The sequence below is a fragment of the Canis aureus genome, chromosome 1 (genome assembly GCF_053574225.1).
Source record: "Canis aureus isolate CA01 chromosome 1, VMU_Caureus_v.1.0, whole genome shotgun sequence".
In the NCBI taxonomy this organism is placed as follows: domain Eukaryota; kingdom Metazoa; phylum Chordata; class Mammalia; order Carnivora; family Canidae; genus Canis; species Canis aureus.
This window is the reverse complement of record NC_135611.1, coordinates 55670258-55741729: the sequence shown is the minus strand read 5'-3', so window position 1 is coordinate 55741729 and position 71472 is coordinate 55670258. Positions and strand designations below refer to the sequence as shown.

At 49.2% G+C, this 71472-nt stretch overlaps 4 long non-coding RNA genes across 4 annotated transcripts in view; 3 read left to right on the top strand and 1 right to left on the bottom strand.

Moving 5' to 3' along the window:
* Nucleotides 1-8179, top strand: part of LOC144285461 (uncharacterized) — a 12425-nt gene extending 4246 nt beyond the window's left edge. The window contains exons 2-3 of the long non-coding RNA XR_013353721.1: nt 6488-6817; nt 7549-8179. This is a non-coding gene — a long non-coding RNA (uncharacterized LOC144285461). The remainder of the gene's footprint in view (nt 1-6487; nt 6818-7548) is intronic.
* A 39177-nt stretch (nt 8180-47356) lies between these two features.
* On the bottom strand, nt 47357-51607 carry LOC144315323 (uncharacterized). Its single transcript, XR_013381047.1, has 2 exons — nt 50651-51607; nt 47357-49595 (listed from the first exon to the last, which is right to left on the bottom strand). It is a non-coding gene; the product is annotated as an uncharacterized LOC144315323 (long non-coding RNA).
* LOC144315308 (uncharacterized) lies at nt 47433-48210 on the top strand. The gene is made up of 2 exons (XR_013381045.1): nt 47433-47748; nt 47870-48210. It is a non-coding gene; the product is annotated as an uncharacterized LOC144315308 (long non-coding RNA).
* Nucleotides 49695-60338, top strand: LOC144315316 (uncharacterized). Its single transcript, XR_013381046.1, has 4 exons — nt 49695-49764; nt 51643-52143; nt 55265-55433; nt 57937-60338. It is a non-coding gene; the product is annotated as an uncharacterized LOC144315316 (long non-coding RNA).
* The last annotated feature ends 11134 nt before the right edge of the window (nt 60339-71472 follow it).

The following is a 71472-nucleotide window of genomic DNA, read 5'->3' as shown; positions in this document are numbered from 1 at the left end:
CTGACGGAGCATTGCACTCAGAGACCCCAAAGGAGGGGGTTTGCTGGGCACCCAGCCTCAGGGTGGACGTCCCCAGGGCAGGACCTCTGCAGAGGACAGCCTGGTGGGAGGTCGTCTGCATGTGTGCTGCTCTATGGAAAATGGGTATTTTCTCAGCTGTATCTGATTGGCTATTTCTGTCTTTATCACTATTTTGAATAGAAGAATATATTCAGCAATCTTGGTGGGGGGGAGTATTTTCTATAGTCATTCATGAGATTACTTACCTTCTCCCTAACTTTGTCTCTGCTTTTCCACTCCTGTCACTCTGGGGAGGTGGTCACCCCTACTGTGTCCAGTCTGTGGGTCCCTCTGCTTATTTTAATAGCAACCTGAGAAAATGACTCTTAATTCTCTCATCTGCATCTATTGACTGCTTGCATTTTTTTTTTGCATTCAATGTTTTTGCAGATTAATCTCTCTTGTATCTCTCTCTTTCAAGAGAAAAAATGCAGAGTGTCATTTTTGACATTGACTTTGTTTGAAATGGCAATGTGTGCCTCGTGCTGCCGCAAGCATCTGAGACCTCAACAGGATCACAGGAAAATCCTGGAAATTAATGTGAATATTTCATCTCCCACAGAGACAAATCCCTTTATTTTCAACTAAAGCAATCTTTCCTTTCCTTTTTTTTTTTTTACATGGTGAGCGTTTTTTACCAGCATTTCTAATGAGTGACATGCAAATGAAGGTTGTGTCAGTATTAGAACACATGAATATTTATTGGCTTCTCCTCTTGCTCAGTGCTGAGGTCGAGCAGAAGCCAGGCTTCCTCCCTCCCACTAATTCTCAGCCTGTAGGGTGGCCAATGATGGCCCTTTTGTGGTCAGATCTGACAACAGGGTGGTCAGTGGCCGGGGTCTTCCAACCCCAAAAAGCAAACACTGGGTTTTCAGACTCTTTGTCCTTCCCAAGCAGGCCCCCGATGCCCAGCTGTCCGTCTGCACACAGTCCCCTGGCCCTAAACCCAGCCTGTGTCCTCACCTCCCCAGCTCCTGGGAGGCAGCTCAACCCTGAGCCATGCGTGCTCACAAGGCCCTGAGAGCTTCCCGCTGGCTTCTAAGAGTCCTCCGGGAGAGAATGAGCCAGAGAAAGACGCTGAACGGGGGGCTTGGGGCAATGGACTGGCCCTCCAGCGAGTGCTCTCAGTATCAAGCTAAGGCACCCTGAGCTCAGTGGGAAGCAGAAGGTGATCCACTGTTGTTTGTTAAATGCCTGCTCAATGCTTACCAGGGACTTGAATTCACCAGGTGTCAGATAATAAACAGAGAACACGCAAGTTTGAGGAGATGGTGGTCCTCAAAGGAAGAGGCACAGGGCGCATCTATTGTTAAAAATACCTCAAACTTCAAGCTTGTCATTTCTAGGGGCAGAGCAAGTTCTGAGCCCTGTATGTTGGGAGTGGCCTCATTCCTAGGGTCTTCCGGGAATAACCAAGTTAGGATAGGTCCATTAGGCGGGTCCTCATCCAGAGTGACTGAGTCCTTATGAGAAGGGGAAATGCCATGTGAGCGCCCACGGGGTGACCCAGGCAGGCCCCGGGGTGGGGCAGCCGGAGGAGGAGGCCAGCGATGGAGGAACAACGCAGATGGCTGGGAGGGGACTTTCCCCTGCGCCCCTCCCAGAGAGTGCGGCCCGGCCCACACCCAGACCTTTGACCTCCAGAACTGGGAGGGGATCGGTTTGTGTTGTTTTAAGCCACCCAGGCTGTGGTCCTTTGTTTGGGCAGCACCAGGACACCGATCCAACACCCTACAGCCAGTGAGATCCTGGACTGAAATGAACCTGAACTTGTGGCTGGTGTGAGGGTGACTCAGCTTTAGATGTTTTTCATCAGCAGCTTTGGAAATACAGAAAACTCAAAAGGGCCTAACATGGCCCCTGTGCATGTAACATTAAAGAGAATTAGAATCTGTTTTGTTTGGAGCTTCCTGCTGATGCTCCAGTTTAAAAACCACAGGCCTACAGAGTTAACTCTTTGTTCTCAGTGGACTCTCATTAACCGATGCCGGGCCAGCCAGCGACCAGGCCCTGGCAGGTTGGAGGAGTTCTGACCCGGACCTCTCCAGGCCCATGCCGTGGACCACTCCTGGGCCTGGGGGGCTGTCCCTGTCCTGCCACTTGGGAAGCTGAAGGGGTTTGGGGTGGATCCCGCTGCCTTCATGAGCTGTTGGCAGAACAATGTGCGTGACCCCTTTGCTCTTTCTCAACCACCTTTTCTGCTTCGGAATCAGACCATCTTGGCTGGAAAGAAGTTTCCTGATGAAAAGCGTGGCCCATCCAGAGTTCATTCTGGCCAGAACCTTCTTTCAAACGTGCGGAGTCCCCTGGGAGAGGCAGGGAGACCGTTGTGTCCTCAGGAGCTCAGCTCTGACCCTCCTGAGGCCCATCTCTGGCAGATCCACCCATTAACGCAAACTTGGGTGATTCGATGCCAGCTTTCTGTTCCCCAATTTGCAGGTCTGGGTCTTGGATAAAAGGTCTACGTGCACCTCGAGGCAGGTATGCCTGCGTTTCCAGGCGGATGTTGATGTCAGCCCAGAGCCAGGCCCACCCATCCTGAGCTGTGCGCCCCACAGGGCTGCCGGGATGAATGCACACTCTGTGTGCCCGCGTCCGGGGCTGGGGAGACGGTGGGAACCCGATCCCCTTTGTTGAAGGTCCAGGGGAATGTCAGTTGCTGATGCCCGGGGCGCATGTCCAGAACGGTCCTCTTCTAAGACTGGGTTTCTCTTGGCCTTTACCCACCCCTGGTCTGTAACCAGATACCAAGGATACAAAAAGGTTGGCCTTTCTGCTCGTTTTTCACTTGAAAAGCACTGGGAAGCTAGGATTTGAAAAGGAAAAAAAAAATATTTGTTTTTAAATAACACTCCCACCCTGGGGAAATTTCTCCAGATCGGACAACATTAACTCAATCTCTTCTAAAGTACTGGACACCTCACTGGGTAGCTGCTGCACACCAGCAGAGGCCCCCCCCTTTCTCTCATTTTGTCGTTTATATTCACAGAAGTTCTATCAGATAGGGTTTTGTTACCATCATTTTCACAGATGAAAAGATAGACTCAGAAAGGGGAGGAATGATGTGGCAGGTGGTAGGACCAGCTACCGAGAGGATGGAGGGCCTCACCGGGAGGGAGGGGAGACAGAGACAGAGACAGAGAGAGACACAGACACAGAGACAGCGCAGGGGAGAGGTGATGGCGCCGTGGCGGGTGCAGGGCCGAGAGGGTGGGTCTGTGCGAGGGCCTTCTCCGCCCACATCCCCCATTGCTCCGTGTGCCAGCAGATCCTCCCTGCCGAGCGCTCGGCCCTTGCAGGCAGGCTCTTTGATGCTCACCAGGTGCACTTCGCAGAGAGCCCTCCCAGAACACCTGTGAGGACCTGTCTTAGGCCACGGAGGTCAGGCCAGTGTGTCTCTATCACCCTGATCCCTGGGGTCGAGCCTGGAACCTGTCTGAGAAAGCATATTTACCTGCTTCGAAGCTTCTCCGCAGAGATCTCACCCCTCAGGCATCGAGGAGCTGCACCCCAGCCGTCACGAGATGCTTCCCCAGCGCGGACGCCCAGCACCTCCACCTCCACGGGCCCCTCTGTGGGGCCTGGACTCGGGCTGGGCTTGCAAGTGGGGTAGGTGCAGGAACAGCAAGGTGGCCGTGACCTTCCCGTCTGCCCTTCCCATGCTCCCTGGAAAGAAGGTCTAAGGGTATGTGTGCTTGACTTCACTTGTCTGTTTTTTTTTTTCCCAAAGATTTTATTTATTTATTCATGAGAGAAACACAGAGAGAGAGACAGACACAGGCAGAGGGAGAAGCAGGCTCCATGCAGGGAGCCCGACGTGGGACTCGATCCCAGGTCTCCAGGATCACGCCCTGGGCTGAAGGCGGCGCTAAATCGCTGAGCCACCCAGGCTGCCCCACTTGTCTGTTTTAGAGGGACTATAGCACAACCCTCGAGCTCCCATTTCCCCTGGCACCCTGTGGTGGGTCCCAGCAAGGCCAACACATTTGTCCCTGCCGACCCCCGGGCCTTGGACTCCTGGCCTCCAGCACCTGGAACACTGTCCTACCATCTAAGCCCAGTCTGCAGCAAGTGTCACGGCTGCCTTGGGAAACCGACTTGTACATCTTCTCTGAGGGACCAGGGGGTTACCTCCCGACCAATGTGTGTTGGCCCTTAACCCCCGTGACCACGCGGCTGCCACGGACCTGCCGTGGACACGCGTTCCAAGTGAGAGTCAGACCACACGTCTCTAGCCTGGACAAGATCCAAACACAAAAGTCCAAGTACGATGTGCAGTGAAATGTATTGATTTTGCACCACTGTGAAGTTCAAAATCGTTAAGGCGAACCGTTGTGAGATGGGGGGGGGGGTCTGTAGCAGGGAAGGAATAAAAGTACATTTAGGAAAATTGTCACCTAAATTAATGTTTATCATCCACTCTAAATGATCACGTATCTGCTGTGAAAATTCAGTTTTAAGACAGGCCCCTTCATCTGTCTTCCTGTCGGAGGGCTGCCCCCAGCCTAAGCCCTTCGGAGTAGAGGCTCTAGAGCCACGGCCATGGGGAGCCCATGGCCACCAGGAGCCATGGTCACGAGAATGGATGCCTACCCCGAGGCCCACAGTGCCACACAAGAGAAACCGCCCTGGCAGCCTGGGCGCTCAGGGGTGAATGAACACTGCGGAGGGCTGATGTGTCTCTAAGCTCATATGCTCCTCTTGGCTGCTGGGAAGCAGGTTGGCCTTGGTGGACCCTTGGCTCCCAAGGTTCATGGTTTAAGCCATGGACGTTCAAATCCTGGAAGCCACCTCCATGGGGGGGACCAGGCTTGGGCATCTGGAAAAGCTTCCAGGCCATTGCGAGGGTTGGAGCCACGGCTGCAGGCTCCCGGGGCAGGCCTGGCTAAGGGACCCCAGGTGGACCCGGGCCAGCGCCGTGCAGAGCCCCCCACGGGGACGTGTCCACAGCCTGCTGGGACAGGATGCGGTCAGGTGACAAGCTCTCTAAGACAGAGAAGAAGCCAATTCAGAGCTGGGCGGAGGAAAGGCTTGATGATCTCTGTGCTCTCTCTGCAGGAAGTTCTTCAAAACCCTAGTCATCATTAGGCACTTAATTAGCAAAAAGGGTGAGTTTTTCTCTCGTTATGCTTATTGCATTTGCCAGCTTTTGAATAGTTATAATGTGTTGTGATTTCTTTTCTATTCTAAACATTTTTTTCTCATCCGTACTTTCCTCTGGGTCCGTATTTTTATTCTTTTTCTTGAAGGCCACGCTGTGCTAGCTTTAGGGCCTTCAGATCCTGCAACACAGGGCAACGTGCTTGGGGCAGCTTGTCGGCCCCGGCCCTGCAGCCACCAGAGGGGCAAGCAGAGCGTGACATGGGGGGCGTCGTGGCCACAACATGACCCGTGAGGAGTTCCAAGAGCAGAAAGAAAAATAAAGGTTTTTTAGCAGTTGCTGTGAGTGTGGAATTTTGGGGAGTGGCAGAGATGTCAACCAAGAATTTTAAGGAGTGCTGGTGGGAATCTGGCTTGTATTTCCGCCCGGGTGTGTTGTGTGTGTTGGCGGGAGCAGGAGGAGGCAGGAGGCCGAGAAAGACAAAAATCCACCGCTCATGCACTTGAAAACTTTCGCAGCAGCCAGCCTTTGTAACTTGAATGTGACTTTAAACAAAGACTCCTAACTCTGGGAAACCAACAAGGGGTAGTGGAAAGGGAGGTGGGCAGGGGGTTGGGGTGACTGGGTGATGGGCACTGAGGGGGGCACTTGACTGGGATGAGCACTCGGTGTTATGCTATATGTTGGCAAATCGAACTCCAATAAAAAATATACAAAAAAAAAAAAAAAGATTGAACCACATGGGACCCGGGCTTTTCTCAGGTCCCACTAGGATCAATGGCCAGGACTGTAGTCCTTCCCTTTCTGGACTCCCGGATGCCCTGTGCTGTTTGGCCTTTGCCACCATGTCCTCCTGGAGCACCCCTGGTCCCTCCTGGCGTTCCTCAGGCCACCCTCATGCCACGTTCCCGGAGATAACAGCGGTGTCCACACCGTGTCCAGCTAGACTATGCAGTTTCTAGAACATTCTTGTACTTTCCAACCCCTGCCCTTTGTCTTCCCTTTGTCTTTTCTATTGGTTTTTCCCATGAATCCTCCCCTTTTTTTCCAGGTGACCCTTGGGGCACCAAGGCCTCTCAAGACATGAGCCCCGTGTCGCCCCAGTGGTGGTGTTTCCTCACCCTCTCTGCAGCCCTCCGTCTGCACCCTGAGAGCGGGTGCTCTGGACTGCACCCAGCGCCCGTGTGCAGGGAGGGGAGCTGCAGAGTCTGCTCGGTCTCTCGACCCCAGCACCCAGCAGAGCCCGGCTCACAGGGTGCTCTTCTGGAGGCGGGACAGTCGATGTGACTGCCGGCACATCTCAGCCCTTCTTTGTCTCTTCCTCAGGTCCACACGTCCCACTGCACAGAGGAGGCTGCTGTCGCTGTCACAGATGAGGCTCAGAGAGGGTGTCTCGTGTCCACGGTGGCTCAGTGTGGAGCAGGAACCCCTGCAGGGCCATCTCTCTGTCGCCTTGAGAAAGGATGCCTGCCTCAGGGCACAGGGATTATTAAGTCACCTGGGCCTGTTTCAGTTCTTACTGAGGGTCTCAGAAAGAATCCAGCCATCAAGAGGTGACTGGGGCAGGCCTTTTGGATGGGGCGTCCTGGCATGTGCGTGTTTTGGAGCAAGTCCTCGGGCTCATTCATTCAATCGTTCTGTGCATCAGGACAAAAGGTAATCGTATCCACCACGGCCGGGTGCAGCCTCGCTCTGACCTCAGGGCTGTGGCAGGGGCTCCCACCCCTCCAGGAAAGCAGCATCCCCGTGTGTGCATCCCTAGGGAGCGTGCACTGCGTACACACACCCTGCGAAGGCCCAGAGCTTCGGGTGCCCATAGATGAATGGAGTAGACGTGGGTTCGTGCTGCCCGGGGTCACAGAGCAGGTGCTCAGGGAGCCTGGCATTGCTGCGCCTCGGTCAGTGCAGGTGGGAGAGGCCTTCGAAGCTCAGCACCTGGGGTGAGGGCACCCCGGGACTCAGGTGGGGGACGGGCCAGGGAGCCTGTTCACTGGCTAACGTGAGCATTGCCTAGTGCTTATTTGGCATCACTTGTAACTCGTTTGGAGGAGCCCCTGATTTCGGTCCAATGTCTCTGCCTGATGCTCTGTAAGAAGGGATGGGGCTGGAGAGAGAGCGAGCCGCCGGCCTGCAGCGAGGTGCCTTGGATGCGCTGGGAGCTTGTCTGGCTGGGGCCAAGGCTCCGACCTCATGAGGTCTTTTCCACAGCCACGACTGGCCCAACAACACTGAAGGCCAGGGTGGCCCAGGGTGGGTGGGGACGGGGCCCAGACTCCATGTCCCACGTTGTGTGAACCCACCCTCCGGGGTCTTGAGTGAGAACAACAGTCTTCATGAAGCACCAGCTTCCTGACCAGTGAAATGCGGCCAATCTTCCGGTCGTGCAGGGCTGCTGTGGGGATCCACAGGGCTCACCTGGCACAGAGCTGGTGCTCAAGACACCCACCTGCGCTGACAGCTCACGGCTCACTGTCCTGCTGCCTCCTCTTCTCGGCCTGTCCTGCGATGGTCCCCGGCAAACAACAGCACCTGAGCCGCTGTTTCCAGAAGGTGCCTTCCATCCTCCCACCAACAGCTCGGGCGGCTCCAAAGTCACAGGGAAGGGCCCCCCACCATCCAACCACTGACATCGGTGAGTGGTCTGACCCATCAGAACAGCGGCAGGGAGGCTGTCTGTCTTTCCTTCAGGGGCAAGATGTTCAGGAAGCTGCCCCTGAGCACCGCCAGGCCCCTGCTTTCCGGGTCTCACTGCCCAACCCCAGCTCGCTGCCCCAGAGCTCTCCTGTAGATGCCACCTTCCTGCCCTGACAGGATCCATGGGCAAAGCGGGAGGGCTCGTACTCCTAGGTGGCTGCAGGTGTCCCTTGGTCTCAACACTGTCAAGCAAATCTTTAGACGAAGCCATCCTGGAGAGACCCCCCGCCCAGGGCTGGTGGACACCCCGTCGGGCTCACTTCTGCTTGACGCGGGCCCTTTGCTGCCCCTCGGGGTCTGGCCGTGAGGGGACATCAAAGGCATCATGTCCCTCAGTGGTTGTCAGCAGTGGATCGGGGCCACCAGAGTGGGGAAGGGCTGGGAGGGGCCTGGGGCTCTCAGTGTTACCCCGACTCCTCGCAGGGCCCACGGGGCGTTAACCACAGTGGGCAGCGCGCTTCCCCTAAGGCCCTTGTCACACATACTTGCTCTCAGAAAACCAAACTGCTCTTCGTTTACTTGGCTTTCTGAGCCTCCCATCCTGCGTGGGATGCTTTGGGTCGCACAGAACGACACCCAGCTCAGCCTGGTCCCAGGGAAGCAAAGGGAGGCCGGCATGAGAGCATCGTTGCAGGGGAGGGCCTCTCGGGCCTCCGGGATGCCCTCTGTCCTCTCATCCTCTCACAGGCCCCATGGCTCTGTGTCCCCAGGGATAGGCTCTCTGCACCCCGAGGGTCTTCCTGGCAGCCCCGGCTCACGTCTCCCCAGTTTGCAAGTCCAGCTCCAGCAGAGATGGTTAGTGCTCCCCTCTGGCCACTCCAGAGTCACCTCTGTACTTTTGAACCAGAAGAGATGCATGCCCACTGGCGGGGCCTGGCCGCCTGCCTGCCCGGAGCCTGGGGAAGAGCTGCACAGCCCTCTGGCTGGGAACAGGAACGATGAGGTGCCTCACTGGTGGGGGGCTCAGGGGTGCTGGCCAGACCCACCTCTTCCTCCTCGGAGCCCTTCAAGCTCGGACAGGAAGGCTGAGAGTGCGCACACCTGCCAGACGTGAGCCTGGTGGGACGCCAGATTTCTCCCCTGGTGCATGTGCTGCGGAGCTTTCATCCATCCATCGAGGCCTCGGGCCCTTCTCTGAGGCAGCTCTGAAGCCCGGCCTGGTGGAGCACCTACCGTCTGCGGCCCTGGACACCCACAGAGGCACTCAGTGCCACTGGCTGACACCTGTGTGGGCAGAGGGGCCGGTGCCGCTCCTGAGGTGGGAGTCTGGTGGTCCATGCCCCTGGGAGCAGATCAGAGTCAGACCACTCTGTCCCCATGCACACCGTCCTCTGACATCACCATCCCGCTCAGGACCCACTCGTGAGGCTGCGGGCAGCCCTCTCCTGCATCTCTGCAGGTAGCTGAGATGTGCTGGCCTCTCCTTCCTGGCTGCGCGTCACCCCCAGTGGCCTTTGGGACCAGTCACTGTCTCCACGGGCCCATCCTGTGGCCCTGAGGCAGATGGAGGAGGGAACAGGTGGGGGACCCTGAGGTCAGATGCCACCCTCACTGCCCGAGGCCTCGCGGTCTGTCCCCACTCTGGGACTTCTTGCCTCCACGCTCTATCGGTGGACATTACATATTTACTAACACCTGTGTGCACATAAGGCACACAAATACATAAATTGTGTACATTCATTATTTAACCCTCTGTTTTCCAAACTCGTCTGAGACTTTTCTTTCCTGTGACTGAAGGTCTGTTAGTGTTTCCTCAGCCAAAGATCATTCTCCTTCCTAGAAATCTCTCCTCTGCTCTTGTCCGTTCCACACACCTCGCTCTCACAAACCGCACGGAAAAGGTGACATTCAGCTTTCTCTTAATTGGGTTTTTGGTGTTTCTTTCAAACATCAAAGGAGTCCCGGTGATTCTGAGCAGTTAGATCTGACCAGAGTCAGACACTGAAGCTCCCAAGAGGGATGGGGTGGTGCTGGTGTGATGTTCAGAACCTGGTGGGGAAGATGAAGATGAAGGAAGAATGGGGGAAGGGAGAGGGGGCGAGAGGGAGGGGAGGAGGAAGGGCCGGGAAGGGGGAAGCAGGGGTAGGGAGGGAGGGAGGGAGGAAGGAAGGAAAGAGAAAGAAAAAGCGAGCCACAGAGAGCTGGTCGGAGCAGGGTGTGGGCGATGACCATGACCTGGTGGCCTCTGTCCAGTTGGAGATGGCGAGCTGTGGGTCCCTAGCTACGGTCTGTATGTCCATATGTCCACCACAGGCCCACAAGGCCCAGGGAACACTGAGCACTTCCGACGTGCCACCATCTGCAGATGCCCCTCCTGACTCTCCCGCACGGGTTTTTCTGCGAGGCCGCTGGCATGGACGGTGTGCTTGCTGCCGTCGGGCTGCTGTCATCCCGCTCAAAGCCTTAGTCACCGTTCATGTTGCAGGTGGATGGACTTGCAGGGAGACGAGGTTCCCTGGATGGGTGGGCACGGCCATGGGAAGGCAGGTGCACACGGGGGCAGGGGGACACCCCACTTTCCTGGGTGGCTGTTGGCAGGCCCTGACCTCTGCATTTCCCTTCCACTCTCTTCTTCCCGCCTTGTGTCGCTTCCAGACTCCAGAGAAAACAGCACTGCCGCTTGTTTCTTGTCTTCGACCAGGGCTTTGACCATTGCGATCACATCCCCATTGTGCCCCAGAGAGGCAGGTCCGAGGACCCGGAGCACCGCGGAGGTGACAGGGAAGGCAGAGCTGACGCGTGCGCGTGCGGGGAATGATTGTGGCAGCGCTGTGCCAAGCCAAGGCGTGTTCCCTGTGTCGTGCCCACGGCAGGCTGACGGAAAGAGCGCGGACCGCACTCCTCGGCAGAGAGAACAGAGGCAGGGAAAAGAAAAGGAAAAGGTGAGGGGACTTGCCAGCCTTCCCTGGGGTAGGAAGCAGTGGCGCCGGGACCCCAGCCAGGCGGTCTTCCAGTCTTCCCAAATCCTGACGTCATAGATACAAGCCCCTCATCTGTCCTGCATGTAAACACCTGTGGGGTGATCTAGGTCAGGATGCTTGGGATGTGGTTAGCACTTTGACAGCCCTACTGCGCACCCCGCACCTGGGAGGCCAAGGTTTGAGAGTATGCACACCTGTGACCGTGCTCACACCCTGGTCACTTGCTTCATAATCACATGGCCCAGGGCCTGGCACTTCAGCTCTTGACAGCTGGAGACAGGAGGTGAACAGCCACCCTCGCGGGGCCTGGTGACTGAGGAGGGAAGAAGGGAAGGAGTCCTGCATAGTTTCCAGGATGATGCTCAGTGCTTGCTCAGGGGGAACAGAGGCTGGGAGGGAGGGAAGCCTGGGCGGCTGGCGAGAGACCAGGCTGTGTTACTTTGATCCATTTAATTGCTGGCCACAGGGTAGGGATTTGGTGCTGAAAAATTTAATTTCAACCTAAGCCGTATGAAAACTCATATCTTTGTGGCTTTGCTTAATAAGGTAGTGAGGTGTTTCCAGTTCATTAGGTGTCTCAGGCGATCCAAGTTCTGGCGGCCAGAAGTCCAGGCTTGGGTGCCAGCAGAGTTGGTGTCTGGTAAGGGCCCGCTTCATGGTTTGCAGATGGTCATCTGTTTGCTGTGTCCTTTCTATAGTGGGGAAGGGATGCAAAGAGGGAGAGGGAGGGAGGGGTGGGAGAAGGGAGAGAGAGGGAAGGGGATTGGCCTTAGGTGCTCCAGCAAGAAGGAATCCAACATTAAGATCTGGGGTCTGGGATATGAAAAGAGCAACTTCCTTTTTGTTCTCTTTTTTTTCTTTCTTGACTCTAAATATGTTGTTTGAAGGATCACATCAGTCTTGTTTACAAAAACATCCATATTATCTACAACAACTCCTGCTCATAGAAGAGTCTCAGTAAATACATGATTATTACAAAATCACTGAATAATTTAATGAATAAGAGTGATAAATGAAACAAAGAATGAGTGAATGCTATATTCTTGGTCTTTTATCATTTATGAAACTGTGAAATATGAAACTGAATATGAACTATGAAACTGAAAATATATTCAAACATTTCATTCATAAGTCTCATTTGCCACCATCCATGTCTACAATTTAACAACAAAATAACCCAATTACAAAATGAGCAAAACACTTGAGTAGACATTTCTCCAAAGAAGATCTACAAATACCCAATAAGCACATGCTAAGATGCTCAACATCACTGATCACCAGGGAAATGCAAATCCACACCACTGTGAAATGGTACCTCACACCTACAATGCTAGCTACTGGCAGAGGACATAGAGTAGTAAGTGTTGAAGAGGATGCGGAGAAGTTGGAAGCCTGGCACAGTAACACGGAAAATGGGACAGACTTTATGGAAAACAGTTTTGAAGTTTCCTAAAAGATTAAAATCGAATTGCTATTATGGAAATCCAATTTCTGGGTCTCTAATTCAAAAGGATTTGAAGCAGGATCTTGGAGGGAGATTTACACACCCGTGTGGTCACAGCATTATTCACAATAACCAAGAAGCAGAAGCGACCCAGGTATTCACCAACTGATAAGTGGAGAAACCAAATGTGATGTATATAATCCCACCCATTATAACACAGACGAACCTGAAGGACATTATACTGAGCCAAATAAGCCAGTTAAGAAGGGACAAATACCGTATGGTTCCATGCACATGGAATATCTAAAGGAGTCAAGATCAGAGAAACTGAAAGAAGAAAGCTGGTCACGAGGGGCTGGGGGTCAGGAGAAAAGAGGCAAATTAGTGTTTAACTGGTAGAAAGTTTCAGTGTTACAAGATGAAAAAGTTCTAGAGATCTGCTGTACAACAATATGAATATACTGAACATCATTGAACTGTGTGTTTAAAAATGGTTAATATGGTAAATTTCCTGTCTTTTTTTTACCATGATAACAATATAAAAATGGATAAATCCCTTAAAAGACACAATTTTCAAAGCTAAGTCAAGAAAAGATTTAAAAAGCCCCGAAGAACTAAAATCTAAAATCTATTAAATAAATAAAACCCTTAACGATAAACCTTTTCACAAAGAAAACTCCAGGCCCAGGTGACTTCATGTTAGTCCTCAAAATTCCATCAGATTTCTGAGTAAAAGTAAAATCAATTCCACAATCAGTTTAAGAAAATTAAAGAGGAAGAAGCATTTTACAATTTGTTTGATGAGGTCAGCATATCACTGATAACCATATGAGAAAGCTACAAGAATATATTCCTCATGAATATATTTGTAAAAATATTTAGAAAATATTGGATAATAAAATTTAGCAGTATATAGAAAGGATAATGCTAAATGGAGACAACCTCAGGAATTCAAGACTGATCTAACATTCAAAAATCAATCAGTGAACTGGAAACAAACAAAATGATCCCAACTAGTTAATGATAAATTTGGTATCTCCATAAAATGGAACACTACTCAGCAATGACAGGAATGTACACAACAATATACATTTCATATGCATTGTGGTAGGTCAATGTAGCCAAACTCTGTGCACTGTGTGATTCTATGCATAGGATATGGATAGGTGGGAAATGGAAAAGCTAGAGAAGAGCACATGGTTGAGGGGTTGCTGGAGGAACCAGTGGGGGAAAGGTGCTGATTACAAAAGGAGTAGGAGGGCATTTCTTTTGGTTCTCTCTGGATTGTGGTAGTAGTTACACATCTGTATGTCTGTCAAAATCACAGAACTTTACACCGAAAACAGAGTGAGTTTTATTGTATGTAAATTACACTTTGATAAAAAATTTAAACGATGTAATTCACTATTTCATAAGATAAAGGAGAAAAATCATATAATTATCTCAATAGATGCAAAAAAGATGTTTGTAACCCTTCAACATCCATTCATGACAAAAATTCTGAGCTAAAAATAAGTGAAACATCTCTAACCTATTAAAGGGTATTCGTACTGAACATCCTATTTAATGATAAAAGATTTAATTCTTTTTCACTAAGACTGGAGCAAGGCAAGAATGTTTGTCCCTACCACTTCTATTGAACATTATTCTGGAAATATTAGTCAATGCAAAATCAAGAAAAGGAAGGCATACATAGAATAAACAAAACTGTCTTTTTTTTCTCAGATGAGATGATCCTGTATATAAAAAAGCCTAATGAATCCATACACACAAAAATCTATTGGAATCAATAAATGAAATTAATAATGTCATAGGACACAAGACCAAGATATAAAAATTTAATTTATTTCTATACACTTAAAATAAATTGGTTGGAAAATAAAACAAAAATATTTCTATTTTATAATAGTATCAAAAGGGGAAAGCAGAAAAAATGAGTGGGAAATATCAGAAAGGGAGACAGAACATGAGAGACTCCTAACTCTGGGAAACGAACTAGGGGTGGTAGAAAGGGAGGTGGGCGGGGAGTGGGGGTGATGGGGTAACAGGCACTGAGGGGGGCACTTGATGGGATGAGCACTGGGTGTTATTCTATATGTTGGCAAATTGAACACCAATAAAAAATAAATTTATAAAAAAAACCATAAAGTAGTTTTGAATAAATGTAATGAAAGGTATACAAAACTTGCACCCTGAAAACTATAAAACATTGTTAACAGAAATTAAAGAAAGCCTCAATAAATAGAAATATATAATATTCATGGATTGAAGGAATCAATAATGTTATGATGTTAATTCTACCCAGATTTATCTGTATAACCAATGCAATCCTAATCAAAACAATATCAAGCATTTTTGGTGGAAATTGAAAAGTTGGATCTATATTATTAAAAAAAACCTCACAAAGGACTTAGACTATCCAAAGCAAATTTGATAAAGAACAAAGTTGGAGGACTCACATTACCTGATTTCAAGATTGACTACAAATCGGCTGTAGTCAAATCATATATTGTTAGTGAACAGAGATATTCATATAAATTAATAGAAGAGAATAAATACACCGCATGTGTATGGTTAACATATTTTCAATAAAGATGTCCTGGTACTTCAATGGAGATGGATAGTTTCTTTTCAACCACTCTTGTTGGAACAACCAGATCTCCACATGTCTTCTTGGCCATCACCTCATGCCAAACACAAAGATTAACTTGAAAAGAGTCAAAAACCTAAATATAAAGCTAATTACATAAAATGTTTAAAGAAAACATTTTTTTTTTACAAGATTGAAGAGGTTGACACTTCTGTAGGACACAAAATTCACTAAACCTAAAAGAAAAGAATTGGTGAATTTGATTTCATTTAAATTAAAAACTTACTCTTCAAAAGGCACTATTCAGATGAAAAGTCAAGTCACAGATTTGAAGAAATATTGGTAATACATCTATCCAACAAAAGGATTTGTAACCAAAATATATCAAAACTCCAATAAATCAATAATAAAATAAGACGAATAACCCTATAATAAGCAGACGAATGATCTGAGCAGAAACTTCACAAGAAGGTCTATGAATGGTCCGTAAGCACATGAAAGGTACTTGACATCACTGGCTATCAGGGAAATGAAAATTAAAACCACAGTGAAATACCACCTCGCACCCACTAGAACTAAAATAAAAATTAAAAAAAATAAAAAATAAAAAGAGCAGGCAGTTCCAAACATTGGTGAAGAGGTGGGACTCACATGCTACTACTGAGCATATAAAACATCACAACCACTTTGGGGAAGGGCTTACCTACTTCTCATGAGATTAAACATTCAACAATCCTACCCCTAGTGGGTTGCTCAAGAGAAACGAAAACATACGTCCACACAAACTCTGTAAACAAATGTTAACAGCAACTTTATGATAGTTCCCAACTGGAAACAACCCAATGGTCCGAGAAGAGAGGAACACACAAACAGTTTATTGTGTACCTTTACAATGAGAGCTTGTTCATCAATAAGGAGAAGGTAACCATTAACAGATACAACATGAGTCAATTTCAGAAACGTTTTGCTGCACAAAACAAGCCAGACGCAGAAGAGTGTTTGCTGTGTGATTCCAGTGATGTGATTCCAGAGCAGGCAAAACCAACTTACAGTGAGAGAAATGAGACCAGTGGTGACGTGTGGACCCCATGGCAAAGAGGAACAAGGAACTTTCCAGAATATCTTGATCGTGGTGGTTACCCGGGTGAAGACTTTGCCCAAACCTATCAAACTCCACACTTACACAAGAATGCATTTTGTTGCATGAAAATTATAAAGTTGATAACGTTGACCAGAAAAAGTAAAGGTACGGAGTATCATTAGATTCTCTTGAGTTGGTGGAACCTGCTGGCAAATTGGCAGGCACCATTCTGTTGTCCGGTCTCTGGACTGTACAGAAAGGTCATCTTCCAGGGAGATGCTCTAGATAACTTTAAGAATAGTGGCCATGTTTGTCCCTATTTTTCAGGTTGTTAAATAAAATGCAGACATATGTTCTTTATACAGAGAAGACCAGTGACCTTTGTTATCAGTGTGTCAGCAGCGACCTACAGCTGACACTCACGAGAGCCAGAGAGAGAAGGCTGACCATCGTCACGTTTGTCCACCTCAAATGGTCAGAGCAGTTTTGTCCGCTCCCATTTGTTGATCCGCAACTGCAAAGCCACTAACAAGTGTGTGTGTCATGAAACAAAATGAAACACAGCAAGTTCATAGGTCAGGCTGGGGTCAGGGGCTTTCTCAGAAAACACCGTATGTACGTCGTAAGAGCATGTCCCCTAAACAGCGCCAAGTCTGCAATTTGGTGTTGACCACAGACAGTTACATTTTTCTTAATTTGTGACCTCAATGTCTTTTATTTTTTAGAATGTACTTTAATTTTAAGAAGAGTGAAAGGTGTGTTGGAAAATCCCTTCTCGCTTGCTCCTTGGTTCCTCGGGGGCGGGGTGGGGGGCTCATGACCTGGGAAGTTCATCCTTCACCACATTTGACAAAGGATTTGAAACAAAGTTTGAAAAGCTCTGATAGCTTGGAAATGGGGGGTGCCTTGCGTGTAGGAACACCTGGCCTTGTCATCCCCAGGAGGGACTTGGCCGCCCCACCACAGCACCTGGAAAGGCTGTGCCTGCCACTCGGCACACCCGCAGCGCCCGGCATGGAAGGGGGAGCTCTCCATGTGTGCGCAGGCTCTTGTGTGCCACCCCCATGCATCACAAGAGAACCCATGGATTGTGGGAACCGTCCCTAACACCCAAGTGCCAGGTTTCCTCTTAATTCTCCTCTGCCTGTTTCTGTGGCTTGGGAAGGGATTCCCGCCTGCCCCCTCCCATGGGGCGTGTAACGATGGCCTTGCTGCTGTGTTACGTGCTTGGAAGGTGGCATGTGTACACACAGGACGTGGCTGCTTCTGTGCTGGCCACCACCTGACTCCAACTCTCCCACGACCCTGCTCCAGGAACCCGAGCCCAGGGCAGGCTGGCCACCTGCGGCCCTTTGGTCCCCCCGTAGGAAGTCAGACTGGAGTGCACACGTGTGCATGTACATATGTACGTGCACTAGCACACAGGAACACGCTGCAAAAGCCCTGGCTCTCCGTCCCTCGCCCCATCATCTGGCACAGCCTCATCAGTGCCGCTTCTGGTTTCCTTCACTAGAAATCTGAGGAAAATATAAATTTGAAAGACAATTCTACTTGAAGCCAGGCAGCCTTTTGTTTAATTACCAAGCATTCCTTGCACAGTAAGATTTAAGAAATGAAAGGGGACAAAGTGGAGCAGCACCCTGTGACTCAGGGACTCCAGCTGGGTGTGGGGAAGCCCGGGCAGCTCGCTGGTGCAGACACCCCGTGAGCCAGGCCAGCACAGAGCAGGCTGGGAGGGAGGGCCCTCCAGGTTGGATTACAGCAGGAGCAAAGGCCCAGAGGTATGGGATATGTTTGGGGAATAAATAAATGCTTTTTATGACTTCCTTTAGAGCTGGCCCCAAAGTCTGCCTGCAAAGCTGTTTTGCTCTTTGAAGAGAAATAAGATCACTTAAGGTTTTTGTAGTTTTACTTTTTTATAAAAAAAGAAAATAAATACAACTATTATTATTCCCGCCCTTCCCAAGAATGTGAGGCTGGGCTAGTTAAACATTTGAGGTTTAGTGGAGGAATTCTGTTAAATTATTATTATTGTTTTTTAAACAGCTGCTGAATTTTATTTTATTTTTAAATTTTATTTTATTTAAAAAAATTTATTTTATTTTTAAAAAGGTTTATTCATTTATTTGGGATAGAGAGAGGTTGGGGGGGCAGAGAGAGAATCTCAGGCAGACTCCCCAATAAGCATGGAGCCTGACACGGAACTCGATCCCATGACCCTGAGATCACAGACCTGAGCCAAAACCAAGAGCCAGATGCTTAACTGACTCAGCCACCCAGGTGCCCCAAAGATGAATTACTTTTAAAATGAAAAAAGTGGGGATGCCTGAGTGGCTCAGTGGTTTGGCGCCTGCTTTCGGCCCAGGGTGTGATCCTGGAGTCCCGGGATCGAGTCCCACATGGGGCTCCCTGCATGGAGCCTGCTTCTCCCTCTGCCTGTGTCTCTGCCTCTGCCCTTCTCTGTGTGTCTCTCATGAATAAATAAATAAAATCTTTTAAAAAAATAAAATGAAAAAAGAAAAGAAAAAATCAAATTATTTAGCAGAAGTCAGTCACAACTGTAACAAGATCAAAGACACACTGACAACCCGAGCAGAGGTGCTTCAGCAGAGCAGGGGGCTGCAGACTCCCATCCTGGCACCAAGCAAACCATGGGGCTGGCTGGGCCTCGGGGTCCCCGCTGCACCCCTTCCAGCCTGCTGTTTGCAGCTCCACCGCTGCCACGTGCCCACGAACACATAAACACAATCCACGCCAAAGGGGTGAAGCTGAGTTCCAATAAAACTTTATTTCTGGACACTGAAATTTGTATTTTTTTTACAAGTTTTATGTATCAAGAAATACTCTTATTTTGATTTTTCAATCTCTTAAAAGTCTAAGACCTTCCAGGCCACCTGCTAGGAAATCAAGCGGGATCAGCACGTTCAACTTTAGAGAGACGCAGCCTGCTCATCCCCACGTGGATGGAGGAAACAGGAAGACCAGGTTCAATGAAAGAAAACAGGTGCCTCCCACGGCCCAGAATGCTGAGTTTTGTGCAGTCTGCGCCCTGCACCTCCTTCCTTGTCATTCCACAGAAACCTAAAGAAATATAAAACTTATTTTTTACTGGAGACTGGACCTGCAGAGTCTGGGGCCATGGTTGCCAACCCCTGTCCCAGGTCCTCCACTTAGCTCCGGGGTGGAATAGCCCCTCCTCCGGGGACCCCAGCCGACGGGTGTGACCTGGGGAGACCAGTAGCTTCAGAGGCCCTGCCTGCATCCTCCAGGGACATCACATAAGCTCTAGGTTGTCCATCTCCCACCGCTTTCCGCCCACACTGTGCATCCAAAGCCGGACACGCTGGCACGGTGCAAGGGGTCGAAGCCCAGAGGTCCCTCCCCACCTGCCTGGGAGTGGGAGGAACGGCACGGCCCCGGGTCAACGGCTTTGAACCAGTGTGAGTGGCTTCTGGCTGATGTTAACTCCATTTCCACCAGCCAGGACTTGGATGGTGCTGTGCCTTCAAACCAGCACATCCTACGGGGAAACCCAGGAGGGCCCCCCGTGCCACGCCTGCATGTCGGGGGAGCAGGGGGCGGAGGAGGGGCAGGGGCGGGGTGGCCGAGCTGCAGCGTGGCCTAGGCCCCCACCCACATGGCCGTGGACACAAGGCCTGGGGACCACCCACTTTTCCCAACTGGAATACGAGGGATTGGAGATGTGACACTTCCTCTAATGGGCCCTCTGACCTGACTTCATTCGACCCCATGTCTCTGAAAAGGGAGCATGGAAAAGTCATTCTTTTGTTCAGACTGTGTATTTTGCACAAATATCACTTTGAGGAAAATTTGCACAATCTCAATAATCTCTATGGTGCCCATTATAGGGAAAACGTGATTGAACCGAGAAGAGCAGTGGGCAGCCCATGACCCCGCTGTCCGGTCACAGCAAGTCAGGCATCGCCCACCGAGGATCTGGTGTAAGACTTAGTAAGCACCCTGGGGTCGCCACCGCCACCCTGTTTGCTCGGGTTCCCGGGACACATTCTTCAGGGAAAAAATATGATCATTTGCTTGAAATTTTCAAAGCTGCCGGCAACTTGAAAGTATATTCATTTTGCTTGAACTTTCTCTAATTGTTGATAAAATTTATTCAGAATGTAGCTCTGTTCCGAAAAATAGTTCAAAAGCTGAACCGCAGGATGCCTGGCGTGAGGCTGTGTGAGCAGGACAGGAGGAGCTGGGCGGGGCGTGGGAGGAGGTTGGCTGGGCGTCTCGGGTGTCGCTGCCCGGGCCCTGCTCCCTGTGGCTCCCTGCGGCTCCCTGCGGCTCCCTGCGGCGGACACCCATGGGCGCAGCCCTCGGTGTGACTCAGAGCATGGCTGACAGTGCACCTGCTCGTGCCCGGGCAGCTGCAAGTGGGACCTCGAGGCCAGGGTCATTGGGCCCTATAGGCCCGGGTTCAAGGTCGGCCTGGGTGAGGATGGAAAGCCACCCCACGGGAATGCCCCATCCGGGCTCTGGTGCACCCCACAAGCCTCACGCCTGGCTGCTGTGTTTATATTTGATTTAGGGTAGGGTGTATTTTCACTCTCACTAGGCTGAGAAAGGTTTGCCGTGTTTTATCTAAAGTGAACATTTCTCCTTCTTAAATTACCCACGGGGCCTTTCCTGTCTCTCCACTCGGTGAGGCTGGGCGTGAGGGAGGACAGTGCCCCTGGATGGAGCTTCCGTCCCAGACGAGGGCCACGGCAGTGGGTGTCCCAGTTAGGGTGCCCGTGGACTGGCTCAGAGCACCTTGTGGCCACAGCAGTGTGGGAAAAACCCCAAACACAAACCTGAAAGGAAACCAGGACTGTCATCTGCTGGGTAGAAAGGCCCCTGGACGGATGAGGGGCCCATGGATTGCAGAACGGCCCCATTGTCCTGTGGGGGACCAGGTGGGTAGGGTCCCACTGGTGTGGCACTCCCACGGCCCCCCAGGGTGCCGGCGGCTCTGTCGGGGTGGCAGGAGGGGAGGACGGGCCCGAGCACCGCTCCCCACCTCTCAGGCCCCCGTGGGCACGGAGCAGTGCCACCTTCCTTCCCTACATTTGCAGGATCATCAAGGAAGGAATACGAGTGGTGTATAATAGGGTTCTTGTTTCTGGCCAACTACAGCACTTCTTTCTCCACCTTCTGAAAGGACAAGCAGACACTGCTGAATGACACTTCCTCCTCCCATTGGTGATGTTTGCTCTGGAGAGCCCGCCCTGTCAGTGGTTCAGCGGGTGCCTGAGTCACCCAGGTGGCCACAAGGACTGAGGGCATCCAGCGCTTTCTCTTGGCTCAGCTGGTTGACCTGCCTGGTTGAGTACCTGACCTGACAGGGGTGCCCCATGAACCCCAAATACACCAGGCTCTGCACTCTCTTTTCCTCCATTCCAACCCTAAACCTGGTCCTAAAATTGACCATGACCCAGACCCTGACCCTGACCTTGGCCCTCAGTCTGGCACTTACCCCTGCCTTGTCTCTGATCCTAGCTCTGACCCTGATTTCAGGCCTAACCTGGCCCTGACCCTAGCCCTGTCCCTGACCCTGGCCCTGACCCTGATCCCAGCCTTGACCTGGCCCTGACTCTAGCCCTATCCCTGACCCCAGGCCTGACCTTGATCCTAGCTTTGACCTGACCTGACCCTGGCCCTGACCCTGATCCCAGCCCTGCTCTCAGCCCTGATCCTAGCCCTGTCCCTGACCTCTGCCCTGGCTCTGACCATAGCCCTGACCCTGACCCTGATCCCAGCCCTCACCTGGCTCTGACACTAGCTGTGACCCTGACCCTGAGCTCACCCTTGACCCAGCCCTGATGCTGGCCAGCATGGCCTGAGAACCTACAGGAAGCAAGCAGAGTCCTGTCCATCATGACACCAGGGCTGCTCTCAGGCTTGGGGATCAATTAAGTCTCAATTTATGTCCCAGGTTAGGTGGACATTAGGGCCTGGGGGCGGTTCACGCTTAACCAACACCTGTCTTGAGTAGGAAAATGCAGACTCGCTCAGACCTTGATTGTCCCCTAGATGTTGTACCACCTCCTGGGCTGGACCCAAGCGCCCCCTCCAGTGGAGGGCCGTGAGCATGGGCTGGAGGCAAAGCACCTATGAAATGACCATGCTGACCTCTAGGATGGATGCCCTGGTGACCCTCAGCTGTTTTCCTGGGCCCGACCCTGACACTGGTCAACCAGGGATGCACCTCCCCACGAGCTCCCCCAAACCCCTGTGGGGGTACATTTCATGTAAGTGAGCACACGAGCTCACCATCACTTTGTCACTGTGTTTTCTCAATTATCAGACATTAAAACTGCTCTGAGGCCCAGCGGGGGACTTATGAAGTGATTTGAGAGAACAAAGTAGGTGCACGGCAATCCTTGGCAGCCAGGGCTTTTCTTCTTCTGCCCCAACTCTAGGCATCGGTCCCGTAGGCATGGACACCCCCCCATGACGATCATGCTGGTACCTGGGGTGCAGAGTGCACTGGTCTCCTGGCAGATCCTCCTAGCATGCTGGCCCCGAATGCCCTTCTAATCTGAGGACTCATGCAAGGGGACTGCTCATGTTCCTGCAAAAGATGGACAGTCATGGGGCCCGCCTGCCGGGGGTGTGGTCACTTGACTGGCAGCAGAGCTTAGGTCGGGCTCCACCATTCTCGGCTTCCATCCTTAGATCCTAGCCCCTAGCCCAGCCTTACAGGAAAAGGAGTTGTGGGTCAGAGGGGACCACAGTTAGCAACAGTGGGTATAGTGGAAAGGTGAATTGGCTTTAGAGAAGTGATCAAAGCGCGCACACTGCCGTCTGCCTACAGGAGAAATGGTTACCTGGGCTCCAGGTGCTTCTCCTGAGCCACTACTAGAAAAGATAGGAGGAAACGTGAGTGGTCTTATGGGACTTCAAATACAGCAGGATGCATATATTTTGTTAAAGTATGTTTGACCATCCAGACACATCATGTATTTCCAGTTGCTGTAGTCAGGGTGGGTTAGATGTGCTGTGGTAACAAACATGCTCCAAAGCTTAGTGTTTAGAGCAGCGGAACTTTCCACAGGCTTTTCTGTATATCATATGTCTGTCCAGTGACTGTCCACAGGTACCCGCTGACAGCAGCTCCCCCTTGACACTTTACTTAGGGTATCAGTAGGTCCCGTTGGAGATCCAGGTGACCTTAGGAATTCACAGTCTTCCCTCTGCCCAATTTTTAAAAATTAAGCTTTTTAACTCCCCTAGTCTCCCCTGCAGGAGGGCGGGAATGTGGTCATGGCACTAAGGTTGTAAAGGTTTCGATCTGGAAGTGACAGGCATCCCTTGCTCTGGAACTCGCTGACTGAGGGCTGGCCACTGGCCTTGACCCTCTTCACCAACAGCAGGCAGTGCAGTCTCCCTGTCACCAGAGGATGTGACACTCGACACACAGAAATAGCCCCAGTGAACAGCGTCCCAGCTTCGTGAAGGGGAAAACAGGCTTGAAGATGTTTTAAGAAATAGATAAATATATCTAAGAAATACTTCTATCATAACTGCCTCTAAGAGTACATGTTATTGTGGGGGTTCCCATATTCTTTTAAATTTTCTATACTTTATGTGTATTTATAATAAACATTAATTTATAATTTAAATTGAATTTGTTTTTCTCAAGAGCCCATAGAGTGTCATAGAGAGGAAATCCGTGTAGTTGCCAGCAGGGTTTATAATGAAGAACATCTAAGGTAACTGTAGATATTACAGTAACATCAGGATGAGCCTCCCCTCAGGACCACTGTGTCCCCCGCGAAGGCCCCACAGTCACCTGGCCAGATGCTGGGGCTGACTCAACCGTGCGGCCTGGGCTCTTCCAGGCGTGTGCATGGCGAGCCTCTGCTTAATGCCTGCAATCGTGCAATCATGCAGTTTATTACAAAATAATACTACAATAAGAAAGAACTCATTTAAAAGCGTTTTGTTTTTGTTTTAACTCCGGGAAGTCGGGAGTGAGGATTGAACAGTGTCTACGCGGATTTCAAGGATGCATGAGTAATTGAAACTAGGCCATCTAAAACCTATGTTTTCTGTCAGGCAAAAAAAAAGAAAAGTGTGATTTTGTTATATTTCTTTTTTTCTCTTGTTGGGAACAGAGGAAATCATTGGATGGTCCTGCTCCGCAGCCCCCAGGAGGCCCAGTTAAGTCCCTCCGTTGGACCCCAGGGTGGAAGTAATCCCTGATGGAGACTGGGGAGTGGGGAGATTATTAACAAAGGCTTTTGCTTGTATCTCAAGGCAGCTTTGCCATGAAAAGAAAGGAATAAAAAGCAGCTTTCAGCTGCAGGAAGACCAGTGCTGAAGTATGGATGGGGCGGGCTGGTTGGCTCTGCTAGGTGGGGGCTCCGAGGCACCGTCCATCTCCAGGGGCATGACCCGCAAGCCCAGAATTCCTTTGGGAAGTGGTCTGAAGATCCCAGTTGCTAAGTCTAAACTTGGCTTTTTCCTTGGTTGTGTTCTTACTTTTTTTTCCTTCTTGAGGGTCATAGTTTCAAGGTGATCAGAAGGTGTTTTGAAAGCCTGGCTCAGTACAAAGGCCGGAAGGGAGGATTTTTTTTTTAAAGATTTATTTATTTATTTGTTCATGATAGACACACACAGAGAGAGAAAGAGAGGCAGAGACGCAGGCAGAGGGAGAAGCAGGCTCCATGCAGGGAGCTCGATGCAGGACTCGATCCCAGGACTCCAGGATCGCGCTCTGGACCAAAGGCAGGCGCTAAACCGCTGAGCCACCCAGGGATCCCAGAAGGGAGGATTCTTAAGGGCAGATGCCCATTAGGGAATCAAATGCAACCCTGACCTGGGGGCATCTCTATAAATGATCCCACTGAGGGGTGAAGTTGCCCCACCCTGTCGGCCCCCTAAAGGAGCTGCTTGGTTGCGCTGAGGCATCCTGGAGGCACCCCATGTGGGCCACGCGTGATTCTGAGTAGAATGCACCGCTCACTCGCTTTCCAAAATCACGATTGCTTTGTTGTGATTATTTCAGGCCCATAGAAAAGTATAGAAAATAATGTAACTAATACATAATAGAATATATACTAATTATATAATATATCATAATATGAACAAGTAGGATTCTAGAATGGTTCCATTTCTGCTTGAATTCTTCAAATTTCTGCTTTAAAAATTCTCATGCTAAATTATTATGTACAAATAATTTTAGGTTTTACATATTTATTATTATGGATGTAATAATGCCCTATTTATCCTTAATAACGTCTACTGCTTTAAATTCTGCATTTTCTATGTTTTTTTTTTCATGATAATATAGCTAGACTGGCTTTCTTATTTATTATTTAACTGATATGCATTTTTTAAGTTTTTAAAAAAATATTTTATATTTAAGAGAGAGAGAGCATGTGTGAGAGGGAGGGGAGAGGGAGAGGGAGAAGCAGACTCTCCACCAAGCAGGGAGCTCGACGCGGGGCTCCATCCAAGGACCCTGAGATCTTGTCCTCAGCCAAAGGGAGATGCTTAACCACATGAGTCAACCAGGCACCCTTAGCATTTTATTTCCAACCTGTGTTTTCATGTTTTTGAGCATTTATTGTAGTCTATAGCTATGTTTGGTGTTCTTTTTTTAACAAAAATCCGTTATGAGAGTCTCTTTCAACTGATGAGTGTAGAACATTCACGTTTTTAATTCCTAAAAACTTGGCTTTATTTCTATCATCTTATTTTGGGTTTATATTTATTCCTTATTTGCTTTTCATCTACCCCTGATCCCATGTTTTTTTCTCTCTTTTCTAATTTGCTTGATTGAGTTTTCTGTATTTCTTTTTAATTTTTGCACTGCTCTGGAGATGTGTTTTCCATAAAAATAAAAGACTTTTTACTCTTGAAATATTAATGTGCATTTTGAAGTTAGCAAAGCTAAGTGCCATCGAAAAACCCTTTTCATTTCCCCCCAGCCACCTCTCACACCTGCAGACTACTCTCCACCCACTTTTCATAGCCCCAAATGCTTGTCTTTATTTTTTTGAGCATGTCTTTACTTTGTTATCACTCTTGTAAGATGCTTGGTAGGACCTAGAATTCTATGATGACATTTATGTATTTTCAGTTCTTTTCATCAATTATTCTGACAACCATCATTGTAAATGAGACAATCACTATTTTATTGATTGATGTGGGTATATTACTCTCTCAAGCTTTAAGATTTTTTTTTTTTGTCTTTTAAAAACTCTGTCTGTTTATGACTTTGGATTGTGAGCCCCTCTCCTGTGAGGATGTATCTGAGGAAAGTCTGTGCAGGTTTGGTGAGGATGTGTCCACCCAGAAAATCCTGTGACTGCTTTTGCCACAAGACCCAGAGGTATCATCCTTAGATATTTTAGATCATCTTATTATCCTTAGATAATCTTACAAAATTTTCAGCTTGAAAGTTTTCAGTATCAATGTTTTTGTGTTTCTTAATTTATCTTTAAAACATTTATTATTACAACAGTAAAAATCTATTTAGAAATAGAAAATGAGATAAGACATGAGAAAATGAAAATATTATATTTCTACCGTCCTGAGGTCACCACTATTACTATTATCTCAGGATATATAATCTGTCTTCTTCCAACATCCTTTAAAAAAAAAGATTTATTTATTTATTTTAGAGAGAGAATGTGTGCCTGTCGGGGGATGGGCAGAGGGAGAGAGAGAGAGAGAGAACCTCAAGCAGATGCCATGCTGAGCACAGACCCTGAGATCACAACCTGAGCTGAAATGAAGAGTCAAATACTTAACGACTGAGCCCCTTCTATTGTCCTTTTTATCTCTCAACCTGTATTCCTGGTGTGCATTCTCTCTGTCTTTTTTGTATTAAATTAAGATCATAATAACATTTATTGATAATTATTATGCCATGAATTATATTTTTGCTATTATGATTACACTATAATATAATAATTATATTATGTTAACTGTATTATTATATAATTATATAATATTATTTAATACTTTATTATGATGTGTAATATAATTATGGTGATATAATATAATGATAGATAATAAAATAATGAAATAATGTAATATAATAAATGTAATAGGTTTATTATGTACACAACTTTTCTTGCTTAATTGTCTCTACCTTTCCACAAAATGACATTTTCATCTTTTCACATGCACTGTCCATCTCAAATTTTCTCCACTGTTCCAAAATGTTATTTGCAGTTGGTGTCTTTAAACCAGGATCTCATCCAGAGCCAGGAATTGCATCTGATTATTATGTCCTTAAAACCAAATTAATCTGACATAGTCCCCATTTTATCTTCAAACTGGAGTTTACTTCCAAAATCTGTTTAGGGCACATCAAAAATGCATACGTATTTGTTGAGGATATGTCAAATCCAGGTACACATAATGTCTGGATCATTCAGGATGCTAAGAATGACTTAAGATGGATTAAGATGATGATTGTTTGATGTTTCCATCGTAAAATTACACTTTGTCAAATATAATTTTCCAAAAACCAAACACATGACTCTTACAAATATAAAGTAAGTGACAAAGATTTGTTTAACTCATTAATAAGGAAACAAGGAGTCTGATAATCTTTGTTCAAAGGACTATAGAAAAGACAGAAGTATTTATAGTCTTTGAAAGAAATAACGTTATAGTAAGATTGCTAAGTAAGGTACAGCCCCGGTGGACGTCCTGTAGGATGATGGAACTGTAAAGTGAGGGGTATCTTTTTTACCAGAGAGGCTTCTTTTGCATCTCTACCAGAAAAAAAAAAAAAAAATTCATTTGCATTGCTATGAGAAAAGAATCATCTGCATTGAATCGATTTCTATAGCTTAACATCTGTCCTTACAGAGTTAGAAAATATCCTAATCAATAGCAAATTGTGAAGCAACAAAGATACACCTACCTCCATCCCAGGGGATTAGATTCCTGGAGGTGGGGACGAGACTCCGTGCTCAGCATGGTCCACAGGACTCGTGGTTGTGCTCTGCCCCTGTCCAGGTGCTGGGCATTATTCCCCGACACCCTCCTCACCCCATCTGACTAGAGAGGATGATGGCTCTGTGGATTCCTGGTTCCTTCGGTCTTATACCTAATGGTTTTATTAACAATCGGTAGCCCTTGCTTGAATCAGTAATTCCCGTAGTGTTATAGAAAGCTGACTTTCTCATTCCACGCTTCCTTCTCATTACCGGCTAGCACTTCTTTTATAAAGAACGTCCCTCAACGAACTAGGGGTGGTGGAAGGGGAGGAGGGCGGGGGGTGGGAGTGAATGGGTGACGGGCACTGGGGGTTATTCTGTATGTTAGTAAATTGAACACCAATAAAAAATAAATTAAAAAAAAAAAAAAAGAACGTCCCTCATTAAGTGTGGCTGCTGGTTATTCATGTCAAACAGTCAAAATCTGAGCCCCAGCCCCAGGCGAGAACAGGCCTGTGGTAAGGAACTTTCAGGGGAACCTTTTTGTCCCTGTATCAGAACCCATGGAAAGAGATAAACTCGTTTGCCATCTCCTTTTGCAAAAAGGAATTTTTCTATGTCTGCTTTTACTGAGGGGAACTCTTTGAGGGTCCTACACTTCTGTTAGGGTTTTGGTTTTAATTCCCACCCTCCCAGATGCCTCTGACTCCAAGAGCATGGTTCCCTGGCACAGCAACCCCCCAGGGCTGCCGCAAGACCTCCCTCTGGTCTCCAGGCGCCTTCCTTCCCACCTCTGTGGAATTTGCTTCTTACATATTTAAGAGGATGATTAACATATTTTATTCAGCATTTCTAGATGTCACTATGTAGTATGTTCAGCTTATTTTATCCACAATCTTGTTGGAGATGAAAGTCATGGCTCAGATTTTTCAGAGATTTTTCTCTGTCTTTGAAATGTACTGGGTAAACTGCCTCTCTTGGAGGACCGACCAGCCCAGCGGGCAGGTGACCCAGATTCTCCCACCTTCCCTGAGAGATGGAGTCCTGCCCCATAATAGCACCACTTTGGGGGCTCATTCTGTTACTATGATTATGTATGGGTATCTACACCTGTACTTACAGATAGAACTCAGTCCTCCTCTAATCCTAGCACATATTCATAGAGCCTTTACTCTTTGCTAGGTACCATGTTGAAGCTTTACATTCATTATCAAACTTAATTTTCCCAACCCCAGTATGGTGGGTGTCATTATTCTCATTTTATAAAAGGAGAAATAAGACACACAAAGGTTAGTTTGCTTTTCCGAGAATGCTCATGTAATGAATATCACAACTGGGCTGGTGGCCAGGTCTGTGGAACCACAAAAGCTTTATTTGAATCTGCTACAGCAAGAGTCTCATATATAAATATGAATGTGATTGGTGTTTGATCTATACTCAACTATAATCCATTCAACATGTATGTATCACAGGCTCTATGCCCTATTTCATTGAACCCTCTTGTACAAACTCTGTGGGATAGACAGATGCCTCCTATTTTGTGATGAGGAGGCTGAGCACAGAGACTCACTGTTACCTGCGGCCAGACAGCTGATGCACAGCAATTTCCACGGCCTCATGTTGCAAACCTACCATCCAGTGGAAAACACACTGCGGTGCGTGGGGGGACTGGACTTTGGTCTGGAGCACTTACCTCCTCAGGGCAGTGTGCTCCTGCTGGCAGTCCATGACTCGTGAGTGCTACATCCCTCTCTGACTTCAAGGGCCACAAAGCATTGGTTTCCTGGGAGCCAGTCGTTGTGAGGAAGACTGTGGATTGAGGAGATTGGGAGTAACTGTTGCCTGAGTTCTGGGATGCACTCACTGACCTAGGAGAGTGTATATGCAGCCACAGTCAATTTATAAGGCTTGCCTTCCATTTTTTTTTTTTTTTTTTTTTTTTAGGATCTTATTTATTTACTCATGAGAGACAGAGACAGAGAGAGGCAGAGACACAGGCAGAGGAGAAGCAGGCTCTATGCAGGGAGCCCGATGCAGGACTCCATCCCAGGACTCCAGAATCACACCCCAAGCTGAAGGCTGACGCTGAACCACTGAGCCACCCAGGCATCCCACCCCCCCCCCCGCCGCCCTTTTTTTTTTTTTTTTTTTTTTTTTTTTGCTTTGTATGAGCAGAAAATTGCCTAGAATTAGCTAAAAGCACTTGTCTACAATATCGGGTTGATTTTAGAATCATGGATTTTGCAGTCCAAAGAAAATAGAGATTGAAGTTGAACTGACTTCTTCTGTGGTCTGTCTGGGACTTTTTTTTTTTTTCTTCTTCTTTGAAAATGATATTGTGAATTGAGGTAGACAAGATATGCAGCTGGCGGGCCCTGTATGAAGAAGATCGTGTCTGCTCTAGTCAGGAGTTATTAGTTATACCAAAATCTTCTGGTTTGAAGGGGGAAATAAGGAATACCCTATGTGATCCTGAATGATTGCCTTCTCTCAGAAATTATCTCTTTAAACCACACAATGCATTTTGGCAGTACCTTACTTTTTATCTGAAAGTGGCAGGCACTGACCTTTCTTTAGGGACTTTTTGAGACCTCTGCTTATCTGTGAGTCTGGGAACTCAGATGACATTTAAAAACTGTCTCTCTCTCTCTCTCTCTCTAAAAGCATACAAGCCAGACCATCAAGTTTGACCTTGGAATAGCTGATATGTGTAAAACAGATGCTTCTTGCTTCCTTAAGTTCCTTCTATTTGTTTATCTCTTTGAGTTAGTAGAGTTTTTCTGTAGATAAGTCATTTGAGGAAGGACAGGTGAAGGGAAAAGGGAATATCCCAGGTGAGAGTGAAGGCATCTGCATGCTATCAGGTATCACCTGAGGTGATTGACAGCTTCTGTAGCACCGGATACCCAGATACGGGTCTCTTAGCAACTACAACTTCCAGGGTGACCCACAGGATTCCTTTTTATCCTTACTCAAGCCTGACTTCACACTGAAGCCAATGGCAGTGAATATATTCAGGACTAGAATTTCTAGAAACACAGTTTCTAAGTGATTAAAGGCTCCTTCTTATTCCCAGCTTTCATTCCAAGGGGACACTACCTCAGGAGGCTCAGGTAGTAAGAGCCACGGACAAAAGTTCGATTTTTTAGTTCTCTGCAGAAAGATTGTTGCACAGAGGAAGGTAAAGTAAGAAACATGCACAGTAGACTAATTTGAAAGATCAGTGCCTTCAAATGACCATCACATAGTTAATCAAGAAAAGATGTTTATTGAATACCTGCAAGATAGTAAAAAATAGATCACATTAAATAAATTAAGACTATTTTTTTTTTTCAGAGCAGTTTTAAATTCATAGCAAAGTTGAGAGGAAAGTGCTGTGATTTCCCATACACTGCCTACCCCCCACGGGCACAGCCTCCGCCACCAGCAACAACTCTCACTAGGGTGGTGCATTTATTGCAATTGATGAACCACCACGGACACATCTCAACCACCCAAACGAAGTCCATAGTTGACCTTGGGGTACATTTTTGTACATTTTGTGGATTTGGACAAATGTATGATGATATTTATCCACCATCATAGCATTTACAGAGTGGTCTCACTGCCCTAAAAATCCTCCGTACTCTGCTCATTCATTCCTCCCACCTAACTCGAAGTAACCACTGATCTTTTTATGGCCTCTATATAGTTTTGTCTTTTCTGGAATGTCACCCAGTTGGAATCATACAGTATGTAGACTTTTCAGATTGGTTTCTTTCACTTCATAAGATGTATTTAATGTTCGTCCCTGCCTTTTCATGACTTGATAGCTCATTTCTTTTCAGCACTGAATAATATTCCAGTCTCTGAATGTATTGATTTATTTATCCATTCATCTACTATATCAAGAATATCTTGATTGCTTCCAAGTTTGGGTAATGTTGAAATAAAGCTGCTATAAACATCTACGTGCAAGTTTTTGTGTAGTCATAAGTTTTCAATTCCTTTGGGTAAACACCAAAAAGTATAATTGGTAGATGGTATGGTAAGAGTATGTTTCGTTTTGTAAGAGATAACCAAACTGTCTTCAAAGGGGCTGCACCTTTTTGCATTCCCACCAACAATGAGTGAGACTTCCTGCTGCTGTGTATCCTCATCAGCACTTGGTGTTGTGAGTATTCTAGATTTTGGCTATTTTAATAGGTGTGTAGTGGTATGTCACTTTTGATTTATTGATAGATTCATTGATTGATTTATATTTCTTAAAGATTTTATTTATTTATTCATGAGAGACACACAGAGAGAGGCAGAGACACAGGCAGAGAGAGAAGCAGGCTTCCCGCAGGGAGCCTGATGCAGGACTCGACCCCGGGACTCCAGGATCACGCCCTGAGCTGAAGACAGACGCTCAACCAGTGAGCCACCCAGGTGTTCCTCACTTTTGTTTTTAACTTACATTTCCCTAATGGCGCATGATATGGAGCATCTGCTCATATGTGTATTTTCTATCTGTATTACCTTTAGTGAAATGCCTTGGGTCCATTTTTCAATTGGGTTGTTTTCTTATTGTTGAATTTTAAGAGTTCTTCATATATTTTGGATAGCAGTCCTTTGTCAGATGTGCCTTTTACAAATATTTTCCCCCAGTCTGTGGCTTGTTTTCTCATTCTCTTGACAGTATATTTCACAGAGCAGAAGGTTTCAATTTAATGAAATCTGTCTTGCCCATTATTTATTTTGTAGATTGTGCTTTTTGTGTTTTATTTACAAAGTCATGACCATACCAGGGTCATCAAGATTTTCTACTATGTTATCTTCTAGGAGTTTTATAGTTTAATATTTTACATGTAGGTCTGTGATTGATTTTGTGTTAACTTTTGCAAAGAGTGTAAAGCCCATGTTTAGGTTTCTTTCTTTCTCTCTTTCTTTCTTTCTTTCTTTCTTTCTTTCTTTCTTTCTTTCTTTCTTTCTTTCTTCCTTCCTTCCTTCCTTCCTTCCTTCCTTCCTTCCTTCCTTCCCTCCTTCTTTCTTTCTTTCTTTCTTTCTTTCTTTCTTTCTTTCTTTCTTTCTTTCTTCTTTCTTTCTTTCTTCCTTTCTCTTTTTTGACATGTGGATATTCAGTTGACCCAGCACTATTTACTGAAAAAACTATGTGTTCCATTGTATTGCCTTTGTCCTTTGTCAAAGATCAGTTGTCTATATTTATTTGGGTCTATTTAAGGATTCTATTCTGTTCTATTGATATATTTGCCTATTCTTTTACAACACCACACTGTTATGTTTACTGTAGCCTTATAGGAAGTCCTAACATTGAGTAGAGTCAGTTCTCCTACTTCGTTCTTCTTCTATATTGTGTTGGCTAATCTGAATCTTTTGCCTCTCCATACAGATTTTAGAATTAGCTTTTTGATATCTACAAATAACTTGCTGTTTTGTTTTTTGTTTTTATTTGGGATTGCACTGAACCTATAGGTCAGTTTGGGAAGAACTGACATCTTGACAACACTAAATTTTTCTTTCCATGAAAATAGAACATCTCTCTATTTAATTAGTTCTTTTTTTTATTTCTTTCATTAGAGTATTGTAGCCCTCCTCATACAGATACTGACCATTTTTTGTTACCTAAACATCAATGAAATACCTAAGTATTTCATTTTGGAGGTGTTAATGTAAATGGTAATGTGTCTTCAGTTTCAAATTCCACTTGTGCATTGTTGATATGTAGAAAAGTGATTGATTTGTGCATTAGCTTTATGTCCTACAAACTTTCTATGATTCCTGATTAGTTCTAGGAGTTTGTTGACTCTTTTGGATTTTGTGCATAGATGATCACATCTGCAAACAATGACAGCTTTATTTCTTTCTTCCCAGTCTATATACCTTTTTATTTACTTTTCTTGTCTAATCACATAGGCAAAGACTTGAAGTACAATGTTGAAAAGAATGTCACAATTCGTTTTCCCACTCAGTAACTTTTGGACATTCCAATGTTTTCTAGTTTTTGCCTGTTGTGGATAAAACTGCTTTATATATTTATATACAGAACTTGTGTGGACATATGTTCTCATTTCCCATGGATAATTGCTGAGGTGTGAAATGCCATACTGTAGGAAGATAATGTCCAACTATATGAGATGCTGCCAAGATGCTTTCCAAGTCAGGTTTCTGATAAGCAGGATACTGGTAGCCTTAACTCTCTTTAATCTAGTCTGATAGTCTCTGACTTTAATTGGAACATTTAGACCATTCATTTTTGAACGATTATGGATGTGGTTGGGCTTAAATCTGTCCTCTTCTTAATGCTTTTTACTTGTCCTATTTGTCCTTTCTTCCCCCCATACCTCTTTTGTGTGCCTACTTTTGGATTGAGTATACAGTTTTTAAAGATTTTTTTAAAGTGTTTATTTATTTAGAGAAAGTGCACATGAGAGGGGGAGGAGCAGAGGGAGACAGAGAGAATCTCAAGCAAGATCCACACTCAGCATGGAGCCTGACCCAGGGTTTGATCTCACAACCCTGAGATCATGACCTGAGCTGAAATCAAGTCAGATGCCTAACTGACTGAGCCACCCAGGTGCCCCTGGATTGAGTATATTATTATAATTCTTTTCTATGTAACCTGTCAGCTGACCAGTTACACCTTTTGGAAATTTTTTAGTAATTACACAGAGGCAGTGGTTTTCACTTGGATACAACAAATCTTTGCTTGGACTTGGGCCCCATGGGGCTTCATACCCACTCACAAGTTGACAGTTTACATATTTTATGGAATAAAGGAGTGGGGACTGGGTGAGATTTCCCAACAATGTGCCCCTTGAGGGGCATTTTCATTTGCTCTTAGGAGTACCTGGTGGCTGTACAAGTCTGGGAAAGGGCTGGGGAGCAACAGCAGGCCCTCCTTGTGTCTAAGCCAGAACCCTAGTCTATATTCTGCCTTAGGAATCCACAAATCCCTCAGTTGCTGTTGTCTTCCTTTTGTCTGATTTTAGGGCCATGATGCTTTAGTCCAGAATCATCTCAGGCTTTTTGTTTTGCTTCATTTTGTTTGGTGCAAGAAACAAGGAGCAGATGGTATAATGTTAACAGATGGAGAAGAAACCAGAATGACTCAGTTTATACTTTATTTTTCACTTCCTTTATATGAAAATGGTGTTCAGACAGAAAGGACAGAGTAAACTTGGGGGAACTGAAATCCCAAATAGTCAGAAAATAATATGAGAACACCTGCTTTCCACAAGAGAATATGAGCTGTCTGACTCATATGATCTAAAGGATCTTGGAAATGAGATTGAGAGACACTTGGAGGAAATCGGTGGGATCTTGAGAACAAGGGAGATACCAGGAGAAACAGGATGGAGTGATGTTCTCATTTTCAAAACTGGGTGAGGGTCATTTTGGAGACACATGAACTGGCTAGTTACTGGTGGATAGTTTTAGTCTAGATGTAAAAAGATGTTTGGGGAATGCCCGGGGAAGAAAGAAAAAGGCATTGGCTTACTCAGGAGAAAATGCCACCCCAAGGCTGCATTATTTCCTGAGTATGATCTCTTACCAGATGGGGAAACAGGTCAGGTACTTATGACCCTTAAGGATAAGGAGGAGGAAGGAGGTTAGAAATAATACACTTAGGTGAATTCAGAGCTGGCTGAAGGAGTTATAATGCCAAGTGAGAAGCATTGGGGTCCACTCTGGGGCTTTTACCTCAAAATTGATTATCAATCATCTGAATGATCAAGGCAATCACTATGCATGTGAAGAGCCCTGTGTCCAAATAATAAAAATGAGGTAGGAAATGTCTACATGGAAAAATAAGGGCAATAGTGAGGAGGTGTAATACAATTCTTTCTTTCTTTTTTTTTTTTTAATGTATTCCTGATGGAACTGATGATACAGCATCTAACAGAGGTCTGCTAAACCCTTAACTCTCTCCTGAGTCCTCACTGCATCTGGGAAAATATAACTAGCCGGGGGAGGCAGGGGGATGGTGCCAGAAGCAGAAGGACACAGTGGAAAATTAAACTATAAAATCTGAACTTGATAAAAATACAAAACCTTCTCAATTGTGAACTATTTGTGAAATCAAGACTGGAAACATGCAACATCCTGCAGGAAATCTCTGTGATTAGATGGACCACAGGGCTGAGAGGCTCTCTGAGGGCTGGGAAGACTCGCCTCGGCATTGCCTATGTAGGAGAAGATCCACAAAGCCTCAGGAGGTCCCAGGAGCTGGAGAGGAGGGTTTGTGATGGGCACATCCCACTCTGTGCACGGGGCAGCACGAGCCCGGGAGCTCCTTGAACCCGAGGGCAAACTTTCCCATTTTACCCACAGTTCCTTACGACTCAGAGTTAAGTGCCATTGGCAAGTTCATAAAAAAAAAAAAAAAAAAAAAAAGTAGACGGGTTGTTAAAAATGTTTTGAAACACCACAGTACATCAAGCCACCAACCATATGGGCAGCAAACATTCTAATTTTTAAAAGTTTTCTTAAATATTGTACAAATCTTTGTTGAAAATTCCCATACTAGTCTAGTCTTATGCTTTTACTGACACAGATGTAACTGCACAGAAGCCTCATCTTACGTCTCAAACAAAGTGTTTTGATGAGTAGCTGCTGGGACTCCTCTGACCAGTCTGTGGGTCAACAGGTAAACATCAGGCATGAGAAACCACGGTGGATTTCCAACCCACGGCGATGAGGCTGAGCTGAAGAGTGTCAGACAACCCCCTAAACAAACAGCCTCTGGGACTGCCGTGCCACTGGCTCAGAAAGTCGGGTAGACAATGGGGACCCCGTTTTGTAAGGAATTTTGATCAAATTCATCAAACACTGAGATATTTGGGAAATGTTGCACTACATTGAAAAGACAAAGAGGGAGGGCCAGGTCAGTCCTAAGAACCTGTGTCCTCTTCCCTCCAGCAGCTCGAAGAAACTCCCTTCTCACTCCCTGTCCTCACCATGCCGCCTCCCCACTGCACAGGCCGGCCTTCCACACCCAAGGGTCACACTTGCACAAGGACTGTATTCCCTGTTCACACACGGAGCCTAGAGCACATTCTTGGAACACCCACTCTCTCCTGCATGATTTCTCCACACCCCTCCCGACCCACCGCCGATCCCAGCAAATGAGCAAGGCCACTCAGTCTTTTCTTGATGTTTTGGTCCTCCTGGGCCGATTCACTTTTTCCAAAATTATTTCGACAACCTTGCTTACTGACCTCAAGAAACTCAGAGAGAGATGCATGGACTTGCCTTTAGAATGGAGGATAGACATCATTTTAAGGATCCGTTGCTCTCTTATGCCAAATCAGAATGTTTTCCTTTTATACCATGTTAAAATTTTCCCCAGAAAACATCCGTATGATACTGTTATGTTGTATCTAATTGCGTAACATCAGCTTCTCTTAAAAGAATGTTGGAAAGACTGTATTTTAAAATAATAAGCATGAGCAGGTGACTGATTTGAGATGTTTGATAGTTATACATGTTCCTGCAACATATTTGTTGAGTGCCTATGATACATAACGCAACAGTGACCTTGAAGAAAATTCTAATTTACGATAGCCCTGTCTCCCACAAGGCACCTAACATAGCTTGGTATTTAAAACCTACTCATCCGGGGAGAAGCCACATTCCAACACCAGATGTTGGCGGGGCTGCTTGAGAACCTGCTCTCGGTGTGTGCACGCAACGTGCGCTCTGATGGTACCCGATATAACTCACACTCCTGCGTGTGATTCTTAGCAGATGTCTGGGGCCACACTGAATTGCACCGTGTTTCATGTGTTTAATGACAGTCTGAGAATCCCACAGCGAGAGGAATCACAAAGCATATTCTGGTCACCGTTACATTGCGCCAGAATCCTTCTGTGGTCTGGAAATAATTTGTGCCTCGCCATAATGTGATTTAAAGGGAAATCTCATAAAGTTGCACGGCATGGTGGAGAGGAGGTATGCCTCCTGCCTGACTGCAGTGCAGACTGCATTCTTTTGTTCTATTCGGTGGGTATTGATGGAGCCCTGGGATGCGCGGGGCGAAGATGTGAAGGGGCCTTCAGAGAAACAAGACCATCCTGCTCCTCTCAGGAGTTTGTCATGGGCTTGGGAACACAAGACATGAGCAAGAAGCAGTTAAGTGATCTTAAGACAGTGTGAAATTATGGGATATTACACACAATAAACTCGTAATGAGGTGGAGAATTTTATCTACTGCAAATTATCCATGAAAATTTCTTATGTAGTGATAGAAGCCAGTTTCCAGGGACCCCCCACCACCTGCAGAGCGAGAAGCATCAGCAGGTTCAGGGCCACCAGCCCTCCAGGGGGTCTGGGGCAGGTGTTCCTGGTCACTCCAGGCTGGGGCAGGGTGGCTCGGGATGTGGACAAGCTCGCAGGGAAGGAGAAGTGCCTGCCTGGGGATCAGCTGGTGTCTTTGGAAGGAGTTTGGAGGCAGGGGGCCTGGGAGGCTTCAGGATGAGCAGGGACTGGCCAGGATAGAAAAGGACACTTGTCAGAAAAGTGAACTGGAATTCCTTCCCTGTTCTCTGCGAGCTGCTGATAGGAACCAATTTTGAATTTGGATGTTGGCCCATTTTTTTGGGACTATCTCACGGTTCTGAAGAAGGCAGGTGAGGCCTCCTCCGGAGCAGTCTACAGTCAGGTGGGAGGGACATCAGTGAGAGCAGACTCTGGAGGCCAGGGAATGGGCATGGATTGGGGAGGGGGCTGCTCCCGAGGAAACAGGCTGGCATAGTGGGGCCGGCGTTAATGTCGGGGAGAAGGAAACGTAGTTTTGGTCTCTAGGGTCAAATCCAGTTCTAGAAATTCTTAGATACCTGGTGGGGCATTGGTCTTTTAACCAGTAGATGCCGAGGAGCCATTTGAAAGTCTAGAATGGTGACGGGGTAGGACGACCGGGGAGCAGCTAGAAGCCAGGGCCCTCGGTCACGGAGTGTTTGCCTTGGCCCGGGATGGAGGAGCGCGCTGTCGGAGGAGCACGCTGCAGGAGGATCAGGCCGCCGAGATATCGGAGAATAAGGAACAGCAGGTAACAGGGAGGAAGAGCAGATAAACTCAGGGACTCCAGAGAGGGGACGGAGGGACAGCATGAAGGGTAGCAGGTGCTGAGCAGCTGCCACTGCACTCAGGGCGCGAGTGGGCTCCCGACAGAGACCGTGGTCAATGTCCTCATGTGACACGCGGACACGGATCACGAGTGCACTGACTGTGTGGCTGAGGACACTAGCAGGCAGGGGGTTGTGCAATGTGTCAATGCTCCGAGAGCCAACAAGTAGTAGAGCCGAGACTGTTGTGATTGTAAACCTTGTGTTGTGACCTGGTTAGCGACACTCCCTGCAAGCAAGCTCTGCAGCTCGGGGAAAAGCAGGAGGGGAGGCTTCAGGGGTGAACCGGCTGCTTTCTCGTTGTGTTGAGAGTTGGCTCGGAACACCTTCCGGTTGGCATGATGGGCTGGGTACCATCCAGAGATGGGGGTGGAGCGGGGGTGGCACGCGTGGGGGGGCTGATGCCCGTCCTCTCCGGGGGAGGCACCGCCGCGGGGCACATCAGACTCGCCGGGGTCCTGCCAACGGTGGCTCCGTGATGATGGGCCAGTCCGTGGCCCTAGCGCGTGAGCGCCCTGACCCTGTGCTAGCTGGAGGGCCTTAGGCTCCTCGTCCTTCGTCTGGGGGTCCGGTGGCTGGTTCGCACACTGTGCTCCCCCAAGGCAGTGCCGTGGAACCCCGCAGGGCTGCCGTGGGAGTTTGGGGCAAGGCCGATGGGGTTCCCGCTTCCCTTCTTCCTCTCCTCAACCGGGCCCTCCAACCAGCACTTTCCAAAGTGCTTTTGTGAGCTTTATTCATTTACATTTTATGAAATGTTTTTATTTGAACACAAGACTTTCTGCAGTAATGTCTCTCCAGATTTGAAATGAGCCAGTACCGGGGGGGGGGGGGGGCAGGTAGCAATAGGACGTGAGCATGTCAGGTCTGGAGGCAGCGGGGAGTGGGGCAGAGCAGCCCCCAGGCTGCCGGAGGCGGCCGCAGGTCCCTGGGCCCTACCCCGAAGGAAGGCAACGCAGCCCCTCATTCGTTCTGGCAAAGTCGAAAGTTGAACATAGTAGCTTTGCAGAGAGAGTTGATCACAGAGTACGTTGGTGTCTTCCGTCTTACTTAGCCTGTGAGGCAGACATTATTCCCATTTTACAGCTGAACAAATGGAGAGCCGGGAAGTAGTCTCAGCCCAAACCATCCAGGGGAGCCAGTGCTGTGGGGAAATGAATGCCGGGAGACCGTATGGTCAGGGTTCCCCAGGGAAACAGAGCAACCCGCCGTGTGTATGGACAGGGAGAGGGAGATTTTAAGGAGTTGACACAAGCGACTGAGTGCTTGGTGAGTCTGAACTCTGCTGGGTGGGCGGGCTCGCTATCGGCCCGGAGGTGCTGATGCGCACCTAGAGTCTGCGGAAGCCCTCCTTTGGCCACTTCACCCCTTTTTCTGTTAAGGCCTTCAACTGATCGGGTGAGGCCCACCCACATTACAGGCAGCAATCTGCTTCACTTCACTGATTTAAATGTTAATCACGTTGAAAGACTACATTCCCATGGCGTCCGGACTGCTGTTTAACCATCACTGGGCCCCATCGTCTACACAAGCCAACACATAAAATTAACCACCAGAGAGGCTAAGGGAATTAGGCCGAGAGACATGGAGGCCCAGATATCAGCGGTCCTGAGGTTGTCACTCAATGGGAAGAGTCTGGTCAGGGGTCACGGGGAGGGGCTGTGCTTGTGTGACCCCCTGAGGGGCAAGGGGCCTGGAACAGGTGCGCCCCAGCTGTGTGTATCCTCATGGCTGCGGGTCAGGCCTGCCTCCTCAAGGAGTTACGGAGTTCTGTGCACTCAGGGCGCGTGCAGGACCCCGACAGAGACCCTGTGGGGGGCAGGCAGGCCGGGCCCAGGAAGCATTCTGAAGTAGGACTCGGGGTCCCTGCTGGTCCCTTCTTCACTCCTCGTGTCTCTTGAGCCTCGTCATCACAAGCCGAACCCTGTTTGCTGCCCACAGGGAAACACTCCAGCCCTGACGTCTGCACCTGCAACCGGCAGCCACCTGCCTGTGTTCCCTCCCCGTGGAGTCCCGGCCACCTTTCAAGATACGCACCTGGGCAAGAGCCCTCAAACGCCGGGCGTGAGTGGCCGCGCTTCCCCCGCCGCAGGGCCCGCGTGTCTGTGGAGTCACCTCCGAGGAGCAAGGCTCGCAGGGGCATCGGGCAGTGCGCTGGATGCTGGGATTGGGGGAACGTTCACTGCTCCCAGATGACATGGCTTTCCACAGCGCTTGTACGGCTGCACCGGTCACGCCCTCTGCGGTTCGGGGGTCCCCCGCAGACCCCTCGGCTCTGGGCTGAGCGTTCGCTCACTGGTGGTGTTTATTAGCACTTTGTTGTTGTCACTGCCGACGACACATACATTCTCTCCCCGCCCGTGGTGACCCGAGGTGACACGAGCAGTCCCAGCCACCCTTAAGTCTTCTCCGTATCTAACCCCCAACAGGCGCTCAGGACACGGTGGAGCAGGAAATCGCGACCCTGCCTGGGAGAGATGTGACTCCCGCGGCCGTCTTGGCACCTTGGTGGCAGGACGGGCACACATTCCCTGAATTCAGCGAGTGACAGGGCACCGTCAAGAGGACAGTCCTCCTCGCCTCTTTCTGCTTCCAGAGGTGGCAGCCAATGCTCGGTGCTCCACATCGACATATCAGTGCGTGTCTGCCATGTGCGTCTGTCCCCCTTTTCTTATGAAAGCACCTGTCGTGTGTGATCTGAGGCCTCTTCGCTCCACTATGACCAGTTAAATCTGTGATGACCCTAATTACCAAGAGGCCACACTCTGAGGTTCCAGGAGGGACACTACTCAGCTAGCACCTGTGAATACGATGTCACCGAAGCTTAGGAACATGGTGGAAATTTCTTCAGCAGAGAGCTCAGGTCGTGATCCCAGAAAAGAGACTCCCAGCTGGGCTGAGGCCACAGGTGTGAGTGATGGGGACAGACATAGACTGCCTCCTGCTGGGCTCTCCTGGGGGAGGTCACCTCAAGGACAGAGGAACAGAAATAGGTCATAGTTCCATAAAAACAGCTGGAAATGTCAGGTGGTTTTTGTTTTGTTTTGTTTTGTTTTTTTTTTGACTCTACATTTCCAAGCCAACCTCAGGCATTGGCCACAATTTTCACCTTCTGTTCAGAAGATTGGCTCGGTCTGGGGGGAAGGAGGAGCTGCAGCAAAGGGAGGAGTCTGTGCCAAGGCTGCCCTGAGTCCTACTAGGAGGCCGTGTGTCCTCCAGCATCCCTCAGACCTTGAGAAAGCCGTCGTGACACCCCTGACCTCCCCGGCTACCCCCACAGGACCCTCGCTGCCCAGGGTACATGCACAGGCTGGAAGCCGAAGGCCCGCCAACCCTCCGTCCTCCCATGGCCCCGGCCAGGCAGGCCGTGCAGCTTGAGGTGCAACCGCACCAGGCCCTTGTGCGCTCTCGGAGGCTCAGCGTGCGCCACTGCTGGATGACATCATCGTCCCCCAGTGCTTCCTTCTATCTAGAGGCAATTACTGCCAGACTCAGACTCAAGGTTGCAGCTGGCCAGAGGGCTCTCTCCGAGCGCATCTCACTGGCCTTCAGAGATGCACCGCACCTTTTGTTTCCTTCTGTTATTAGAACTAATCACTATGACCTGAATTCTGTCCCCAGCTGGCTGGGGTCTCCAGGAAATGGGCATTGTATTTTCCTTGTAGCTCAGAGACCCTCCTTCTGACCTACAGATTAGAAGGTTAATTGAGATTTCTGTGTTTACATTCTAATCTCCATGTCTAATGCATTCTAAATCTTTATCTCTTTTTGCTGGGTGGTGCTTAATTACTTTTCCAAAGGTAAACCTGATGGGTCCAGGATGAATTATGGGGCAAGGATGCCCCTGATAAGCCCATGATGGCAGAACAGGAGGATGATTTATGTGGGATGGTGTTAAGCAGGCGACCCAGGCGAATGCTTCTTGAATTCCAGGCTTGTCAGAGCTGATTGTTTTCATCTTTCTCAAGTATTTTATGAATTGTTTCATTGATTTTGATTTCAGCTTTGTGCATGCCACTTAGGAAATCAGAAGGTAGGATTTTTAAAAATAGTTTAGATGCACACTGACTTTTTTTTTGGCCCAAAATTAAAGAATTGGTCGAATAAAAAACAGTGTAGATGTACACCATTTATATATTTGGAGAAAAAGGTTTTCTACTATTACTGTTGCTTTCTTTTTGTCAGCTCTGAGCAAGGAGCTCCCCTGAGGGCACTGCATGCTAGAGAGAAGGGAAGCAGAATGGTGAGGAACACAGGCTTTGGAGTGAGCCCACCCTGGCTCAAGTCCCAGATCTGATGATGTCTACTAGTGGGTGATATTGGTCCAGTAGTGGACTTCCCTTGCCATTGTCATCTTGTCTATGAAAGGTCAGGTTGAAGGTATTGGGTCTTTGTGAAGCCCAGATGCCACAGTGGCTGGCAACAGGAGGTGCTCAGCCCTAGTGGGGTCCTGGTGGTGGTAGGGATGGGGATGATGGTGATGAAGATGATGGTGACAGTGATGATGGTGGTGATGGTGATGGTAGTAATGATGCTGCTGCTGATGGTGATGTTGATGATGATGGTGGAGATGGCGATGAAGATGATGGTGATGAAGATGATGGTGACAGTGATGATGATGATGATGGTGATGATGGTGATGGTGATGGTGGTGATGATGGTGATGATGGTGATGATGATGGTGATGATGATGATGGTGATGATGGTGATGATGGTGATGATGATCATGGTGATGGTGATGGTGATGGTGATGATGGTGATGAAGATGGTGATGGTGGTGATTATAGTGGTGATCGTGATGATTGATTTCTAATGTTTTATCAGTATAAACTTTTTCCAACTAGTGATTTGAGGATCAGCCACCTTTGCAGGTGTATTTTTGCACCTCTAATGTACACAGCACATAGCTGGCATAGGATAGTTGTCATTGTTAAAGACTTCAGCACTCTGACTGCAACCCTATTTACCTTAGGCCTCTTTTCTCATTTTTCTCAATCCTATCAAGCCAGAGTCTCTAGAGATACTCCTGACCTTGGACCACTTTGAGGGCATTCATGCATATTGAATGGCCCCATAGAGGAGGTGGAAGAGGAGAGCTCCTTTTGAGAGGGTCTGTGTGACCCATGTGTGACTCAGCATTTTCAGAAGCTAACCTTCTCCTGCAAACCCCTGTTTGATCATGCCCTTCTTATTGTGGTTGATTGAGGCTCCTTCAGAAGTGACCTCTACAGGGACGCCTGGGTGGCTCAGCGGTTGAGCATCTGCCTTCAGCTCAGGGAGTGATCCCGGAGTACTGGGATCTAGTCCTACATCGGGCTCCCTGCATGGAGCCTGCTTCTCCCTCTGCCTGTGTCTCTGCCTCTCTCTCTCCATATCTCTCATGAATAAATAATTTTTTTAAAAAAGTGACCTCTACTAAAACACTGTGCAAACTGGTCCATCCCAAAATTCACATTGGTTTTGCACTACAAGTGGACCCTTACTTCTTTCCTGGGCCTACCATGTAGCCCCACTCCAAGGGCAGTCCTGTTCCCTTCTCTCCCTCAGCTCTCCTCCATACCCGTCCCTACCATTTGCTCACCAGCACACCCTTAACCAGAAGCCTGAGTGCCAGGTACACAGTACTTCAACAGACTATGTCTCGGGGGAAAAACTTTTTTTTTTTTTTTTTTTAAGAAAAAGGATTTATCAAGAATATTGAAAGGAATGTCAAGAGGAGAAAATCACTATTTTCATTCTCTGTTTTCACCTGATTCTAGCCCACTGATATGCCCTCCCACTGTCTCCCAAAGCAGATGACAAATATGACAGCAGGATTGTGCTATCCCCTACTTGAAGGGTCTTTCTCCTCCACATTCACTCACACTTGCAGTTTGGTTGCCAGCAGATTGTGGCAAAATGATGTCATGTGTGTCTTGCAGCTGAGACCCCTATGTTGTGAAGCCTCAGAGGAGGGGGTCAGCCTTCTCAATTCCCCTGCAGACCCCTTAAAAAAATGCCATGAAAGGACAGCCCATGAGGCGAGAGGTCAGCTCTGACCACAGAGCCCAGGGAAGTAATCAATTGTCGCAGCTTGTTAGCAAGCAATACGGACTTGAGGCTCACAGAACATTTCCTTCTCCCTGTTTCTAGGTTTTTCTACCCACCCCACCCCTCCACCACTTTGCTCTTACAGATAGAAGTGCTAGTAACACAGAAACCATTTTTCTAGCCTTAAAAACCTTGAAAGAATGCATGTGGTATATGTTATTTTGTTTTCTTATGTATTGATACTCCACATTGTTCTAGGGAAGAGTTAAAGAGGCTTACCAAAATACATGGACTATAACAAGACAAGAATAAATAATTTGGGGAAGCTCGGGCAAAGGATACATAGGGACAGAGAAATAAGGCCAGGGGCTGGATCATCATAAAACACAGCAAGTGGCCAATACCAGCTTCTTAATAATAATAGACCTGCGTTATCCCTGAGTTCTACTGGAATTCCCACACTAGATAAAATCCCCTTATATCCCAGAGACTGCTATTATTATGAGTCTTGCAAGCTCCTTATTTATGTGTTTATCTCTTGCTGAAATGAAAATTCCTTGAGGGCAGAAATAGTGCCTCATTCTCATCCAGAGAGCTTGACCTTGTATACAGACTGTGACGAATAGTTTCTGTGAGACTAAATGGAATTAAGGTCCGCATCTAAACCATCAACCGTGGTTCTTCCTTTCACTCTTGTCACCGGACTTTACCACCTCAGCAAGTGCGTGACCACGTGAAGGTGAGACTCTATTTTCCATTTCCTTCCTACCATCTCACACCCAGCACCACTGTGCTGTTATGTTCTAGAATGTTCCCAAACACCTCCTATGCCATCATTCAGTGGCCCAGGGTGTGGGGCCAGCATCTGCCACCCTCGTTCCTCTGGCAGATGGATTCAGAGCAACGATGCTGTGTCTCACCAATGCTAACACATACATTTTCTCCCAATCTGCTATCTCCAGAATTGGGATGTGTCTTACAGCTGATGGAGTGGCATTGCTTAATTGCCAGTGTTTGTTCTTTCTTCTTTTTTAATGGCACCCACGATAGTATGTGTCATAGGAATGATGACTGCTTGAGATTCGATGAAATGCTGTCACTGCTCACACTTGCTGAGTGTTTCTTTTGCACGTCAAGCGTTGTTCTAAGTGTTCTAACGGACTGAATCCTCACCACAAGCCTACACACTGGCTTCTATTATTATCCCTACTTTACAGATGATGAAGTCCCAGGCTGGGAAGGATAGGGAACTTCTTTGCTGTGTCACCAGGCTGGGACATGCCAGAGCGGAGATATGGCTGTTGGCTGTCTGTCTTCAGATCCCAGGCCTTCAACAGTTGTTTTGATCAAAACAACCTCACGCTGTTGTGTCCATGGTCTCACTCATCTCGTTGAAACATTCCATAGGCTCAACACTGGAGCAGGAAACAAAATCCAGTTGTAGCCGGAATAAAATGAGATGTTTTCTAAGTGTGATGTAGCTGGATTATGCACCAGCAGTGCAGCAGAACTTTATGAGGTTTGCTTTATCAGAATTTGATGTTAGGCCATTATGGTGTGGATGGGCTCTTCTTAAGACAAGAAGGAAGGCGCCATGGTGGCAACTGGGTTCTGCCTCTGCGTCTCCTCTCCTGCCCTGGGCTGGACTTGCCCAACTTCTGGCTGGGATGTTCTGACTTCTGGGTGTACAAACTGTGAGGACTGAGAAGCCCTGGGAGCTCCATGCAATTATGACCTCACCTACTGTTGATGTCATGGGTATATATCCTCTGCATTCCTTATTTCCAGGTTTCAGGTGGGACAAGCTGAAAGACCTAGGATTGTGGGTGTGTAAGCAGCCCGAATCCAAACCCTAAATTTGCTAACACATACCTTCCGTGAGACCTTTGGCCTCTCTGTACCTGAGTTTCCCTGTCTGTAAAATGGAAGTGATGAGGGCATGTACTTCAAGGTTATTAGTCATTGCAGGGATGCAATGAGTAAATATACCCAAAGTCCTTGACATGGTACCTGGCGTAGTGTGGGTATTTGTTGTTAACTATTATTATATGAGTAGGAATCACAGTTCTTGCTACTTCTCAGAATTGGACCACCACCTGAGCAAATCTCAGCTTCTCTGAAGCCTCAGATCCCTTTCTGGTGGTTGAATCAACTCTCTCTTATTCCCATGCTCCTCCTTCCCCACCCAGCAATGACCCATTGGCACCATGGAGGATCCTTCTGCATTTTCTTAACTGTGTTGGATTCTGTGGATTCATGTAAAACTATGACACCATTTGGTATAAATCTGAGATCCCAGATCCCAGAAAGACATCAACATTTTTAATTCCCAGATGATGGTTGAGTCTAAAAGGGAAGGGAAGGTTGTTTTTGTTGTTATAGTAGGCAGGTGGAAAATGAAAGCACAAACCAAGACTTGAATGTGTGGCCATCATGAATATAAATGATGGTAGCTATTTATACAGACTATTTTTTATCTATGCACTACATCCTTGAATAATGAACCCTTGTAGGGGGCAGTTTCCAGGGTGATCCCTGGTGGTTCTATCTTCTGGAATCCATGCCCTGTAGAGCCTCCTCTCACACTGAATTGAGGATGGCCTCAATGGGGATGATCCACACAGTGTAGGGGAGTAATAGTCTGTGTCTTTGGAAGGTAGATCATGAAGAATGCTGAGCCCCACCTTGGTCTCTTGGATCAGGTGCCCAGGAAAAAGCAGCTGCCATGTGTGAGGACTCTCAAGTAGTGCCGGGGAGATGCCAATGTGGAGAGGCCTCCTGCCAACAGCCAGCACTGCTTGTCAGCCATAAGAGTGAGTGCCAGACAGTAAAAAATGTGTATTGATATCTACCCTCCTCCCTGGCATAGGAACCCTAAAATCCTTGGAATCTCAGAGAGATAAGAGTTCTAGAAGCATCTCTTGTTTTACTAAGGCAACTCTGGATGGCTCCTGGATGAGGTGTTGTCACCAGGAAGAGCACCCATGGTTAGAAGCTTGGAGTCTTCAGCCTCAATCTCATTCTCCAGAGGGGACACAAGGGCAGGAAATGGAGTTAATAGCTCATCATGCCTCTGTGAGGAAGCCTCCTTAAAGTGCCAGTAGCGCGGGGTCTGGAGAGCTTCTGGGTTTCTCTTGCAGATTCAGGGAGAGTGGCACACCCAGAGAAGGTATGGGAGCCTGCCCCCCTTCCCATAGGCCTCATCCTGTACATTTCTTCCACCTGGATGTCCATCTTTACCCTTTTTCATATCCTTTAATAAACTAGTAAATGTTTCTCTGAGTTCTGTGAGCTGCTTTAGCAAGTTAATCAAATCCGAGGTAAGGGTTGTAGGAGCCTCCACTCTGGAGCCGACCAGTCAGAAACACAGGTGCATAGATACCATCTGTACCTGGAGCTGGGGTCTGAAGGCATTGTGGGGGGAAGTCTTGTGTGACTGAGCCCTTAGCCTGTGGTATCTGACTCTCCCTCTGGGTAGTGTTAGAATTGGGTTGAATTGTAGGACACTCGGCAGGTGTTGGAGAATTGCTTGTTGGTGGTGATGTGGGGGTCCCTCCACCATACACACATTGCAGGTAGGTCCAGAACCCTTTAAGTGTGCCATCTTGGAAGCGGGTCTTTCAATCCCAGGCCACCCATCCCATGACTACAGCCCTCAAGCCTCATGAGAAACCCCAGGTGAGGGCCACCCCATCAAGTTGCTCCCAAATCCCTGACCTCCAGAAACTGGAAAAGCTAATGCATGCTTATTATTGTTTGAAGCCATGAAGTTTTGGGGTGATTCGTTCCACAACAATAGATAACTAACACACATGCACGGACTGTCTTCGGGCTGTGTTTTGTATCACCTGAACATGCAGAAAACTTGCAACTTAGAATCACTCCACCATAGCCCGTCTTGGGCGCAGTCATTTCTAAAGAACTAGGAAGGCAAAAGAAATCTAGTTTGTAATATAAGTGGCCTTATGTTCCCCTCATCCTGTAGGAGAGTCTGGAAAACTTTTCTCTTTTTCAGCCATAAAGGGAAAGGAAAGTTCAGGGCAATCAGAATGCCAGAAAAACACAGAAAGCGAAGAGGTCCACGCTCAAGATAAATAAGGAGGGCTGGAATTACTTTTCAAAGATGGCAAATGTTAGATGGTGTATTTTTCATCATTTGTCTTCATTGAAATTTGGCTCCAGTTACTAAAAAATATATGAAAGAAAATCAAGCAGAGAACACGGGGTCATGGAAAGGCCCTGGCTCCCGACACAGAACCTCAGTGCTGTTCAAATGGCTGTGGGTTTTGTTATTGCAAAACACGGTGCAGAACTGGCGCCAGTTCCAACAGGCAGAGGGAAGGAGGGCGTTTGACCCACAGGCCTGTGGATGAAGATGTGGGGGTCCAGGGAGGGGCTGCTGGTGCCCCTTCAGGGGCTGCTCCAGGACCCCACCCTGTTCTGTGTGGTGTGGGGGGGCACCCCAGCTCTTGGGGCGCTAGGGTGGACTCTGGGGAGAGCACTGATGAAATGCCTTGAGAGGTGGACAGCTTGCAGGTCCCAGCACTGGTCCTCCAACACTGGCTCCACGGGGGGAGGGGAGCTCCTGTATGGTCCTATCCTGCTCCTACCGTCTGCTTCCCATCTGGACATGGAAGTTTTGCCACCTTCTGGAGACGTCCTGGGAGGTGAGAACTGTCAGCTCTTCCCCTCACTTCCCCGCTGGCACCCTGGGGTGCTCCCCTGCATCACCCCCACCCACCCTGTTAATCTCCCTCTCAGGGCCCAGGCTGGATCCAACTTCTCCCTCATAGGCTCATAGTTTCTGGGACCCCACCTTGAGGAGCCAGGTGAGTGTCGTGTTCCCTGGAGCCCCTGGCTCTGCCCCCAGGGCTTTGGTCCTAGCGGGGGTCAGAAGCAGGAGCACCCCCAGGCTCCCCCTCAGAGCCCACCTGCTAGCTTCTCCCTGCTTCTCTAGGAAGGAGCACAGCTGACAAGGCATCGCCTTTATTCCTGCTGCTCTGCTTCCTGATGCAACCTCATGGCTCTGACCTCACTATTTATACTCAAAGTACGGCCCTCGGAATTCCAAGAAAAACCTTTTCTCACTCAACAGAGCCTAGATCTTATAAATCAAAAGCATTTCAGCTTTCAGACTAATGCCTTAGTCATACAAGTACAAAAGTATTCAAGATCTCAAAAGTCAAGAAAATGACTTTTTCTTCCCTGAGGCAAAGCCTCTGACGTACAAACAGGAATGATGAAGAGCTATTCGGGAGACGGAGGAGGAGCGGGGAAGAGGAGGGTGAGGAGGAGGAGGAAGAGGAAGAGGAGGAGGATAGAGAGGAGAGGGGAGGAGAGAAGAAGGAGGAGGAGGAGGGGGAGGAAGGAAAGGGGGAAGAAGGAGGAGGGTGGGGAGGGGGATGGGGAGGAGTACATGGAGGTAGTACCTGGGAGCATGTTCCGTTTCCTGCATCCCTCACGTGGCCTCCCACAGCCTCAGAGCCCCGGCCTCCTTGTCACCCCCAGCACCTGCCCCTTCCTACCACTTCGCCCACACACGCCCACTGTCTACTGGCCAGTCCTCCCAGGTTCCCCATCTCCCCACCTGCTGGGGGGCCTGGCAGCCGAACAGGTAAGACCCTGAATGACAAACAAGTGCTCCATCCTGGTCACTGACCACCACTCGCTCCGGCTAAGGGGCCAGCGCAGGAGGCCGGGGCTATGCGGGCTTACCCTGCACCTGCTGCGCCGTGGGCGGCCGGGGCTGGAGGGGCGAGGGTGGCAGGCACAGGGAGGTCCCGTTCCCCAGGGCTCAGGGCAGCCCCCATGTGTCAGCTGAACCATTGCCATCTTTTGACGCCCTGCGTGTGTAACTCCTGGGTCCCCGGGGCAGGCGAGCGCGGGAGGTTCTCCGCTGTGGCCGTGCTGTGTGGGCGATGCAGGAGGACGTCGGATCTGTGCCCGGGGGTCAAGCTGGAGAGGTTTGTCCACACAGAGCCAGAACCCCGAAGGGCCTGGTGAGCCAGGAGCGAGAGCAGTCTCTGAAGGAGAGGCAGGTGGCGAGGCGGCGCAGAGCCTTTCTGGCACATTCTTCCTGCAAGGCTTCATCCAAATGGGAGCCTGGAAGTGACTTCACTTCCTCCTCTTCCTCTGCGACGGCCACTGCGGCTCAGGCTGACCCAGGCTGGCCACTGTCGCGGGGAGTGGGGAGGCTGGGCCATCTCCTTCTCCATGTACGGAACCCGACACTTGCCACTTCAACCTTGGGCTCGGCTGCCGAGAAAGGGTCCCCCCGGACTCTACCCATGAGGTCGGTCCTTGCCTCACTGTGTGTCTCGGCCTCTCCCACGGTAGGGGCTTGCCAGGCTTTATCCGGTTGCCCTCCTTCCGTAGGACCAAGTCCCGTGGACAGGGCCTGCCTGACTTCTCTCCACTTTTCTGCAGATTCGAGTCCCCACATTAACATCCTAGCTTCACCCCTTACTCATGCTGGAACCCCCGAGGCAGGAGCCGGAGCCCTCATGTCATTAGCCAAAGCTACAGTAACCTGACTTCCCCCGAAGGCAGGCGCCCAGCTGATTTATGATGCTGGCTAGAATCAGCCTGCCCATGAGCTGTGTGTCCCTGTGTTATCAATTTTTTTTTTTGGTCATTTCAAAAGATATATTGTTACAATTAATCACAGCGCAAATACACTTGCAAAAGCATTTTCTTCTTTCTTTTAGGATGAAATATGAATCATTCGCTACCTCTGACCAGGCAACAAGCACGCTCACAGGAAAGCTCATCGTGAGCCAGCAAGAGGCATCTAAATGTCACAGATGAGGCTCGTGATGGGGACTCGAAAGGTGGCCAGCAAGCCTTCCCTGGAGACCAAAGCCATCCTCGCCGCCGTCCCTGCCTGCCCCACCGCGGGAGGCTGCCAGGGGTCCTGTTCACCTGAGACGCCTCGCCACCTGCTGGGACGCGCAGCACAGAGGGAGCAGGCCACAGGCTCCGCTGCCAGAGTCGCCCCCGCTCACGGGGCACCGGGAGCCCATGCGTCTCCCTGAGCTGAAACGTATGGACTTCAGCAGGACCGAGGCCGGGCTTCCTCCCTGCGTTTTTGGGGGGCCTCATGAAGCACACGCCTGGGATTTCTCTCTGCTCCCTGGGTGCTCATCCTGTGTGGGAGCAAGGTGAAGTCTTGGTGTTGAACGTGGTTCTAGATCCGGGTTTGAATCCGGGTAAGCCTCCAATACTTACCCTGCTCCCCTCTCAAGCAGGTGGTTGGTCACCTTACAAGGATTTTGTCCCAGCTGGGCCTTCAGTGGATGGTGCCCGGCTCTTTGTCTCTTACCAGATTTGGAGCTGGGGTATGCAGGGAGCAGGGAGGTGTTGGAAAATGAGGGAAGATCCTGATTATAACAGAGGCAGAACTCCTAAGACCAGCGACTCTGGGATCTCTCACTGTTGGTTTGTATTCATGACGCTCTCTGAGGAGGAACGCCCCAGAGAAAACACCCCCTCTTCCCCAAAGCAGAATGCCATTCACAGGGGAGTTTGGGATGGGGACTACATGGGATGGTCTCCAACTGACGATGTTCTAACTGATGATTTTTTGACTTCATGATGTTTGCATTTCGGTATAAACTACTGGAATTTTGAATCTGGATCTTGTCCCAGGCTAGCAACATGCTGTCTGGTCCTCTCTTGTGATGCTGGCCAGTGGCCCCGGGGCCTTAGCACCTGTCAGTCAGGCGATCATGAGGGAAAACAGGTGACACAGTGACAGCCATTTATACCCGAGAACCACACTGGTGTTCACTTTCAGTACAGCACTCAGTAAGCCACACGAGCTGTTCAAGATGTCATAAGATGGGCTTCGAGTGAGATGGCTTTGCCCGACCGTGGGCTGATGCCTGACCATGGGCTGATGTACATGCTCCGAGCATGTCAGAGGGTGGCTCGGCCAACCTAGTATGTTAGGTTAGGTGTCTGAAACGCATTTGCGACTTACCAGTATTTTCAGCTTATGGCAGGTTTATCGGGATGAAACCCCATCCTAAGCTGAGATGAGGATCTACATGTGAAAATGCAAGCAGAACGAGTCAAAAATATATCAGATGCAACTACGGTAAAGCTTAGAAGGATACTCATAGCTTTAAATGCTTATCTTAGAAAAAAAGAAAAAAAATGAAATCAATAACCTAAGTGTTCACAAAGAGAATCTTGGAAAATAAGAGCAAACTAAATCCGAGGCAAGCGGAAGAAATTAAATCATAAATACTGGCGTGAAAGTCAGTGACACTGAAACAGGAAAACAAGAAAAAATCAATTAAATCAAAAGCCATTTGTCTGAAAACCAGCAAAATTGGCAAACCTCAAGCTAGATTAAACAGAGTAAGTGAGGAAAGACACAGATCACCGAAACCATGAACGAAGGAGAGGAAATCGCCACTGACGGCTCAGAAATAAAAAAGATTACAAGGGAAGACTGCAAACAGCTTTATGCCAACAAACCCAACGACTTGAAGTGGACAAGTCCCTAGAAACTTAAGAAGAAATAGAAAATCCAAAAGTATCTATAACAAGTTAAAAAAAAATTAAATTAGCCATTAAAAATCTTCTCAGAGAGAAATGCCAGGCCCAAAGAATTGAATGAAACATTTAAAGAGGAGAAATCGCCAAGACTCCAAAAACTCTTCCAGAAAATAAAAGAAGAAGATGAGCTTTCCAGCTCGCTCCATACGGTAGCACCCTGATGAAGACGTGAAAAGAAAAGTCCATGCTAACATCCCTTGTAAATTCAGAGGGAAAAATTCTCACCAGAATGTTAGCAAGCTGGATGCAACAACGGTACGAAGGGTCACACGCTGGGAACGCAGGAGCTCTCCGCCTGCGCTGGACACTCCGCTGGAGTGTCCGGGCCCTCGTGCAAACACTGCCTTGACCATGAAGCCACTCCTGACACCCAGACATGTGTGATGGCTCAGCCTGGAAGCGGCCTCTCAAACCCAGGAAACTGCCCACCTCTGCGGCCACTCAGAGCCAAGTCCTCCCCTAGCTCTGGGGAGGTGCCCCGGCCACACCACCTGCTCCCTTCTCCTGGAAATCACTTTGAATCCATCATCTGATCTCTGAGCCCCAGCCCCTCGCCTCTAGGAGCAGAAATGGTGACAATGATTTACTCACCAGGAACTGCGGGGACTGATGTACCACTGGATGGGGGCCCACTGCCCTCACGGAACCAGGGCGCTCAGCAGGGGTGGCTGCGGGGAGTGTGGGGCTGGGCCGGGCCAGCTGGTGGGCGGTCCTCAGGTGAGCCCAGGGCAGGGGATGGTGGGGGAACAGGATGGGAAGCAGCCGTGAACCACCCAGTGAGGACGAGACATAGGAGCCGGGCCCTGGCGGGTGTGGGCACCAGACGTGAGCATATTGTTCACCTTGTGCAGCAGCAGCCCATGTGCTCAGCCCACTGTTGCTGCTGTGGCTTCCTGTGTTGAAGTACCTTTCTGGGCCCAGGATGGAGCTGCAGCCTGCCCGGGCACCCAGTTAGCCCACCGAGGCCGAGAGCACCCAGGAACTCAGCCTGTTCCATCGGAATCCTGCACCAGGTGTCTCACGGCCACAAGGTGGGCTGGGTCGTGGACAGACAGGTGCGTCCTCCCCTCCATGTGGGAGGCCTTGCTGCCCCTGCCCACTTCACGAAAGGTGTTATGCCCACTGCCCTGTCCCCTTCAATCGTGTTTGGGTGTATTCATCAGTTCCCCTTGGGACACTCATGCAGGTGCCACCTGCTGCCAGCACAGCCAGGGGAGGTCTGCACACCAGCTGCTCAGTGCCAGGCTCAGCGCCAGGCTCAGCATTGCATATGTGATCTCCTTCGGGCTGATCTGGTGAGCGGCTGGGCAGCCACCACCGTGTCCTGTCCTGTCACACCTACCTGCTTTGCTGGGATACATAGCATTCTGCTCCATGGAGGGGTCCAGGTGCTCAGAGGCTGGATTTTGGGTGAGACACTTGAGGCTGAGTTCAGGTGGAGCCTTAGGTGGTGGGGACACAGCTGTACAGATGGGGGTGGAGAGTCTGCTGCCCGGTGCTGGGTGAAGCCTGGCTCCAGGGTTCCCTCTGCCCGCAGCAATTTGGGTGGGGGTGGTGACAAACCCAAGTAGAAGCAACTAAGCAGGTGGTGCACTTTGAGGCTCTTTCCTTCAATTTCAAGACTGGACCAGGGGTCTGGCGAGGAAGCACTTTGATCTCCATGGGACCAAAGCCCTGGATTACAAACAAAGGAAGCAAACACATACATGTTTACTTGGCATGGTTTGGTCTAAGGAAGCATCTTTGTTTACCCTTTATTTAAAGAACGCAGGCGCGCCGGCCCACCTCGAGGCAGGCACCCTCCACATCATGATGTCAGCCTGTGTCCTGCAAGCGGAGGGCCAGGATGCGAAGTCTGCAGGGCCCCGACTACACGTCACAGCCCCCAGCGAGAAGGCCACAGTGAGAATCCGGGGCGAGGCTTCCTTTTTCTGTAAGTGGGGAATTCGCCATAGGAGAAGGGGCAAGGGTCTCCAGGGTGCTCCCCGGCAGCTTAGCGGGACCCGAGGAGGCCCAACAGGGCCCAGAGCAGCTGGGGGCCCTTTGCCCCAGCACCCCCTTACAGGACAGGAGCCCTGATAGCTGGGACCCAAAGCCCACCTCTGCCCAAGAGCTGGCACTGGCTGCCGTCCTGCTGTTAAGCAGAGAGACAGGGTCCCCAATAAATGACAACGTCATGTATTTATGCAGTGGTCTCTGTCGCCATGGGGCTGCCTGAACTTCTAGACAAAGAGGCAGTCTTAAGGTCATAAGAAAAATAGTGAGAACAAGGAAACCCACTGGAAATCCAAGGGACCACATGCAGACATGCACCGCAGTTGTCGAGGGCAATGTCATCTCTTATCTGCTCCCTTGCATGCCTGGGAGACGCAGCATTATCTCTCAGCAGCAGGGCTCACAGCTTTGGGCCCTAACCAGGCCTGGCTCCAGGAGCGTGGCCTGGCTGTTCTCAGGCCCTGCAATGGCCCCCTCACTGGCTCTGGCTCTGAGGCAGGCAAAGCTGTGCTCATCCAGCCTCTGACCTCTCCTGATGCTGCCCTGGGAGGGGGAAATTTCTGAGACTGCTCCACATGTTCACTGAATGGAGACACAGAAGATGCTCTCTTAGGAGGGCCGCACCCTGGCTCACAAAAGAGCAGACTCCTTCAGAAGAATAGTCTCAGGACCCGGGCAGGTGGAGGAGGGCCCAGCACGCACAGGACCTGGGCAGATGGAGGGCGTCTAAGCACACACAGGACCTGGGCAGGTGGAGGGGGAACCAGCACGCACAGGACCTGGGTGGGTGAAGCGGGGATGGAGTTCTACACAGTTGGGTCTTGTGACCTTGGGCTCTTGACTGACTTTGGCTCAGGATCTAATCCCTTGGAGTACAAAGATCCACTTCCTTTTCCTTGCAGGGTGCCCTCACCCACTCTTCTTTTCTCCTGTTCCAAACCAGGCCCAGGACCCACTGATGAAGAGGGTGGGGAGGGGGCAGAGACAATTGCTTGGATGCAGACACCCCTGGTTCCCAGGTTCTCATTTCTTGGTGCTGGTCCTGACCAGAGGTGGGCAACACCTGGAGCTTTGAGACCCTGTTTCTCAGGGTCAGTCAGGGGTGCCAGAGCAGATGCATCAATATGTGGGTCAATGAAGGGTTTTACAGAAAGAGCTGAGCGAGGGAGTGAGGTGGATGTCAGCAGTGCCCCTGCCACACACTCCTGTCCTTCGTTTCTTGGGCTCACGTTCAGCAACATCACCCCTGCCCCTCTCTGCTGGGCACAGGGCCTCAAGGAGTCACAGGACTGTGCACCCGGAGATGTGCCAAGTCAAGGGTATGACGTAGAATAAACCTGGGCCCTGACCTGCCAGCTGACTCCCATGTGCCTGGCTCCCAGGGCAGGGGGAGGAGACCTTTCCCCGACCTTCCCCCATGACCCAGACAATGAAGCTGTTCATGAGGTCACATGACCCGTGAGGAGTTTCCTAGGAGGGGATCCACATGCAGGCAAGCCAAGAGCGTTTCTGTTCAGAGAAATAAGAGAGGAGCCAAGCGTGTGTTGCAAGGGAACTCCTAAAGGAAAAGGAAGCGTGAGCGTGTTCTGCACACCCAGAGGCACTCGCAGCTAGCAGGCACGGCTTCGTGCCTCGTGGGGTCCAGGGAGGCAGGCTGAAAACCCATATACTAAGGTGCTTTATGAAGTATTTTTGGATGTATCTGTGCCGATTCTGGAATTGGGGAAGGATACTGGGCATCAGGTGAGCGGGCCCAGGTTTCAGACCATCACCCCTTGGCAGCACCACGGTGCCTCCTGTGACCCTGGGTCCCCAAGGAAGGAGACCCTCACACAGACTCACGAGGCCTGACAGGCTCCCCAGGGGGCCCTGCTGGCAGCAGTTTGGCCAAGCCATCTGTGCGGCCCCGTATTGTCCACCCAATGGGGATCTCAAACAGGCCATGATAGACGGGATCGCTGTTACCATCTATTGCTCCTTCCTGTAATAGCATTAGAATTCCCCATCCATCGTCTTGTGGCTTGGCCTGTGCATCCCACGGGAGAAGTGGGGAGTCGGCGTGCAGACTGCGCGCGGCTGTAGGACCAGCACTGGTCAGTGAGAGGTACGTGGAAGCAGGGCTGCCGTGTCAGTGGAGCCTGGACTTACAGACCCATCCAGAGGCCTCGGGTCTCTTCTTCATGGCCTGCTTCTCCGGGTCTTTGCTCAGTGGTCACCTAACACAGGCCACCATGGACTCTCTTCACACTAACCCCGTAGTACCTCCATCCCCTGGCTCCCACCACCCTCTACCCCCTGGCTTAGGTTCGTGCTGCGAGGATGAGCAATTCTCTCCATCTCCTACTGCAGTCCACTACTTCAAACAGCAGGGATCCTGACAGTCTGTCCTTAAAATTCCAAACACAGCACGGTGTTTCTTGGTTTCTTTTCATCTGCAACAGGCCATATATGTCATTGCTGCTATCCACTCGCTCAGAAGGTTCTGGAACCTGTGACTTGCTGAGAGTGGACACTAAGGTCCGACCTGACCATGCTGTGAGCCCTCTGAAGGCTGTCTTATAGATCTCTCTATCTCTGCCACCACACCAAGCACCCAATTCAGCAGACGTCCCCAAAATATATTGGATAAAGAGCCTTTCAGGAAAGTGAGTTTTATGTTATGTCTAAATCCACATGTCAGAAAGTGGAGCCCATCCCGGAAATCAAGACACGCCTTTGGATAATACGAGGAACTGGCTTTTGGTTTGTCAGGTTTTGTGCTTTGCAGCCGGAGGGTGGCAGTGCTAGAGGGGATGGAGGCGCTGTGGGAGGTCAACCCAAAACAGCACCAACCCCCCGGACAATTGTGAGTTTACCAAGAGACCAGAGACCGGCTGAGAGAGCAGAGTGGGGTCAGAGGGCACAAGATGGAACAGGGTTCTGGAGGGCACAGTGGCCGTGGGCAGACTTGGAGTGGCCGCCAGTGCACCTGCCGCTGTGGCTTCCAGGCCTATGGCCACGTGTGTGGTCTGAAGAGGGGGACAGTGCCAGCCGCTTCAGCCACCTTTCCTGTTAGCAGGTGTGGCAACCACGCCATGACTCAAGCTACTTGACCTCAGAGTAACGCACCAGAATAAGTATAAGGTCCCCCTTTCCCGCACTGGGTGCAAAATTGAGGACTGTCTGGAGCCTTCTAGGGGGGCACTGGAGCCTGCCCAGAAAGCACGCCAATCCTGGGAAATAGTTTTCAGAAACAGCATAGTCCCTTCTCAGCTAGTAACAGATCCTGTTACCAGGAAGCTGTCCTGTGAATTCTCACTTCGGAAGATCAGTGTGTAGAAAAGAAAGAGGCACTAGGCCTCCCTTCACACAAGGACAGGGAGCAAAGCTGGCCAAGGCTGTCCTTCCTGTAGACGTTGTTGCCTGCGGAGGGAGCCTGGAAGGAGATGGACACTTGGGTCTGCACCAGGCTCCGGCCCGGCCGTTTGTCCAGCTGGCCAGCAGCAAGAATTTAAGTGCTAACTTGCTGTGTCTCGGTCTTCCCATTAAGACTATTACAGCCCTCATTTCACTGCTTTCAGAACTCCTGTGTGTTGGGGGACCAGATGATGGGGTCAGGTCTCCGGGCTGCACCCCTCGTGGCTGGGGCTGGATCCTGCCGGGGTCAGCGCTGGGCCGAGTCCAGCTCTGAACAGCTGTAGAGAGTAAATCCACCTTTTGGGGCCAGGGCACCTGAGGCTTCCCGGGTGGGATGGAAATCTGCTTAGCTCCATAAACACCTCGTCCACCCTCCAGGAAACAGCAGAAAGCTTGACGTGAAGAGCGCAGGGACACTGTATGGGACTCACAGCCTTCCCGGAGCACCTGCTGCTTGTCGCTGTGTAGATGCTGCCTGAAATATCTCACTGAGTTACTGGGCAGCTAGAAACTTGCTTATAGTTATTTGCACTGGGAACCTGACTCCCATTTCATAACATAAACATGAAGTTTTTATTATTATTATTTTGCATGGCTTTAATGTTCCAAGAATGCAACTATTACAAAGATTGAACTTTATTTTGTCGGGACATTTTCTGGAATTTATTCACTATGTTGGAAAATCGTGTCATGGTAGCACGAGAGCTGCCCACACACTGCCCTTCCACCCCAGCTCTTCTCGAGTTCCCGAGGGGCTGTGTGTGGTGAACGCACACATCTGCTGATCTACGACCCCTTATCTGCAATTCTAAAATCCAGAAAGCTTGAAACCCAGCGGTTATTTCTGTCTAGTGACCCAATCTGACTTGAACCAACAGGGGTGCCCCCAGAGAGCACAAGGCCCCGGACGCAAGTTTTTGCTGGACCCCTGACTACACACACATTACGAATGACCCCAAATTAGCACATCAGCAGGGTCCTGACACATACATGGTTCTGCAAAAGAGATGCTATGCTTGCAGCGAGAGCAGTCTGCTGGCCTAAAATGAGGGCTCGGCCCCAGGGGCCCAGAGTAAAGCCACAGGCAAGTCCCAGGGCTTCTTGGGGCACCCAGCATGGAGCAGAGGGTCAGAGGGCTGGGAACCAGGGCCCAGCTGGGCTGAGGCCGGGCTCTAGGCCCTCCACCCTGGGGACACTGGAGGACACAACAAAGACCTAAAGGGTGGGCTCCCGTGTGGCCGGGCTGGTGCTGTGAGCTCACTGGCCTCTTAAACACCCATTTTGTGTGACTGTTCATACATTTTTGCTTCAGAAACGTTCTTTGACTAGAAGATACTATGCCAGCTGTAAGGGTGTTGACCTGAGATGCACAGAACAAGCACAGTATTACCATTAAAAAGTCCTTAAAATTGTAAATCCCCAAATACATCTACTCAAAGGTTTCAGATAAGACATTATAAACCTTCCTTCTAGTGTAACCGTGCTTGAGAATTTACATATTAAATATGTAAACACACTATTTTTTTTAATGAAGTGTCCTTTTTTTTTCTTTTTACACCGTGGTGAAAGCATTATGTAGATTTGCTTGTTATTTTTATTATTTATTTATTTATTTAAGATTTTATTTATTTATTTATGAGAGACAGAGAGAGAGAGAGAGAGGCAGAGGCACAGGCAGAGGGAGAAGCAGGCTCCACGCAGGGACGTGGGACTTGATTCACGACCCAGGGGCTGAAGGCAGCACTAAAGCACTGAGCCACCTGGGCTGCCCTAGATTTGCTTTTTAAATTCTGTGCCTGACTAGGCAATATTTCCTATGAATTAGACTCAATATGGCAAAGCAGTATCAGACTGTCAGCAATGTCAGGATTCCGAGGGAGGGCTGGGAGGGGGCGGGTGCTCGCTGCCGAATCCGGAACCAGGGCCACAGCGAAGCGGGCCTGGCGCATCCCGGCCTCCTCGCCCAGACCTGGTGAAGCGCTGCATCAGGCTGGGCACGACCCGGGGACTTCCACGCTGGGGCCCTTGTGCGATAATCACATCAGGCCCAAGGGACATCTTACTGAGCGATGATGAGAGCTGGTTGATCAGTGGATGGGAGGTGGCACCGCACGCCGGGCGCTGGGACGCAGTGGTGCCCAGGAGCACAGCAGCCGTGCTGACAATAGCCTCGCCAGACCCCAAAGCGGAAATAAATTCTGCTGGCTCAAGAAATCAGAGGGAGAAGGTTTAAGTCCAAATAGAAAGTGCAGCCCCTCAGGGGTTTTGTGCTACCTGCTGTCAGAACGCGGAACGCAGGGGAGCTTAGGAAACGGCCAGTCTGGGGACAGGGACAGCCAGGCTCTGACGTCCTGCACCAGGTGCCTGCACATCCTATTTCTAATAGCAGGTGGCTCTGGGGGAAAAGACCTGGTCTCTAGCCCCCTACCCATCCGTCTCCCTGTGCGGCCTCGCTCTTACCCTGGCTGATCCCCTCTGCATGGCTGGGATTTGGGTGCCAACTACTGGGGTTCCCAGGTACCCGCAGTCTGAGCAACATCGGGCCCGCAGAGAACCTCCCAGAGTGTCCGGCAGCCCCTCGGCTGTCGTCACATCTGTGGCCCTCAGAACCACCTGCAGGAGCGCCCTTGCTGCCGAGGGGAGGAGGCGTGGTAGGCCGAGCATGCTGCTTCTCATCTTCCTCCTGCCCTGGGCCTGGGCCCACCTGTGAGCTCCCCGCCCCAATGGGCCCTGAGCAGCCAGCAAGCCCCTGAGGGACTCCAAGGAGCCACGTAGTTCAAACCCAGGCCGACACACACAGTCCACCCCACCCCTCTTGCAGCCGGTCCCCGCACCGCCTGCCCCTGAGTTACAAAAACAAAGATGTGCAAGTCCCGCTAATGCAAACAGCATAAGCAGAGTCTGCTTTGGGGGGTGGGGGGTGTGTCCAGAGCCGGGCTGCCCTGCAGGAGCCCCCTGGCCGTCTGCGCCAGACCCAGCCTGTGCGGGAACTTGACCTCCAAGCTGATCCGCAGAGACAGGACCCCCCGACCCCCTCCCCCAAACAAGTGTACATGCCCTCCCAGTGCCCGAAAGTAGAGCATGTGGTGAAACAATGATCTGACGCTGACTAAGCAAGTGAAGCTGGTCCCTTGCCACGCTGGCTCACACAGCAACACCTCCTAGCTCACCCCAGCCTCCCGGATGCTGAAGGAAAACCTCCTCACGAGTGGGGTATGGCTCTAAAAGCATGTGGATTGTGTGCTTCGAAGCAGCCTGCGATCATTTCTGGCTGCTTGGTGCCCTTCGGGGGCTCCTCAGCCCTGAGTGGATGGTTTATAGACTCAGCCTCCAGAGGCCACCACGCGGGCCTAGAAAGGGTTAATGCTGAGGGTAATCAGCATTCCAATTACGATCTTCCTTCCTACCCCCTTATTAGAAAAACCGTGTCTCCAGAGAATCTGTTCTCACTAACAGTGAATATGAAGCCTTTAAAATAACCCGGCATTAGGTTTTCTGGAGGAAGCCGTCTGGCTCCCTTCAGGGGTGTTTGGAAACATCTGAGGGGCGTTTTTAGTTTTCACAGAAACTGGGGGTGCTCGAGGCCCCAGGGATACTTGACATCCTGCAATCCAAGGATTTCTGCAAAATGAAGGATTGTCCTGCCAGAAACGCCCATAGAGCTCCTAATGAGAAACACTGGTTTGTCATTAAAAAAGGAGAGAGACAAAGTAAAAAACAACAACAATGGAATGTTGTTTTCTTTTCTCTTTACAAGAAAGTTCTCTCCTTAGGCAAGCTCACTGGGGGACCTCAGAGTCCAACTGTCCATGATCCACCTTTGGGGCAGCTCCTGCTTCCTTCTGAAAGGCTCAGGTAACAAGTCCACTGTTCTGCAATGACCCAGGCAAGAGCTGCCCCCAAAACGGAGCTTCAGAGCATCCTCAGCCAGATCCACCCATGAAGGCCTTAATCACGCAGCTGGATGTGCACTAACCCTAGAAAAGCCATGAAACCCATTTCCTCCGTCCAGCCCCCAGCAGCTCCCTCCGAGGCATTAGCCCTTGAAAATGGGTGAGAGAAGGTGCAGACCCAGTGACGGAAGTCAGCACAGCAAGAAAGTGGACAGATACTGCACAGCCTGTTGGGCAGGTGCTCAAAGGACAAAGAGGAAGAGGGAAGGGAAAGGAGGGAGACACAAAACTCCTTTGTAAAGGAGACAAACTGTTGACATTTGGCAACATAGTGCATGGCTTGCAAAGGTAAGGGCGTCTTAGAGCTCAGGAAGAGAGAGTTGCTTATTCGTCCCTGCCTCAGTCCTTCCAGCTATGAATCAGGGATGGTATTTCCGAGAACCAGTACTTGCTCGTTGGGGATATCTGAAGAAAGCCTACAACTGGGATGTTTCTAAGGCCTGATTTCAAATATTCTGTGCCAAAACGACCATAAATCCACTAGTTATATTTCAGAGCAGATGCGATTTTATTTGTTCAGAAAAAAATTAGTTGCTGTATCTCTGCTGAAAAGTAACACACTTTCATGCCTTCCCAAGGTCACTGCAGACACCTGGCCATGTGTGGTCCCCAAGCCTCCGGGGGAATGCACCCTGAAGACACCCTGGCTGTGGACTTCTGGCTCCAGGACCATCAAAATGTACATCTGTGCTGTTTTAAGCTGCTAAATTTGTGGTGGTTTGTCAAAGAAGTAATAGGAAACTGCCAGAGTGTGCAAAATATTACATGAAACATTGTGTTTCATGCAGCTAATATTGTGGCTAGTGATAAAGAAATGATTATTTCCCCCTCAGGCTGGGAAGAAGGCAAGGAGGACCTTGCCATTCAAGGCAGTACTAGATGTTGATGCCAGAGCAATAAGGCAAGAAAAAGGCATATGGATAGAAAAGGAAGAAAGGAAAGAGTCTCTACTTACAGACAAGATCATCTATGTAGGAGATCCCAAGGAATCTACAATAAAGCTCTGAGACCTTACAAGTGAGCTCAGCAAGGACTCAGGATGTGAGATCTAACAGACCAACCACATTAACAACATAGGTGGACAGAGATCATGTGGAAACGGAAATTAAAAACAATACCACTTACAAATGCTCCCAAGGAAATATGTCTCTAGGTATAAATGGAACAAAACATGTGGCATCTCTATGTTGAACATCACAAAATGTTGACAGAAGGAAAGTCAAAGGCGGTGGGAAGAGATGCAGAGTTTGCCACGTTCGTGCACTGAAGAGTTCACATAATAAAGATGTCAGTTCCCAAATGGATGTGCAGATTGTCACAGTTCCTACCAAAATCCAAACAAGGTTTTATAGGGTTTTTTTTATAGACATGAACAAACCTACTTAAAAATTTATATGAAAAGGAAAAGGACCCAGAATAGCTAAAATAGTTTTTTGAAAGAGAACTAAAATGGGAGGAATCTACCCAATATTCAGACTGATTGTGTAGCCATAGTGATCAAAACAGCGTGGTGCTAGAGAAGAGCAGGGCCATGGAAGAGAACCCAGAACCCAGAAATGGACCCACACAAAGATGACCACCGAGTTTGGCCAAAGCTACAAAAGCAATCCGGTAGGAGAGTTACTGCCTTTTGAACAAAGGATTCTGGAGCAACCGGACATCTCTAGAGAAAAATCAACCTTGACATAATTCATACAAGATAACTATGGACAGATCATGGATTTAAAGGCTGAGAGTAAAGCCATAAAATTTTTAGAATAAAACATAGAAGAGAATCTACAGCACTCTCAGGGTGAAGACCAAGAGCTTTTAGAGTAGAAACCAAGAGTATAATTTATAAAAGATGAATTGATAATTGGACCTCATTAATAGTAAAAGCTTTCATTAGGCAAAAGATTCTGATTGAAGATGATGGAAAGACAATATTGATTAGGATTAAATATTTGTGAACCATGTATCCAACTGATACTTTGTATCTATAAAATATAAAGAACTCAAAATTCAACAGCAAAAAAACCAAAGAATACAATTAGAAAGCGGGTAAATAACATGAACAGACATTTCACTGAAGAGGATACACAGATGGCAAATAAGTGTATGAAAAGAAATCCAATGTCATGAACACGAGGGACATACAAATTGCACCACAAGGACATATCATCACCATATCATCAGAATGGCTGAAATAAAACATAGCAATAATACCAAGTGCTGGCAAGGATGTGGAGAAACGAAACTACTCATACGTTACTGATGGGAATACAAAATGCCACGGCTACTCTGCAAAAACAGTTTGGCGGTTTCTTAAAAACAAAAAAATAAAACCAAAACTAAACCTGCGTTTATCGTGTGACCCAGCAATTACTCTCTTGGAGATTTAGCTCAGGGAAATAAAATCTATGTTCATACAAACCTTCACGGCAGCATTATTCATAATAACCCCACAGAGCAAGCAATCCAAAAGCCTTTCAACAGATGAATGGTTGCACAAACAGTGGTTGATCTACTGTGAGGGACTGTAGGTAGCAGTAAAAGGAACAAATTCTTTGATGCACACAGCGTGGGTGGATCTCAAGAAGATCATGTTGAATGGAAAAGCCAATCTAGAAAGGTCAACTATGGTATCATTTCATTGATATAGCATTCTCGATGTAAGAAGATTACAGATGGGCCCCTGGATACCTAAGTTGGTGAAACGTCTGCCTTGGGCTCAGGTCATGATCTCGGGGTCCTGGGATCGAGCTCCACATCAGGCTCCCTGCTCAGCGAGGAGTCTGCTTCTCCCTCTCTTGCTCCCTCTGCTTGTGTGCTCTCACTCTCTCTTTCTCTCTCTCTCTCCCTCTCTGTCAAATAAATAAATGAGAAGGTTGCAGAGACAGAGAACAGATTCATGGTTGCCAGGAGTGAGGGATGGGGAAGGAGGTGTGGCCACAGAGGATTAGCGTGAGGCAGCCATGTGGGGATGGAGCCCCTCTCTCATTGTGCCGGCAGGGATGAATCTACACATGGGATAAAACTGCATGGAACTGGACACGAGCCACCTGCTCACCTTCTCCACGTGTGATGCAGGGTGCCTGGGGTAACATAAGAATAAAGAATATCTTGGGGGGGATTGCACAGAACTACAGACGCACACACACATGCACACACTCACATGTATCTAAGACTGGTGAACTCTAAAGAAACTGTGACTTGCGGCTACGTGAGTTTCCTGGGTGGGATACTGTGCTGTAATTATGTCAGGTGTAACGATTAGAGGAGGCGGGGTGAGGATTCCTGGGAACTCCCTCCATGTGTTTTGCAACTTCCTATGAATTTATAATTATTTCAAATACTGAAAAGAAATTGGGATCCCTGGGTGGCGCAGCAGTTTGGCGCCTGCCTTTGGCCCAGGGTGCGATCCTGGAGACCCGGGATCGAATCCCACGTCGGGGTCCTGGTGCATGGAGCCTGCTTCTCCCTCTGCCTGTGTCTCTGCCTCTCTCTCTCTCTCTCATTCTCTCTGTGTGACTATCATAAAAAAAAAAAAAAAAAAAAGACATACCACGTGGGGCAAGAAGAGGAAGTACTGAGAATACATTGATGAGACGCTCCCACTGGGGTGTGGGGCCCCCTGAATGGAGATGGAAGGCCCAGGCCATGGTTCGTGAGGGCCTGCTGGTGAGCCAGGGGACAGATGAGCGAGATGTACCTGTGACTCGGGTTGTAGCCGCAGCCCCGGCAGCCCCTCAAGTTGGTCCCCAGGCACTGTGGCAAGGCAGTGGCAGGCAGGGGCCTCAGAGACTCTGGGTCATGGGGGCTTACTGAGATCAGACAGGGTCAACCTTGAGGCTCCCCCACCTGGAGACTCTGAGTCCAGGATTCTACTCACTGGAGACAGCATGTTTGGGGAGGGTCCATCCCCATGCAAGGACGCCGGGTGGCACCGACAAGGCTAGACTCAATCTTCTTATCCCTCTCCTGTCTGGTGGGAGGTCTGAAGAACCTGCGGGTCCTCCCTGAAGTAAGGCTGAAGCCCCATGGACACTGGCCCCCTTGGACCCCAGCCAGGACATCCGCTCACCTCTGGGTTTGCCCAGGACTGGTGCCTGATTCACTGGAGAGGTCAAAGAGCCCATGACCAGAGTTAACGACCTAATCAGTCCTGTGTCCACACAGCGGAACCACACACTCTGAACAGCCATGACTCTGCTCAAGCTCCGGGCCCAGCTGTAATTCACGGAAATGCCATTGACATCAATTTGAAAGAATCCTTTTAAGCTTCTGAGCTCTTAAAAAAAATTCTTTCTATGAAAAACTTGGTTTTTTTAATTCCAATTTCCAAGTTAGGCAGGTTGAAGCAGACTCTGTGGCCCAGTTATAGATGGGTGTGTGCATGGCTTCCCTCGGGATAGAAAAACTGTGGCACCATCTGTCACTGGGCTGAAAGCACGTTATGAGGGCCAAGCCCATGCTGCACAAAACTCAACAGACCTCATCCAAGAATACACCTTAGAATCTACGTCAAGGTGGGAAATGAGGTGCCGTGAACCCACTCACAGCCCCAGCCTTTAGCCACTTGTCTACAGATATGACTTTCCTCGCCAAATGACCACAGCACTAATGGATCGATGGGTTCTTCAAAATGCACTGAGCATGACTGCATGCAGAGCGCCAAGGGCCTCCGATGGCTGTAAGTGGCCACGGGTTCTGGGCCAGGCCCTGTGCCAAGCCCCTCATGCTCACTGCCCCAGGTAGTCCTGAGAACACCCTGGTGTGGCAGCCACTGTACTCCATTCCATGCCTGAAACCTGGGTTGAAACAGAGGGATCCTGTACGTTCCCAGAATGCCTGCAAGCCGAGATCCTGCACGGAACCAGGTCTACCCGGCTGCAGAGTCTGTGGAAACGAACCCTCATATTCAAAGTCAACACACATGGGGCTTCTTGGCCATCCGAAGTCCGTGTAAGGAGCATAAGTGGTGCTGCCGGGGGAGGAATGGTGATCTTTGTTGGTGTCAGAGCAGATTCCCAGTGGGGTTTTGAGGAATGAGTAGGCGTACCCAGACAACACAGGTGAAGAGCATCCAAGGTTTGGTTAGGTGGGTGCTTGCAATCTCAATTCTCTTAAGAATGACGTAAGAGGGGTCGCCTGGGTAGCTCAGCAGTTGAACGCCTGCCTTCAGCCCAGGGCATGATCCTGGGGTCCTAGGATCGAGTCCCATGTTGGGCTCCCTGCATGGAGCCTGCTTCTCCCTCTGCCTGTGTCTCTGCCTCTCTCTGTGTGCCTCTCATGAATAAATAAATAAAACCTTTAAAAAAAAAAGAATGGCTTAAGAGAATTCGTTAATCTACCATTTCCCCCAGCTTTTCCTTATAACAAAGGGAGGGACACTCAGCTCTCTATGACTCAGCCACACCTGCCAGGAGGGGCCTGAGATAAGCTGAGGCAGCTCAGGGATTAGTGTGGATGGGGGGCAGGTAGGACACGGGCTCTGGCTTCAAAACCAGCTAGAGTTGCACGTACAGACATGCATGTACGTCACACACATGCACTCAGTGTGCACAGCCCCCCTCATATGCTACACCATATACACATACACATGTGTGTACTCACCCCATCATACCACCCCCACCCCCCACATGTATGCACACCCCACACCATATACCGTATGTACATGAACATGTGCATATGCACACCACACACATGCACACCTGTGCCTGCACACACACATATGCACATACACACACATGCACACCCGTGCCTGCACACATGCACAAACATGTGCACATACACACTCCATGCACACATGCACACACATATAAAGGCCCCTACATGTACATATGCACCTTTACACACATGCACACACATGCGCACACACACATAGGGCAGGAACAGAATAGTAAGACTGAAGGTCTCACCAGTTGAGTCTCAGGAGCTCATGAGACATCATGAGTTGGCACGTCCAATTGAACACAGGGGTTTAGTGCACCCGGAAGATAGCAGTTTTGAGGCCCCACAGCAGATGAAGACCACTTACCCCAGGAGATGATAAAATCTTTCTAAGTAGCTGTTAGAAGAAGAGGCAGGGCTAGAGGGCACAGAGCAGCTGGCGCCAGGGGGGCAGGGGCACGGGTGGCAGGTGTCAAGGCTGTGTCTGGGCAGGAGTCAGGTGAGGACAGAGCACCCCAGGACCAGGGGAGGGGGCTCCCTGAGGAAGGGGGAGGATGGCAAGCAGAGGGGAAGGGGTTCCAGCAGCAGACGGGTGCCAGGAGGGGGTGCAGACCAGCAACCGTGAGCAGGCTGATGAGACGGAGAAGGTCCTGTTTCAGGGAGGAGTACTGTCATCAAGGCTGGTTTGTGAATACCGTGAGAATTTGTTCTGGCATGTTGAGCTCAGTAACTAAATTGGGTGGATTTTCCTAATTTATACAGTCTTACCTTTGGAAAAATAATTAATTTTCCATCCAAACAACGTGTATCAAGTGGCATCGGTGCTCCGGGCCCCGTTCTTGGCCCTGGATTGTGTCAGTGAGCACAGCAGACAAAGAAGCTGCGCCGAGCAGGGGGCATGGACGTGGCCCTGGACGGAGCTCTGGATGGGGCCTGGACGGGATCTGGATGGGGGCCTGGACGGGGGCCTGGACGGGACCTGGACAGAGTCCTGGATGGGGCCTGAACGGGGGTCTGGATGGAGCCTGGACAAGGGCCTGGATGGAGCCCTGGATGGGGCCTGGATGGGGGTGCACATGGAGCGGAACCCATGCGGTGAGGTCGGCCAGCAGAGGAAGGTGGGGCTCCAGGGGGCAGGGGACGCTTTGGCTCCCAGCAGGGTGAGCAGCATACACCTGTCTGAGAAGATACCTGCACCAGCCCTGAGCACGGAGAGCGCACTGGTTTGTCAGCACTGTGGCGCCAAAACACCTTAGCCACTTGTTCCCGCAGGCTTCTGGGGGCCAGAAGTTGAAAATCAAGGTGTGGGCAGGGCCAGGCTCTCTCAGAACCCGGGAGAGACTCTTCACAAGGCCGTCTTCTCTGTGTGCATGTCTTCTGCTCTTCTTATGAGGACCCAGTCCTGTGGCATCCATGCCACCCTAATGATCCCATCTTAACTTGATCTCATCTGCAGAAACCCTATATCCAAATTAAGTCACATTCCCTAGTCCCTAGGACTTGGACACAGGTTTCTGGGGGAAACAATGCAACCAAGGAATTTGCTTTGATTAACAGCTAGAGAAGAAGGAGGAAGAGAAGGAGGGGAAAGAGGAGGAGGAGGGGGAGGAGGGAGGGGAGAGGAGCAGAGGGGAGGAGGGGGAGGAGAAAAGCAAATCAATGCCATGTAATGTCCCATAACCCCCAGTAAGACATGGCTAGTTTCTCAAAAATAGTCTCTGAGTCAAATGGGGGGAAGTAGATACATATGTTGACACCTAAATCCCACAACAGTGAAGGAATTAAACTTCTGGGGATCTAGGGGGAGAGCTTTGCAGACTGAGGGAACAGCAGAGTCCCCAGGGTTGGGGGCAGATTCCAAAGACAGCCGTGGGGCTGGAGCTGGGGGCAGGGTGAAGGAGTCACCAAGAGATGGGGTCAGAGCCCTAAGAGGTAGGATAGTGGAGTCCCTCCAGGACTCTGTAACAGCTGAACTTGCGGGATGTCACAGACAGAGCTTGATCTTGCAGAGACTGATGTCAGCTCTGGGTGTGGGCGCGCTGGGGAGTGCAGGTGCAAGCACGCTTGCTGCCCCCCCAGGCACGCCCTGCTGAGCATCCGGGCAGGTCTGCAGAAGCTGACCACACTTACAGCCTGGAAGTGATTTATTCCTTACGAAAACAATATGGACCATCTGATATTAGAGTTTTGAAGTATGTGTGAAACTTCACCAAAGAGTTTGCTTTGATTGATAGCTTAAAAAAAAAGAGAAGTCCAGGCATGGTGATAACAAATGAGATGCCAGGCAATGCCCTACATTCCCAACATAGAAATGCCAATTATCTCAAGCACGGTCTTAGAGCAGAATGGGGGCGAAGGGTACATAGGATAATATCTAAATTCCCGCAACATTTTTCCATCCTATTTTATGATGCCAAAGCATCTTTCAGATCTCCCGTGTTTTCATTTGGAAATAGTTGACTCACTGGAGGAATTTATCAAACCACCCATCATATCCCTGTGCCAGTGCATAGTGAGCTCTGGTCCAAACACCCCTCTTGTTCCTGGATTGGTGGTGACATCCCACTCCTCGTTCTACAAGTCTCCATGGAGAATAACCTGAGTGCACAGCTTGATGCAAAGGTCTGGGGATTTATATGGAGAAAAGTTTTCCCTGCCTTTGAGATCTAATTGAGTGGGTGAGAAGCGGAGCAGGGATGAGGATCACGTCAATTCTGGAGGGTAATGCAGATGCACATGGTTGAGGGGAAGGTGGGTTGAGCCAAGGAGGAGGACAGTGTAAGTGTGCACAGGTCGAAACAGCCTGTCTTTGGGGCATCACAGAGAAAGCCCTAGAGGTCATGCTGGATGGGAAGGAGCAGGTGCAGGGTCGCTTTGGAAAAAGGTCGGGGAAATTGGGAAAAATCCACTCAATTTAGTTACTGAGCTCATCCAGGTTGAGGACAGCCTGTGGGGCTCTCTGTGCAGGGAGCACCG